Below are 72,089 nucleotides of genomic sequence, written 5' to 3'. Positions count from 1 at the left end.
TTTCATTATATGTATAAGGGCATTAAAAATGGGGGACATACAGTATGTGTAAGGTGCATTATGTGAATAAGGGCATAAATAATGTGGGGCATATGTGTGTAAAAGGCCTTATGTGTATATGGGCATTAATCATGTGGGGCATATGTGTAAGGTGCATTCTGTGTATAAGGGCATAAGTAATGTGTAGGAAGCAGTTTGTGTATGGGGGAATTATTTGAATCAGTGGATTAATAAAATGTGCCATATGTGTAAGGTGCTTTACTGTGGCAATATGTGTATACGGTGTATTACTGTTGCATACTACGTATAAGGGTACGACGCCTGTACACAGCATCAGGGCCAGACTAACAATGGGGCGGATGGAGCTGCAGCTCCAGGCCTCCACATAAAATAGGCCCACCATTGTGGCAGCATGATGATCACCAGGCAGAATAGCGCCGCCTCCTCCTGCCTCTTGTACTTCCCGGTAAGACTCTGAGACAGTCAGAGGCTCTGCCTCCCAGACGAGGAGGGGCAGTCTCACTGAGAGAATGGTGGTTGTAGTAGGGGGTCTCTGGGGGTGTGTGTCACTGGCCCTGACTCCTTAAAAAGGATTCTTGCAGTGTATTTTTGCCCACGGAGAGACACAGGAATGAGGAGCTGCCAATACTGTCACTGTAACTTACGAAGGACATTCAATGATATTGTGTCTGTGTAATTACACCGTGTAGGCATCTGTATATGTGTTAGAGTATAGGTGTCTGTGTAATGGTAACGTGTATCTGTAACTGAATATATGTGTCTGTGACTACATGACGATGTAGAGTATGGGGAGTCGGTTCTGGCAGGCACTGTGACACTGTATAACAGGGCAGGCACTCTCTGTAATAAGGAGAAGGTATTCCTCCACAGGGGAGGAAGGTGGTAAAGGTGGCGCTGTGACCTGGGTTGAGTCACTAGCAGCTGCTGGTTTAAATCGGGTTAGTTAGGCCCGAACTAGGCAAAGAGAAAAAAAGGGGTATAGCAGCGCTTTAAATGGAATATTTAAAATACCATAAAAATTATAATTAGTAAAGGATTGGACTGATTGTACAATTAAAAGCAATGATTCATTTTATTCATAAAGTGACCAAATTGTGCTGGTACGATAAAAAGTTTGGGGGGGGGGGTGAAATGGGATCACAATGCGAGGCTGTCCATTCCTATTATGCCTGGGACCATATAAAGTGCAGATGCAAAGACAATTGGGTAGGGATTACCGTCCACCTGTAGACATGCTGGGGTGTAAGTTGCTCTCCCTGGGACTCAAGGCCCAAGTTGGTATTAGGGCCGAGTCACCATCCAGAGTAGGGGAGACACCGGAGTTGGCACTCCCAAAGATGGTGCTGGGGTCCTTAGAGGTGTTATATGTCCACGGTTAGGTCAATCCAATTTGGTCCAAGGCTGGTCTGGAACAGTCCAAAGATGGGGGTAAAAAGACACCTGACACGTTTCGCCGACTCAGCGGCTTTATCAGTGGTTTTATACAAAAAATCGTATTCGTATTCTTAATACGAATCACTATGACTGCATATGACTGTTTCAGCCGTATGCAAAGTCATGTTCCGGAGGGGAATTTACAAAGCAGTCAAATACGACTGCTTTGTAATCCCCGATGTTGTATTGATTCGTTTTAACGGCCGTATATATGGCCACTAATACGAATTCGTGCAGGCAGTCTGCACGGATCAGTCAAATCCGTGCAGGCTGCAATGTGTAAAAAAAAATAGAAAAATAAATAAAAAAATCGGCGTGGGGTCCCCCCCACAGCCGTAACCAGGCTGAAAGAGCCAGGGCTGGTAATAAAAAAATCAGGAAACCCGGCAAATAGGGGTTCCCCGATTTTTTACAACCAGGTCCGGGGCTGGTTCCCAAAATACGGGGGACAAAATGAGTAGGGGTCCCTCGTATTTTAAGAACCAGCCCCAGGCCAAACCAACCAGCAGGGTAATGCCACAGCCGGGGGGAGACTTTTTGTACAAGTCCCCCCGGCCAAAGCATTAACCCTACCGACCAGTCAGCCTGGCCAGGGGTCCTGGGGGAGTGGGGACCCCCCAATAACGCGTGCCCCCCCCCTCCAGGACTTACCTGACCAGGCTGAAGCCTGGTGCTGTCCCCGGTAAACCTGGAGCGGTGGTCACGGGGCTGATTCTGTGTAAAAAAATAAAATAAACTATTGTTTAATACTGTGGAACTATGAGTACCAGCAAGCCTCCCCCGCAAGCTGGGGCTTGGAGAACCACAAGTCCCAGCATGCGGGGCATTAAAGGGCCCACTGGCACTTGTAGTTCCACAGTAATAAAAATAGTCAAATAAACACACACACAGACACAATAAAAATAAAACTTTAATACATCCAAAGCCCACACATACTGATACTTACCTATCTTGAGCCCATCGGTAGGTCCCTGGGTCCGGTGGTCCAGGGCTCCATGGTCCAGTGCCTTGGTTCCTGGGTCCGGGGCTGCAGAGTCCGGAGCCTTGGTTCCGGGGCTCCAGGGCTGAAGAGTCTGGGGTCCTGGATCTGAAGAAATCCATGGGGGACCTTTGGAAGGAAATCCTACTCACCAAGCTCCTCCTGCGAAGATCTGTCCTCTTCGTTCCGAAGTAGTCCAGGTCTTCTGCCAAATGCCGGCGATTCCAGCAGCTCCCCGCATCGGACTGAGGAGAGACGCAGAGATGTTTCATCTTCTGCACCTCTCCTCAGAATGGTTCTATTGGCCGCCTAGCAGCCAATCAGGAGCCAAGAAAGGAGCCGATGAAACATCTCTGCGTCTCTCCTCAGTCCGATGAGGCACGGGCCAAGGGGCAGCACCTGTTATGGGCGGCAGCTAGCTATCCCTCCCTTGCACCCTTTTAAAAAAAAAAAATTCCAATACAATGCGTGCTGCGGGCAATGCAGTCCCGCGCTCCCTCCTTCAGCATCGCAGATGCAGTCCCTCTCACCAGCCCATGCTCCTCTCACATGGGCTGGTGAGTGAAAGACCTCCAGCAGATGGGGGCAGTATATTGAGTCCCCTGCAACCCCCTCCAGCACTGCCCCAGTCCCACGCAGACCCTGCTGCAGGGCATTGCCCAGCGGCACCTCCTCAGTCTCGCTCTCCCCCCTCCAGCACCGCAGCTGAAGTCATGGTCCTGCCGCCACCGTCCCATGCTCCCCCCGCCGGCGCTGGTGAGAGGGACCTACCAGATCCAGTGAGCCACGGTCCCATTGTACTCCAGCGTCGTCACTTCAGTCCTGCGATCCTCCAGCACCTTATGCGCCGTTCCATCCTCCCCCGCCAGCACTGATGAGAGGGAGAAAAGCTGAGCTGCCAGAGCCAGTGAAGGAGCCGGCGACCATGTGCGACCCCGGCCGACCCTGTGCTGCCATGGCTTTCAGGTACACTGTAGTACCACCTATACAGAAGGGGAAGAGAGGGGCGGCACAGTGAAGCTGGTACTGAAGGGGAGGGGGGGGGGGGGTGTGGTGGACATATGTAATGTGTGTTCCAAACACTTGCGCGCTCTCTTTCTGTCTCCCCAGCCCTCTTCTCTATTTTTCTTTCATCTCTTCTGTGCTTTCTCCACCTGCCCGACCTCTCTCTTCCTCTTTCTCTTGTCTCTCTTTCCCTCTATCTACCCCCATCTTTTCCCCAGCCCCCCTCACGCCTAATAAGGGGGGGGGGAGAGGCCAAAAAAGTTGTGCCTAGGGGCGGCTTGACCCCTAAATCCGCCCCTGGCTGACAGGCAATAAGTTGTCAATTATGGGCAATATACAAATGGTGGACATGGTCAAAATGTCATGAACACATGACACGTTTCACATGATCTTTAAAATATTTTTTTTCCATCCACGTGGACTCGGATTCGGATCGTTAAAGTACCGAGCACAGTGAGACGAGGCACCTGGCCTGAAACATGCCAGTACACTACCTGACCACGAGTCTGCGTGCTCAGGTGTCAACATTAACACCAAGACACCCTGAAAAATTCATGTCGACCTTTTTATGTGTCAATGTTTTCTGTGTTGACCCATTGCTTGTATCAACATTTTTGCTGTGTTGACTTTAGGTATAACTTTCTTCCATTTTGCTGTTGGCTCTGCATGGACCCTCAGGTATTAGTGCACATTGCTCTGTGTGTGTATAATGTCTCACATAACTGAGGAGAAGCCGGCTGCAAACGCTAATTGTGGGACACACCTCAGACCCAGTGATTCTTCTCTGCCATTAACTGAGAATATACCACATTGTTCTCTTGTTCTTCCAGGTGTTTTCTTTAAAGTTGAATGAAATAATGTAAATAACACCCACCCCCCTCAGAAAAAGAAAAAAGAAAGATAGCAGGGGAAATACCGTATTTGTGCATGTCTGCCGAGCCATGCACATTTCGGGATGCTTACACCTCTGCAAATGTGGCGTGTATATGATCCTGCTCTGTGGCCCCATACAAAGATGCAATTTTGGCTCAATGTTACATGATTCCAACGGATTGGGATGGGAAATCATGTGAAATTGTACCAAATCGCATTTGTTTGACATCCACTCTCTGACCCGATGTGTGGCCCCGCGTGCATTGGGTCAGAGTTGGCGATTGGACTTGCTGCATATCACATAAATCATATGCATCTTGCAGAAACCAACATAAACCTCTATTCCACGTTACGTACTGTAAGCTAGACTGCATGCAGGGTGCTCTGTATGGCATATCAACCTCCAGGCAATGGGCACGTACCAATATTAGTGTCCAGGCAATAAGCACTGTATTGTATATTGGCCTCCAGACAGTGGGCTCTGTATTCCATATTATACTTCAGGCAGTGGGCTCTGTGTTGCATATTATCATCCAGGCAGCGGGCACTGTATTGTACAGTAGATTATCATCCAGGCAGTGGGCACTGAATTGCATATTATCATCCAGGCAGCGGGCACTGTATTGTACAGTATATTATCCTACAGGCAGCGGGCACTGTATTGTACAGTATATTATCCTACAGGCAGTGGGCACTGTATTGCATATTATCCTCCAGGCAGCGGGCACTGTATTGTTCAGTATATTATCCTCCAGGCAGTGGGCACTGTATTGCATATTATCCTCCAGGCAGTGGGCACTGTATTGCATATTATCCTCCAGGCAGTGGGCACTGTATTGTACAGTATATTATCCTCCAGGCAGTGGGCACTGAATTGCATATTATCCTCCAGGCAGCGGGCACTGTATTGTGCAGTAGATTATCATCCAGGCAGTGGGCACTGAATTGCATATTATCCTCCAGGCAGCGGGCACTGTATTGTTCAGTATATTATCCTACAGGCAGCGGGCACTGTATTGTTCAGTATATTATCCTACAGGCAGCGGGCACTTTATTGTACAGTATATTATCCTCCAGGCAGTGGGCACTGTATTGCATATTATCCTCCAGGCAGTGGGCACTGTATTGCATATTATCCTACAGGCAATGAGCACTGTATTTAATATTTTCCTCCAGTCAGTGGGCTCTCTATTACATATTATCCTGCAGGCAATGTACTGTAATATTAAGATTAAGGGAATGTGCAATGTATTGTATATAAGATTAAGGCTCCAGGCAATGGACTTTACTGCAATACAACTGTATTGCATATACGGTAATCAACCTGCTCTGAGGACAGTGTCAGGTTGGGTGTTTGACAGGGACGGTATACCTCTCAAACCATAATGCATGTTAGGCTTCAGACAATGGGCTCTTATGTACACTACTCTTGTATACTACACTACCAGGCATATAGTAATGATTTCTGTATTGTATACTAGAATAGCACACAGGAAGTAATGGGTTCTGTATTGTATACAAGAATACCAGACGGGATTGATATGAAATCCCGGAGGTCGGAATCCCGGCGGTCAAAATCCCGACGCCTGAATCCCGACCGACGAAATCCCGACAAAGGACATAGCGTATTGGTCTCTGTATTGTATACAAGAATACCAGACACAAAGTAATGGTCTCTGTATTGTATACCAGATGTATACTAGGACATCTAAAATAAAGTAAATTCCCCACAAGGTGTGGGCCCTGATGACAAAATTAGCCCAGCATCACCCCAACACTTCCCACCTGCTTCTCCTCTGTGGGCATGACTACTTTCCTAGAATATATAGATAGATTTAATAAAGCAGTGGCTTATTTGTCTGTGTATTCTGTTTATATACATGTATATAGCAACACATATACTATATGTTAAGAGTTGTGCTTCTCAGACTCAGTTCTCAGGATCCCCCAGGCTGAGTACACACCTATAGATATATCTGAAGACCAGTCATGTATCTGCAGTAGGATTGGGCAGTGTGTTCTGCGTACATGTTGCCTGATCAGTCTTGGCTGATGTCACAACTGGGTGGGCATTTACAAGGGTCCTTCCAGTTGCGCTGTCAACCTCCAATTTCTGCAGTCGGTGGACGGGTGGTTCAATTGAACAGTCAATATACTGGTCAGGGTTTACCCTGTCTCCTAGCTGATGCACAGGTGTATTCATTATTAGCAGTCTGAGCTGTCAGGGGTCTTGAACTAGTTTGAAGAACACTGTGCTAGAGTATAGCTATCCATCAAACCACAGTCGTAGCCAGAAACTAGTGGGCCCTATAGAAACATTTTGAAGGGGCCCCTGTCCCAGTGCTTGTATAGAGACACCACTCTGCATCAGTGGTTATTTATATACCCCATAATAGTACCCTAGTTCATTTTCTGAACTATGTTAGTGCCCTAGTTAATGTTATGCCCCATAGTAGTGCCCTACTGTAGTTACTTTTCTGAACTATAATAGTGCCCTAGTTAATGTTATAGAAACATAGAATTTGACAGCAGATAAAAACCACTTGGCCCATCTAGTCTGCCCCTTATGCCCCATAGTAGTGCACTAGATCCTTTTCTGAACTATAGTAGTGCCCTAGTTCAGTGGTTCCCAACCTGGAGTACTAGTACCCCTGGGGGTACTCTGCAGACCAGTTGGGGGTACTTGGAAATAATATTGGTAATGGCGGAAGAAGAAAAAGTCTCCCAATGGTAAAAGAAGTCTGCCAATGACATGGAAACAAGCCACGTTGTGTCATTTCCAGTTCCATCTGCAGCATCATCAGCGTCTCCTCGTGCTTTTGCCCAACCAGCAATTCACTGAGAGCTACCTGTGAACATCCGCCCCGCACTGACATGGGTGGAAGAAAATCGTTAGCAGGAACTCTGGAGACAATACACAGCCAGCGGCCAGACAAAGAGGGACCCGATTCCTGACCATATACTAGTCCACGGCTACTCCTTAATATTAGGACACGCATACTGCTCACTTCCACTCATAAGTACTGTGGACATTTCAAATTGAGAGGAGGGGTACTTATAAATGAAAAGCCTAAACAAGGGGTACGGGAGAGAAAAAAAGGTTGGGAACCACTGCCCTAGTTAATAGTGCCCTATTTCCTTTTCTGCACTATAGCAGTGCCCTATTTAATGTTATGCCCCATTGTAATGGCCTAGTTCACATGAAGTCACATTGTACGGCTGCCAGTACACATTATTCCACACCTTTTCCAATTCATATCATGCCATACAGTGTCCTTAGTTCATATTATGCCATACGGTGTCCCCAGTTCATATTATGCCAAACAGTGTCCCCAATTCATATCATGCCATACAGTGTCCCCAATTCATATTATGCCATACAGTGTCCCCAGTTCATATTATGCCATACAGTGTCCCCAGTTCATATTATGATATACTGCTTACACTTCATATTGTGCCATATTACAGTTCGTCAGTTTATATTGTGTAACACTATAATGCCCTTCAGTCATGGGCCGATTGGCCCACCGGGAAACCGGGCTATTTCCCGGTGGGCCGGCCCATTTCAGCCATGTAGCGGCCGCTCGTCCCCCCGGCTGGGCCGCGGACCACCCGACCGCTATCCCCACGGCACTTTTGCCCACAACTAAGATGGCCGCGGCCAGCCTCATCCCGTGCAGCAGTAGTAATACTGGCCGCGGGAGCGCTGGTGCGCATGCGCGGCCGCACGCAGCAGCTCCCGCGGCCCCTCTGAGCATCTGTGATGCTGTGTTGAATTGATCCCTCCCCAGCATGCAGCGCAAGTTTTTTTCAAAACAGGATGGGCGGCTGAATTAATGAGTAGTGTGCACTGTGCAGCGCCGCCCACCCTTCTACTATCCACCCTATAGCAGAAGCTGCCTGGCAGCCACAGCCATACACTGGAAGAGCCAGCCAGGCATGGGCAGAGCCAGGAGCAGTTCTACAGCAAGCCAGCCAGGTATGTAATGTGGGCTGGGGATGGGCATTATATGTTAATGTGCTAGGGAGGGGTGTGTGTACTGTGTAACATGTTAATATGTGTGTGTTTGTGTGTGGGGGGGTGACATGTTCATATGTGTAGGGAGGGGGGGTGTCATGTATATGTGTGCTGCTATTGGCTGGCAACCCATCACGGTGTGTGGCATATGTATAATGGGCATCACGGTGTGCGGCATATGTATAATGGGAATCACGGTGTGCGGCATATGTATAATGGGCATCACGGTGTGCGGCATATGTATAATGGGCATCATGTGTGGGGCATATGCATAATGGAGCATCACATTGTGGGGCATATGTATAATGGGCATATTTATAATGGGCATATGTATAATGGAGCATCACGGTGTGCGGCATATGTATAATGGGCATCACGGTGTGCGGCATATGTATAATGGGCATCAGGGTGTGCGGCATATGTATAATGGGCATCAGGGTGTGCAGCATATGTATAATGGGCATCAGGGTGTGCGGCATATGTATAATGGGCATCACGGTGTGCGGCATATGTATAATGGAGCATCACGGTGTGGGGCATATGTATAATGGAGCATCACGGTGTGCGGCATATGTATAATGGGCATCACGGTGTGCGGCATATGTATAATGGGCATCACGGTGTGCGGCATATGTATAATGGGCATCACTGTGTGGCATATGTATAATGGGCATCATGTTGTGTGCGGCATATGTATAATGGAGCATCATGGTGTGCGGCATGTGTATAATGGGTATCACGGTGTGTGGCATAAGTATAATGGGCACCACGGTGTGCGGCATATGTATAATGGGCATCACGGTGTGCGGCATATGTATAATGGGCATCACGATGTGCGGCATATGTATAATGGGCATCACTGTGCGGCATATGTATAATGGGCATCACGTTGTGTGCGCATATGTATAATGGAGCATCATGGTGTGCGGCATGTGTATAATGGGTATCACGGTGTGTGGCATAAGTATAATGGGCATCAGGGTGTGCGGCATATGTATAATGGGCATCACGGTGTGCGGCATATGTATAATGGGCATCAGGGTGTGCGGCATATGTATAATGGGCATCACGGTGTGCGGCATATGTATAATGGGCATCAGGGTGTGCGGCATATGTATAATGGGCATCACGGTGTGCGGCATATGTATAATGGAGCATCACGGTGTGGGGCATATGTATAATGGAGCATCACGGTGTGCGGCATATGTATAATGGGCATCACGGTGTGCGGCATATGTATAATGGGCATCACGGTGTGCGGCATATGTATAATGGGCATCACTGTGTGGCATATGTATAATGGGCATCACGTTGTGTGCGGCATATGTATAATGGAGCATCATGGTGTGCGGCATGTGTATAATGGGTATCACGGTGTGTGGCATAAGTATAATGGGCACCACGGTGTGCGGCATATGTATAATGGGCATCACGGTGTGCGGCATATGTATAATGGGCATCACGATGTGCGGCATATGTATAATGGGCATCACTGTGTGGCATATGTATAATGGGCATCACGTTGTGTGCGGCATATAAAGGGATTTTTGTAAGAACTTACCGTTCGAATCCCTTTCTCTGATATGGTCCTGGTGACACAGCTCAACACTGGGATGTAGGAGGGTCCGAAGGAGCCAGGCACCTATCCTAAAGCTTTAGAGGGTAGGCTCCTCCCCTACTGCATCCCTGGACTCTTCAGTTCAACTTTCAAAGCCACTGGAATACATTAACTCAGTACAAACACCTGCACATTATCTGCACATTTTATAACAGAAACTGTTAACTTTTAACCATTTTAACATGAACATCATGAAATTCTGGCATACTTACTGAGCGTAAGGGAGGGATCGCTGTGTCACCAGGACCATATCAGAGAAAGGGATTCGAACGGTAAGTTCTTACAAAAATCCCTTTTTCTCTTTCAATGGTCCTGGTGACACAGCTCAACACTGGGACGTTCCAGAGCCGGTCCTTTGGGAGGGTACGCTCAGGTCTGCAGCTCTCAGCACTGCTCGCCCGAATGATGCGTCCTCCGACGCGAACTCATGGAATCTATAGAATTTGGCAAATGTGTGAACAGATGACCAAGTGGCAGCTCTGCAAACCTGCTCTGCTGTGGCCCCATGTCGAACCGCCCAAGAGGTGGCAACTGACCTGGTGGTATGCGCATTTATTTTGGCCGGTACTGGTCTACCCACTTTGGTGTAAGCAAAGGCTATCATAGACCGCAACCACCTAGCAATAGTCTGCTTAGATGCAGGCCAACCAATTTTGTGTACGTCATACAATACCAACAATGTGTCAGTCTTCCTGACACTCTTCACTCTGTCCACATATATGCGTAAGGCACGCACAACATCCAAAGTTCTCAATTTGTCCCTTTTCTTAGAACCCTCTGGGGGTTGAAACACAGGTAGAACAATCTCCTGATTTAAATGGAAGGTAGATACCACCTTCGGTAAAAACTGAGGCACTGTTCTTAAAACAGCCCTGTCATCATGAAAAATTAAGAAGGGAGATTTACATGATAAAGCTCCCAACTCTGAAACTCTTTTAGCAGATGCTACTGCTAACAAAAATACTAGCTTCCACGTAAGAAACTTAAAGTCAGCCGACCTTAAAGGTTCAAAAGGTGCCCTTTTGAAGGCATTCCAAAACCAGTGATAGATCCCAAGGAGCTACTGGTTGCTTGTATGGAGGCTTCAACCTGGATACTCCTTGTAAAAAAGTTTGAATTTCCGGCAAAATGGCTATCTTTTTCTGGAAATAGATGGACAAGGCCGAGATCTGCACCTTCAGTGACTGAAGGCTTAGGCCCGATGAAAAACCATCTTGTAAGAATTCCATCATTCTTGATAGCTTAAAATGAGATGTATGAGCCTTTCTTCTCTCACACCATCGAATGTAAGTCTTCCAGACTCTATAATAATTTGCCGAAGATACAGCTTTTCTAGCCTTTATCATCGTCTGTACTACTGCGTCAGAAAACCCTTTTCTTTTTAAAATGATGGTTTCAATAGCCAGGCCGTCAAAATCAATCGATCTGAATCCAGGTGATTGAATGGGCCTTGTCTTAGAAGGTCTGGTCTCAGAGGTAGACGCCATGAGTCCACAGACAACCTCTGAAGCCTCGAGTACCAGGATCTCCTTGGCCAATCTGGGGCCACTAAGATCACTGGAACCTTCTGCCCTTGTATTTTCTTTAGAAGTCTCGGTAACATTGGTACAGGTGGGAATGCATAAAGGAGATCTCCCTGCCAGTGAATAGTCATGGCATCCACTGCCTCCGCTAGTGGATCCCTTGTTCTGGCATAGAACCTGGGCACTTGACGGTTGATCCTGGATGCCATCAGGTCCACATCCGGAGTTCCCCACCTCGAAGTGATTTGGTGAAACACCTGAGGGTGTAAGCTCCATTCCCCTTCCTTGAGCTCCTCCCTGCTCAGGAAGTCGGCTTCTATATTCTCTATCCCCGGGATGAATATAGCCGATACAGCTGGAACATTCTGTTCCGCCCATAGGAAGATTCTGGACACCTCCCACATGGCCAATCTGCTGCGTGTACCTCCCTGGTGATTCAGATACGCCACAGCTGTGGCATTGTCGGTCTGAATCCTCAAAGGGAGGTTCTGTAACCTGTCTCCCGCCAAGGAAATCACTTTCCAGACAGCTCTCAGCTCCAAGATGTTGATTGGTAACGCTGATTCCTCTGCCGTCCACAGGCCCTGAAGCCTGAGATCCAGGACTACTGCCCCCCAGCCCCTGAGACTGGCGTCGGTAGTTACTATCAACCAGTCCCAGGTCTGTAATGACCGACCCCACTGAAGTGAATCTATTTCTGTCCACCACTTCAAGGATTCTCGGGTGTCCGAAGACAGCACTATCATCTCGGATTTCATGGTCAAAGTGTTTCCTGACCAGGCTGACAAGATGTTCCATTGGAACCTCCGAGAGTGGAACCTGGCAAATTGAAGCGTCTCGAATGACGCCACCATCTTCCCCAGAAGCTTGAGGCACCTCCATACTGAAATGCTCTGAGCCCTGAGAATCTCCTGGACTAGGGTGACCAGATCCCTGGCCTTTACCTCCGTGAGGAATACCCGATGAAGATGGGTGTCTAGTATGACTCCCAGGAATTGGAGCCTTTGCGACGGTACCAACTGAGATTTTTGCAAATTTAAAATCCAGCCGTGAGCCTGCAAAAAACTGATGGCCTCTGCCAAATGACTCTGCAGCAAGACTGCTGACTCTGCTTTGAACAGGAGATCGTCCAAATAGGGTATGACTGTGATTCCCCTGAGCCTCAGCACCGCCGCCATTACTGACATTATCTTTGTGAATACCCTTGGCGCGGTTGCTAGCCCAAAGGGTAACGCCCGGAATTGTAAATGCAGGTCTCCTATGGCAAACCTCAATAAGGTCTGATGCTCCGGGTGTATAGGAACGTGCAAATATGCGTCCTGGACATCCATGGACGCCAAAAATTCTCCCTGGTCCAGACTCAGGAGTACTGACCGTAGGGACTCCATTTTGAAATGGTCTACCCATAAATGAACATTTAGGGATTTCAAATTTAGTATTGGTCTGAAAGACCCGTCTGGTTTGGGCACCAGGAACAGCGTGGAGTAAAAGCCTTTCTTCCACTCTGCCCTGGGGACTGGTGTAACCACCCCTTTCTCCAAAAGGGAGTGAGCTGCTCTCACAAGAGCTGTACGAAGCCGTGCCTCCTTTGGTAAGGATGTGGGGATGAACCTCTTCGGAGGCGGCCCTCTGTAAGGGATTTTGTAACCCTGTGTTATAATATCTAACACCCAGGCATCCTGGCCTAAAGCAGTCCAAGCGTCCCTGAAGAGTGTGAGACGCCCCCCCACTTTTGTCACTGTCGGGCGAAGCCCCTGACAGTCATGCAGAGGGTTTATCCTCTCCCTTTGTGGCTGGCTTCTTGTGAAAAGAGCCAAATTTTGACTTCTGTGTCTTGCCTCTAGAGGACTGAAACCTTCCCCTGAAAGACTGTCCTCGAAAGGACGCACCACCTCTAGGGGAGGGCCGAAAGGACGGCTTAAAAGCAGAAAATCTTGACATCTGCTTTGCTGAGGAGGCCGGCAGGAATGTACTTTTGCCGCCCGTGGCCTGTTTTATAATCTCCTCTAGCTCGGTACCAAAGAGTACCTTTCCTTTGAAGGCTAATGTTTCCAGAGCCTTCTTGGACTCATTGTCTGCTTCCCAGGCTTTAAGCCAAAGCACTCTCCTGGCATTAATGGAGACTGTGGACACTCTGGTAGCCATTTTAATAGCTTCCTCCTCTGCTTCCACTGCATATTCTGCTGCTGCCTTAATCTTTTCTGCAAGCAGTAATGCACCAGGGTCAGCCTGCAGCACGGTGCATAATTCACCAGCCCACTCTATCATGGCCTTAGAGACCCAGGCTGAAGCAATAAGGGGCCGTAAGGTAAACCCCACCCCTTCAAAGATAGCTTTGAGGTTTCCCTCCAGCTTTTTATCCACAGAATCTTTGAAAGCTGCACCGCCCTGTACTGGTAATACAGTAGCCTTGGACAAACGTGCCACTGAAGCATCCACCACTGGGACCTTTTCCCAGAGCTCCGCATGAGACTCTGGCATGGGGTACAGACTAAGGAATCGCTTAGGCATCTGAAGCCTCTTATCAGGAGTTTTCCAAGCTCCTTCTAATAATTCCTGTAACCCCTCATCTGAAGGAAAAGTAACAGCCTCCTTCCGCTGTCGCTTAAAAACACCCTTAACAGGAGTCTTATCCTCCACAGTCAGCTTTAAAGCCTGCTTCACAGCTACAATGAGATCCTCTATACCAGCAGCAGAGCTCTCTTCCAAATCATCACCCTGATCCCAGGGGATGTCATTATACTCTCCTTCCTCTTCATCTACCACAGTAGTTAAAGCATAAGACCTTCTAGGGGTCCCTGCCACATCATCCATTTTGTCCAGCATTTCACTGAACCTGTTAATCCCTTTTGCAGTATCCTGCATCACCTGAATCAGTGCAGGATCTGCCTGGGTAAGAGGCAAGGAGCCAGACGACTGCTGAGATGATGGCATAGGTCTCTGTGATTCTACCAGCCCATCACTCTGCCTGTCCAAAAGCTGCACCAAAGCGTTTACTGACCTGCCTAGGGCCCTGGCCCACGCAGGTTCCATATGCTCTGCCCTATGGGGATCGCTGCCCATGGGTCTCACATCAGCGCAAGTAATACATAAGCCCCCCTTGGCCATCTGCTCAGGGACAAACTTTTGTGTGCAAACATTGCACGCGCTCAGTGCATTAAGGGCTCCCTCCCCCAAAACCACAGCCTGATGCTCAGACATGATGCAAGTGATAATTGTATATCTAACAGTATACACAGTGCAAACAATTGTACAAGCGCTTATACAAAGTCAATGCACCCAGTCACTTAGCTGTCTGTAGGTTTCTCTGCGGGGAAGCGATGCCCAGGAAATCCAAGTCACTCTGCCAGGATCAATTCGCCAGCTCAGCTCCGCTGCAAGCGTTCTGAAAGGCGCCAAAGTCAGAGTGAAGGAAGAGACCAAAGTCCCTGCTGCTGCGGGGTCCGTGACCTTTTGGCGCCAACCACCCCCAGCTAGCCGCTCCTTAGGTAGGATTTCCTTGTTCCAGTGTCTCCCCCTCAAATGGGGACCACTTGGAACATGCCTGTCACAGCGCTGCTGTCCTCTCAGTCAGGAGCTCAGCGTGTAAGCTCCGCATAAAATGGCCGCCGCCATCACGGAGCGCCTGTCCCCCATGATCCCCACCTAACTGTGGAGCCGGTTTCAGGCAGCTCCGGAGCCCAGGCAGCCTCTTAATAGAGGCTATGAGCGCAGCACAGGGAGACCAGACAGCGTCTACCCTGTGCACAGATAGCTGACAGGACGCGCTTCTGTCAGCTCCTGCTGCGCTAGCAGTGTGAGGATTCACTATGAAAATCCTCACACTGTGCCTACCTAGCTAGGGTAATAGTTAATAAAATAATAAAAATCCCCTAACTACTCTAATTCTTCGGCTGCTCCTGCAGCCCTTTAGAATAGCACCCACTCCAGTGGGCACCTAACACGAACTGAAGAGTCCAGGGATGCAGTAGGGGAGGAGCCTACCCTCTAAAGCTTTAGGATAGGTGCCTGGCTCCTTCGGACCCTCCTACATCCCAGTGTTGAGCTGTGTCACCAGGACCATTGAAAGAGAAATATAATGGAGCATCATGGTGTGCGGCATGTGTATAATGGGTATCACGGTGTGTGGCATAAGTATATTGGGCATCAGGGTGTGCGGCATATGTATAATGGGCATCACGGTGTGCGGCATATGTATAATGGGCATCACGGTGTGTGGCATATGTATAATGGAGCATCACGGTGTGCGGCATATGTATAATGGGCATCACGGTGTGCGGCATATGTATAATGGGCATCACGGTGTGCGGCATATGTATAATGGGCATCACTGTGTGGCATATGTATAATGGGCATCACGTTGTGTGCGGCATATGTATAATGGAGCATCATGGTGTGCGGCATGTGTATAATGGGCATCACAGTGTGGGGCATATGTATAATGGGCATCACGGTGTGCGGCATATGTATAATGGGCATCACGGTGTGCGGCATATGTATAATGGGCATCACGGTGTGCGGCATATGTATAATGGGCATCACGGTGTGCGGCATATGTATAATGGGCATCACGGTGTGCGGCATATGTATAATGGGCATCACGGTGAGCGGCATATGTATAATGGGCATCATGGGGTGGGGCATCACGGTGAGCGGCATATGTATAATGGGCATCATGGGGTGGGGCATATGTATAATGGGCATCACGGTGTGCGGCATATGTATAATGGGCATCACGGTGTGCGGCATATGTATAATGGGCATCACGGTGTGCGGCAAATGTATAATGGGCATCACGGTGTGCGGCATCTGCATCCTACCTGCATCCTCCACCACTTTGTGACTTCCCTCCCTGCATCCTCTGCATTCCCCCTCCTACCCCCTCCTACCCTGCATCCTCTGCCACCATGCCGCCCTCACACTCTGCGTCCTGTGCCACCCTGCGTACGTCCTCCCTCCCTACGTCCTAGGCCACCTTGCATTCCCCCTCCCAGCATTCTATGCCATCCTCCGTCCCCCCTCCCTCCCTGCATCCTCTTCCACCCTGCCACTCTACTCTCACCCTTCATCACCACCCCCTCTCACCCTGCACCAACCTCACCCTGTGTCTTCTCATTCCGTTGCATAATGTGAACTTTAGCGCATACTGTTATGATGCATAATGTAATGTAGGGTGCTGCATAATGTTTTTTTTTTAACTCATTCTGTGTGGCATTTTGTGAATTTTGGATCATTCCATGTGTCATAATGTGAATATTGGCTTATACTGTGTGGCATAAGGTGTGCAGGTTTTTCAATAGAAAAAAGGGCCCTCTTGTTATGGTGCATAATATGTTCAAGGGAGGTGGCCCATACTCAGTGTCCCATGGCACGGGGGGGGGGGACAGTTGGGAGACCCCCTGTCACCCCCGCCACACAGGCTGCAGAATAGACGCTGTACGCATGCGCCTATTCTGCATGGGGCATGGTGAAATAGGCCACGCCCCACACCGATAGGCCACGCCCCAAAAAATTGGCCGCGCCTACGGCGCGCAACATCACTCGCCGCCAGCCCCCCCCCCCCCCCCCCGTTTAGGGCTGCTGCGAGATATTTCCCGTGCTGGTTTTATTTCCCAATCCGCCCCTGCCTTCAGTCCATTGTATACCACATTACACTGAGCAGGCCCAGAGGTACTGTACATTGTATACCACACTACACTGAGCAGGCCCAGAGGTACTGTACATTGTATACCACACTACACTGAGCAGGCCCAGGGGTACTGTACATTGTATACCACACTACACTGAGCAGGCCCAGAGGTACTGTACATTGTATACCACACTACACTGAGCAGGTCCAGAGGTACTGTACATTGTATACCACACTACACTGAGCAGGCCCAGAGGTACTGTACATTGTAGGTAAATCCCAGCACATGTAACACGTGGGCCCGGGTGTGTATTATTAGATAGGCAGCGGGGAATTTAGTAAGTTCTACTAATTTACATAGGATGTTGCTATGGGCAACCACTCAGAATATATTTATTTAGCATATTCTAGAAGATAATAGATGGTATGTGATTCGTTGCCCATAGCAACATCCCATGTGAAATAGAGCTCCCATCTTAGTAAATTTCCCCCCACATGGTCTATCCAAAAGGTTGACACTCAATACGCCAACAGTGTAAAAAGGTTGACATGGGAAAGGTGGACAGGGTCAACAGTTTGACTTGGACACATGAAAAGGTAGACATGAGGTTTCCCTATTTTTGGGCTGTCAATGTCGGCAATTGTCGACACGGACACCCAATTATTTTAAGGCGTACCCTTGTAGGACTCGCTTTGCTTTCCATGTTTCGGGGACTATTATTTTTTCCTTTTATGCCAACACGGGTGGTGAAGTAAGTGAACAAGTTGGTTTGAAAACAATACACAAAAAACTCATGTCATGTGTCTACCCCTTTTCATGCCGACATATTGCATGTCAACCTTTTAAGGTAGACCTATTGGTATGATAATGGTGAATGATAATGACTTATAACAGCTTTGACATTGTAGGTCTTCATATTTCATCTGGTCAATGACTGTGATTTCTCTTGCAGAACCTCATCTGAGGTGAGACTCCTCGACACCCCCCGTTATCCTCCGGTAAGGTCCTACATGTCCTCTTATGAAGTCAGTCACTTTGTGCAGAGGTGCCAGAAGGAAAGGGAGGACGCCCTCCGCAGGGAGGAGTCATCCAGGGACAAACTGAAATGTCTTGAAGTCTCATCACGCAGCCAGATCCAGGAACTGAAAGCCAAGCTGAAAGAGCTGACCAATGAGAACAAAGCTCTGCATAGAACAGTGAAGAAACTCCGGGTGGACTTGGGTCTGGAGGGGAACCCCAAATTCAGAGGCAAGATGACCAAGGATATCATCAAGGAGCTGCACGAGAAGGAAGACCAGTGTTCCCAAATAAGGGACGAAAACCAAATGCTCTCCGTGCAGCTCCGAGAAATGGTCCCGGTCATTGTGAAGACTCAGAAGCAGAAAGCTGAACTGCAGGCTCAGCTTGGGGGCATGGAAAGCAAGGTTTGGGATCTGTCAAACAAGAACAGCCAGCTCTCCCAGCTTCTGCAGGAGACCCGGCAAGAGAGAGATGATTTAGAGAAGGCATACCTCATGTATAAAAAATCCATAGAGGACAATAAAAAAGTTACAAGCCGCTCGGTACAGACCATTACCTCCATCCCTGTCATTTTACAAAGCACCTATAAGAAAGTTTCCAGAGAATCTTCCAGCTCACAGGCATCACAAGTCACGTCGGATAAGGGAAAAGTCTCTCTGGAAACCAGTAACTCTCCTCCAATCACTGCAGACAACAAATAAAAAACATACAACCGAACCACACGCAACCAATCCTGACGAATGGTCGTCCAAAATTGTACTTTATTTTTGGAGAACTTTTCCCAATCTGCTGCATATGATTCAGTTATTTATAATAAAATATAAATCACATGCAAGTTTCCCGTTATGAGTTTAACAAAACATGCGAGTAATCATCACCTGCTCTCACTGGTACTCCAAATGATGGACCGTGTATACGTCAATATAGTCAATAGGCTAACACAATATAGATAACAGAGATTACAGGGGACAAGGTCACATGACAACGGTCAACACATGAATGGTTGATATACTGTATGTTTTTTGCTTTTTTTTCCCCATGTTGTCCCAAATTTAGGTTTTGCTTTCCACAATTACTACAATTGGAAATCATAACCTGGGGGAGCAGAGGGTAACGAGCGAAGCAAACCCACCAGGGTATATGTTTCTAATGATGGTGGTCACATATTACCAATCATACAAGATTTGACCCCAAAAAATGGAAACAAATTACAGTATGTACCTTTCAACCTTAACCACTGTCGGCCCTTTTATCAGTCAACTATTTTGTATTTGTCAACCTAATGCAGTGGTTCTCAAAGTTGCCCCCCCAGGACCACACACAGATCCCATTTTCCAGACCACCTAACAGGTGCACATTACTCACTAACAGATTGGAAAAGATCCACAGGTGAAGATAATTATTTCACTTGTAATTTTGAGACCTGCAAAGCATTCTCCTGTGAAGTACAGATGGGTCTTGTCCCATCTTGGCAGGGGATGGCGCTGGCGTCGCCAGCCGCCATCCCCCGCCATGGCAATGGTGAGAAGGGGACGCGCGCGCACGAGAGGCGCGCGCGTCCCCTTCCGACGGCGCTTCCATCCGTTCCCCCGGGTCCCCGCCGGCTTGCCGGCGGTAACCCGGGGTCCCCGCCGCCTGCCCGCACCCCCCCCTAACCCTGTCCGTCTCCCTGAGGCGGAGACGGACAGGGTTTCCGTCATGCTAGCGACGGAGACTGAGACTCGCGTGCGCGTGAGACGCACGTGCGTCTCAGTCTCCTCGCTGGCGTGGCTGCTGGCGGGTCGCCAGCGCGGACGTTCTGGCGACCCGCCAGCAAGGATGGGACCTGCCCCATCTGTACTGTACTTACGGTTATCACCTATCCCGGATTTCCGGGATTCTCCTGGATTTGGTGGCAACCCTCCAGTAGGCTTTTCCAGTCACCCAGATTCCGGGATTCTGACGGAATTCAGGTGACTGGAAATTCCTGGACAGCCTCCCGCTGCACTATCGGTAATGGCGGAAGCCTGTCTTGGAGACGGAGCTTCATCGCCTCACATCCGTCTCCAGCATCAGCGGCGGCTCCTGGTCGGCTCTGCAGCGTTTCCTGCATACTCCACAACAGGATCTGCTGGCCCATGAAGAGGGACAGATGGAAGAAGACAGGAAAGCTCCTTCTCTGCAGGGTGAGGTGGGCAGTGGCGAACAGCAGGCAGTGGGCAGTCTTGGCTATGTGGGAAGTGCTGCTAGCAGGAGATCAGCCTATCCAGGGTCAGGCAGCTTTGTTCTGGTGCAAAACAGGATTAGCCAACACTCCTCCTCATGTGCGCTGTGCATGGGGCACCGCATCTCGGTTCCCTGCTCTGTTCCCTGTGTCACTGTCACCTCATGCTGTCCCAGTGTTCTCATCACTACAGTAGCTAGCAGCGTTAGATTACTGGAGACACAGTGGGAGCAGCCTGTGGTGTCCTATTATTATACAGTTGGAGCAGCCTGTGGTGTCCTATTATTATACAGTTGGAGCAGCCTGTAGTGTCCTGTTTTTATTATACAGGGGAAGCAGCCTGTGGTGTCCTGTTATTATTATACAGGGGAAGCAGCCTGTGGTGTCCTGTTATTATTATACAGGGGGAGCATCCTGCAGTGTTGTTATTATAATTATTATTATCATAGAGGTGTAGCCGCCCGTGGTGTCCCCCCTCCCCCCCCCATTACCACCACACCTCTGATGGAGCAAATGTTTGATGGGGTTTTGTTTTATCTAAACAAGGGTTGATATCAAAGCCCTGTTCTCTTTCTGAATTATTCACCCCCCAATATTTATTTTTTATGGGGTCTATTTTTCTATTAGATGCTTAGATCAACAGAATCTAAATCGGATGGACATTGAACGGTTTTCAGTGGCATTTGATGCCGATTCCATCCCGATGCGTTGCCCCGTGGCATCGATATCGAACCGCAAGGAATATTGCACCGTGTGAACACCCCTTATGGCATAAGGCGCACAGTAATAAAATGCTATTTTGGCTTCAGGATGGCGAATTAAAAGGCCGTCATTCCATAGGAGGCAGCCGTCATTCCGCGTCAGGTGACATGTTTACGAGAGTAGGGGTGTAGGCGGGCATATTTGGAATAGGATGAGCGCGTGCACTATGGTGATCACCGTAACATCGGGGTCTTAATATCGCATAATGGAGCTGCTTTAATGCTATTTTGACATGACAGAGACTGACTGACACCTGACCCAATCAGTGTGCCAGAAACCAACCAATCAGGAGGACCCACACCAGGCCTTGTCCCGCCCTCCTTCCTTAACTACTGCAAGCATTCAACTACATGCATTAACTCCCTAGAAGAAGGCCCCCGGGCCGAAACGCGTTGGAGGCACAGCACATTTCTGACACTCTACCACACATAAGTCTCCTCCACATCCCGGAGTAGAGCACACGGAGCTCCGTCTGGCCAGGTACGCTCCCGGCGGACGAGATCTCGCGAGATCGCCCGACCCGGAAGTCATACCAGCCGGCGTTGAAGCACCGTGGAACCGGAGCTGCAGGAGCAGCCCGGCACCAACAGCGCCCACCAGTAGAAGCAAGCCGCCGACGAGGATCGAGACGCAGACAGTGCGGGTGCACCACCCGAGGTAAGGGACGCCGTCCTCCGGTGCCACCTTGCACAGACGCTCACCACCCACCAACGTACTGCAGTTTTCTCCCGTGACACTTGACTCTGGTGAACTCTCACCAATCTCAGCCGCCTTCTCCAGGAACTGTATTGGTTTTTCATTCCCCCCCCCCCCCCACTGTCCAGAACGCTTTGACCGCCCTGACCTACTGACCTAACCCCTATTAGGTAGACCAGCTACTGTCCCCATCAGCATAACATCGTTAGCGACATAGCTGGAGAACCTTAAGGGTTTTTTCTCAGCAGGAGACCGGGACAGTCCAGCCCTGACAGTGCAGAACCCAACTCAAGTGATACAGCATATTGGCACAGACTGCCAAGCACTCACCTTTTCGCCACTATACCTGTGTTTTTGCACAATAAAAATCACTTTTGAGATTAAGCACAGATCTCGTTTCATTCTTCATTTAGGGGTGGAGCGCCGAAATTTCTGTATTTATTCTTAACCTCTGCAGGCTGATCACCTGCATATTTCCAGCAGCTAACCCCGCACATTCGCACCTAGTGCGCAGTTTCACAAACCCATTCTATCTTTTAATGCTATTTTGGCTACAGGATGGCAAATTAAAAGGCCGTCATTCCATAGGAGGCAGCCGTCATTCCGCGTCATTCTGCATGTAAAATATGTGTAATGGTCTTAGCAAGAAGTATACCAAAAATATAGTTGATATCAGTGTTCCCTCTAAGCTGTGCGTGTGTGCGCGCGCACACAACTCGACAAACGTGCGCACAGACATTACAACAGAGCGCACAAAGCAGCAGTGGTCCGTTTTTGTAGCTGCGAACTCAATTAATATGTGTTTCACCCATTAAATGCATTGTGTGCTGTGTTTTGAATGTTCAAATGTTTAATATCATTTTGAAGTAAAGTTAACACAAATGCTGAACGTCATTTTCCAGTTATATATGTGACGCACAAAAATTAAAATTTCCTTCCAAAGTTGCACAGCCAAAATCTTTTGCCGCACATAGCCTTCGTAAAATTAAAGGGAACATTGGTTGATATGTGCAATAATTTCAGAAATATTTATATAAAATTCATTTTCTCCCATTATAGTCAATTGGCATTCCTTATCTGCAGACAACACTGTCATTCCACTGTCATTCCTTTTAGTACATCCCGGAGGCGGGTAAGTTCAGGAAGAACCCGATTGGTCGATGGGAGCCAGTCCAAAATGCCAAAAACATCTCATCAAAGTGTGTAATTGTGTATATATTATATATATATATATATATAATTGTGAAATACCTGCATTACTCTTGCACTTTAGATAGATCACTAATAAAACAAATGACACATGTACCTATTAATATATGGGGAAATATCAGGAAGGAGGGCCATTACACCGCCACTGCATCACAAGTCCCTCTGGATTCGCTTCACAGCATGCCCGGGATGCTGCGCTCCGCAGTTGCGGTGTAATGGCTGTGGCTGCTCCCAGAGGATCTCTGTCTTGTTGTGTCCCGTGTCATCGGCTCCTGCAGCAGGAGGTGCTGGGTCGTCCTTGGCTCCGCCTGTCGTGCTGTTCTGGGTCGGCCTCTGCTTCCACCCCCGGCTCCTATCAGGCTGGGGATCTTCCTCTGTCCTCTCCTCCGCTGGGCTGTCACCTGTCCTCTGCGCGGCTCTTGTCCTTGATGTTGCCTAGTGTTCAAAACACACTTTCGGACAGGCAACTCTAGGGGCAGCTCCGCACCAATGAGGGGGCTTCTACAGGTCTCCAGCTAGGGGTCCTTTGCGTGTCCTCCTCCAGTCCTGGTTCCTCGAGAGCGGGTGTCCTCCGCAGTGCCTGCAGTCCTTGTTCTCCACTTGCTGCATCCTCTATCTTCTTCGGAGCAACCCCGGGGGAATCCTCCGGCTGGGTGTGCTCCCAGGCAGGGGCGGATTGGCCATTGAAGTCACCGGGAAGTTTCCCGGGAGGCCGGCCGCCCCTGAGGCCGAAAAGTGCATGTGACACTGACTGAATCCAGGTCACAGGAGAGTAAATGAATCCCTCAGTGCCCCATCGCTAATGTGATGGCAGCAGGAAACAAGGGGCCGGCCACTGCGAAGTTATGGGTAGCAGTGACCGGCCCGGAAGCAGTTCCAACAAGTAGCTGCCCTGCCCTGTTCCTGTTTCTCAGCGCACATTTTGTACCTGGAGACTGAGGAGCCCGGAGGCCAGCCGGAGTCACCAGCAGCAGCTCATCAGCTGGTGGTGAGCTGCAGCTGCGAAGACACTGACATTGGGGCTGCTGTAGGAGGATTGGGCTGCAGCACAGCATCAAAGGAGCCCTCCGTGACCAGTGGAATCAGCAAGTGGAGGAGCAGAGAACCCCCTGCAGGATGCTCTTCCTGCTCTGCTTCCTGGCTGCTGTTCTCTGTGGCTGCTGCTGCCTGTCACACTACATGACAGGCAGCGGTGCCAGCAACATAAGGCTGAGGTTGAATTCCTTCTCAGCCAGCTCCCAACCCCCCTTTAACTATATGGTCACCAGTGTCAGCAGTGATTGAACAGATGGGCGGAGCCACACAGGATGAGGGGGCGGAGCTACAGTGGAGCACAGCAGGGCTGATGAAAGGAGAGGATGAGCTCCCAGACAGATTTTAAGGTTAAAAAAAAGTGTGTGAGAGGGAGTAATCCTGTCAGCAAATGGTGTGGGCATTGTCCAGATGGAGCCATTGTCATTGTACCCATCCCCGGCACCAATCGCAGCTGTGTGCTGGGTATTCTGGCATGTGTGCGTCTCTTATGCTTGCCACCCCCCCCCCCCCGCCCCAAATTCCCGGCACTGGACGTGCGAGCATCCAAGATGCTTGCATGTCCACGTATGCAAAGGCTGAGACTGGGTCTGTGACACCCCGGAAACTGGGTACCCCTTTTGTGCCCAGCATTCACATTGGCGGTCAGTGTCACCTCCTTTATGTGGGCACCACAGGGGGTTGCTAGGCAACCGCCCTTCAGTAACAACACGGAGTGCAGAGGACATAGGAATGGGGCACTTGGACCCAGCACTTGCCCAAGGTGCTGGAATCCAGCCAGAAGAAAGAAGCCCTGGGATTGGTGCAAAAGAAATGGCGCGAATGCAGAAAAGAGAGAAGTGTGTGTGAGTGGCGTGAGCCAGAGGACTGGACGGGCGCCATCGTGACAAGGAGAGAAGGAGAAGTGCGCTGGAAGACACGGGGAGTACCTGTCAGATCGGCGGCAGCGGCACCCGCTCCAAGCTGCGGCGGTGACTGACAGCTGGAGAAGACCCGGCGCGAGAGAGCAGCCGCAGCATCGAGCCGCGTCACCAAGGAGCGCCCCGGGAGCAGCCGGAGAGAGAGAGTGGCGCATGATCCCCAGAGCCGCCGCTCAGTGACCTGAGGCCCGGCGGTGATTGACAGACTGCCCGACGCCGACCCCGCCGCAGTGACCAGTGGAACAGGGCTGCCGGAGAGAGAGTGACGCGGCCGCAGCAGCGCCGCAGTCCCCCCCCCCCCGACAGGCCCTCCAAGGCCCAGCAGAGCCCAGCAGTAACGGCCCTGACCACCACAGCAGCCAGCGGCGAGGCATAAAAGGTGAGTGCGGCACGACTGAGTGTGGCAACGCTGCAGCTGCAGCGCCCACACTAGCGTGCCCCTTCCCCCGCAGAGGAGGGATCCAGCAGCCAGCAGGGCAGACATCGGGGAAATCCCATCGTTACGGTCAGGAGCCTGCATCTTGTTCCAGCTGCCAGGTACCACCTTTGACCGCCATTAGGACAGACCCCCATGCACTACCAGTCACTACCGTACAGTGCTCCATTCCCCCACAGTACGCAGGGGCCCCAGCTCAGTCCCCCTAGGCAGGGAGGAATTGTTCCCCTTTCTCCGTATCAGTGAAACTTCTTGTACATATTAAGGACATCACTGAATCAGCACCTTATTTAAGGAGGACGCTGCCATCTAGTGGCCCGTTATATTACCGGAGTTAATTTCTCTTTTGTTCAGAGTGACAGTATTAATCCTCTACCGCGGAATATCATTCAGGAACCTATCCTCAACAAGGGCGTATTTTGGACTGTGTTTTTGCGCATTGTTTTAAAGTCCTAGTAAGTGTCTATGCCTGTTTGTACCTTGCCTGAATTGTGTTTCGTGCATGTTGTACGGGTATGTTTTAAGGGCCCGGGTCCACATAGGCTTGCTAGTGCTGTAGAGGGAGAGCACCACGTCCCCCCGCACTTAATTGACAGTGGCGGAATCTGTGCACCCACTCTCCAGGACATGGAACTGCCGTGTTGTATTCTAAAGTAAACTTACTATGGTAGAGTTAAGCTGTGTTTAAGAGAAGTATAGTTATCTAACCGTGTCGTTATATGTGGTAAAGCTGTTGATTGTCTACCTCGGAGTATTGGCACGTGTTGTTAATAAACACCCTTGAAGTGTACCCTCAGCCTGGTTATTGCCTCAGCCGCATCGAGAAGAAAAGAAGACGTCTATCCAGTTCCGACACCAAGGTAATACAGAGAATTACTGGCTGACCCTTCCGGTGTACCACAGGTCCATCTGTAAAAGCAGCATAGTACTGTCAGCAACTGGCATGGGTGTTATGTGGGGTACACACCAGGACGACCCGCTCACGATGCACATCGTGAGCGGGTCGTCAGTGGCTCGTCCGACCCGCTCACAATGACGCGGGGGGGCACGACCCGCTCACGATGTGCACCGTGAGCGGGTCCGATCCGATGCCGACCCGCACCCAGCTGTATGGTCGTCATTGAGATCCTACCTGCAGCAGGTAGGATCTCAATAACGACCGACCGACCCGCGGGACCGCGCATCGGATCGGTATCGGTCCACACCAGGACAGAAAAGGGCCCAATCAGCACACAATCTACATCCAATTGGTCGGAATTGGATCTAGATTGATGGGATCGGGCCCTAGTCGTCCTGGTGTGTACCCAGCATTAGGTATAAGCAGCGCTACTATTGTCTGCATCTGGTGTGAGCGTTATGTATAAACAGGGGCATAGGGAGGGCGGAGCCGGTGGAGCACAATCTATGGGCACCGACGGAGTACAGGGCGGCGGCGCACACCGCAAATAATAACTGACTGTGTGCTGCTGCTGCTCGGCGCCTGCCCATCCACCAGGCTGCAGCTGCCCGGAAACCAAAATCTTCCCCGGCCGTCACGGGTACTCCGCTCCGTGCTCTGTCCTCCTGACGCCTTCCCAGGGCTGGCTTAATAATGTCGGCCCTGAACCTGCAAAATAGGCCTAAGCATCCTCAGATGCCTTTACTGCTTATACAGGATTTTTTCTATTGCTTGCTGCTAGTACAGCAGACTGTCGTGTCCTAGGCCCCACCACCTCTGGCACCAACAACACTCCCACCCGTCCCCAGCGCTGATGATGGAAATACCGGCATCCATGCTCCCTGTGGCTCAACTCCTCCTCTGCCGTCGCGGCAAATGATGTCACACAGCTGCAGGGTTGCCTATCCTCCCTGAATGTCCGGGAGGGTCTCGAAAATCGGGTCACCCTCCCGGCCCCCCGGAAAGGTGGGCAACCCTCCCAGATTCTGGGGGCTTGCGCCCCCCCTGATTGCGGCTTCTCCCAAGCGACCCTGGGCCCACATTGCAGTAATTATTTCCCCAGCCTGCATACTCTACCTAGCTGACAGCAGGGGAAAACACAGTGGGGGCGGAGACTAATGTATGAAGTGCCCGCCCCCTCCAGAGAACTGTGCTGAAGCCTAGGCAGATTGTTAAGGTAGTGTCCCTTCCTTCCTCCATCTCCCCCTTTCTCCCCCTCTCCTTTCCTCTCTCCCCTGCCACCATCTCTCCCTCCCTCTCTCTCTCTTTGGGGTCCATTTATTATTGGATCGCATTTGCAATGGGATCTGAGCGGCATTTACCGCCCAGGATTGCAGTGCAATATGCAATCCTTTGGTTGAATGTATTAACCTGCAGACACAGGGACTCAGAAAGGAACCCGTCCCTGCGCTTTTCATCGCTGGGTGCCGGCCCGGGTCTGCACATGCACGGTTAGCACTGACCCCCGACCAACCCCGCTTCCTGCGGGGCAGTGCGGTCTGTAGCCCATGGGCTACCACCATCTCAAGAGTGGCGGGAGCCCCTGGACCCACTGTGATGCAGCCCAATGTTGATACATTGGGAAGCTTTGCATCCACCATAGTAACTTACGGGGCAGGAGGGACCGCAGCAGGGATCGGAGATTCCTGTTGCGGTCCCACCTACATATATTCTTGTGATACTTATTATGTGCTGCTAAGGGAATTAGCCGCATATATTATATGATAAATGGGTCCTTGTCTCTTCAACAGCACAGGTGATACCTGCCACTGCTGGCACAGAGAGAGGAGAGACCAAGCGCTACCTGCAGTACAGCACAGGAGACCCACCACTGAACAGGACATCCAGCGCCAAACAGAAAATCAGTCCAGCTCCAAACATTGGCCCTTATTCTGATCTGTGCGGAAATTCCCGCATTCTTACGGAGCGGTCCGCACGCCACGGTGTTTTGCCGCGTGCGGCCATCGTCCGTAGAAACGCCCACGTGTCCTCCGCATTCGGACGGACTCACTCTTTAAGAACAGGGCGTGTTTACGGACGACATACAAACCATGCGTGTGCGGGAGAAACACTCCGATTCGGCACGGTATTACAGAGTATGCCAGAGTATGCTCGGGAATACCGCATCCGACCGGGAGCCAAGCGGTGCTACCGCACGTAAGCGGAGTATTTACGCCAAACAACCCACTATTATGTATCTTCTGCAAGACATCACATGACCCACTTATTCAATTACCTATCCTCATAAAAAACTGCTTATTTGGAAATGGAATCAATTAGATTCCAATATATCCTTACAAGCATGCCTAACACATGCATTGCACACATTAACCCTTACAGCAATGTAAGTGCAATGCTTTGTATTACACCCTGTGTAAAAGATTATAAACAATCTACACATATACTATTTAAAGTGCAAATAAAACCAACAACTGTGAACTTGCCTAAAGAATTTTATTAACGACCCAATTAACATAAATATAAAAAAAATAAATACGAAATTAAAGAAGCAGGTCCTTCAAGTACAGCATATGTGGGGGATTACTAAGGTTTCCTTGAAGCAGCAATGGTTTCAATTAAAGCACTGACAAGCGTCCTATTAGTGAGTAATGAGTAAAGGAGTAGATTGTATTGGGTTCAGGTGTTAATGGTTGTAGTCATTAGGCGTACGTTCGCCTACCGCATGAACGAGTGGTGTCCGCAAAGCAATAGTACACTTGTGGACACCGCACATTTCAGCCCTTTTTGCTCGCGTGCATTCGGAGTGGTTTCCGAATGTACGCCCCCCAACATAAGTGTACTCCCCCGTGTCCGCCCATGTTTCCGCCCCGTTTTGCCCACTTTGAAACTACGCCCATGTGTCATTCCGCATGACGCCCATAATACGCCCCTATTTCCCGACTGATTGCGGGGACCAGTTTTGGACGGCCTTTGTCCGAACTGGTACCGAGTCAAGGCGTGGCACATGCGCGTAGCGTTCTCCACGCATGCGCAGACGCCGTAAAGACGCTATCCGTAAGAACGCGGTAAAGTCCGCATCAATCAGAATAAGGGCCATTGCCGGCACCCATTAACAGGAGACCCGGCGCTACTGCCAGTGTACAAGAGACAAGTCACTGCTGGTGGTGAATGGGAGACCCAGCGCTAATGGCTGGTGAATGGAAGACCTGTCACTGCTGATGCTGTTGAGAACGAGACCTGCCACTGCCAGAGGTACACAGTGCCACTTGTACGGGGGGAATTAGAAGGGACAAAATTATGCCCGTCACAACCCTTTCAGACCAATGCTCTTCATCCTCCACCTCCTTTTCTGCTTGCCCCACTGCCTCACCACCCCCCCCCCCACCCCTCTATCTCTGTCCCTATCTTAGTTCCTCTCTCACCTCTATCCCTTCTTTTTTCATTCCCCCACCCCATCGCTCCCTGTACCCTTTTCTCTCTCCTTTTTTCTCTCTATCTCTCCTGTAATCTGTCCCCTCTCTCCCCTGCTGTTTCTCTACTTTTTGTCTCCCCCTGCCCCTCTCTATCTCCTGTTCTTTTCCTCTTCCCCCTTCTCTTTCTCTCAACCCTCTCTCATTCCCCTCCATCGCACCTCTCTTTATGGGCCGCATTTATTAAGCAATATTTGCGGTTAAATCCCCGAAAACACACATTTTCGGGAGTTCACCGCAAATATTTAGTATCCCCCAAATGTATTAAAGGGGGACCTTTAGTAGTGTTCACTCTAGAAATTTTTCAGGGCAGGGTGCTGACCACAGGAAGGGCACATTTTTCAACCGCGAGGGCACATTTTAATTTAAAAGGTCAAAATTGTGACACCTGAGCTACAAACAATCAGCATGTTTATGCTACAGTATATAATCCACCTTGTGACACCTGAGTGTCACACCATCAGCACAGTTATGCTATATAACCACCTTGTGACACCTGAGCGTCACACCATCAGCACATTTATGCTATATAACCCAACTTGTGACATCGGGGCGTCACACCATCAGCACATTTATGCTATATAACCCAACTTGTGACATCGGGGCGTCACACCATCAGCACATTTATGCTATATAACCCATCCTGTGACACCTGAGCGTCACACCATCAGCACATTTATGCTATATAACCCATCCTGTGACACCTGAGAGCGTCACACCATCAGCACATTTATGCTATATAACCATCTTGTGACACCTGAGAGCGTCACACCACCAGCACATTTATGCTATATAATCCACCTTGTGACACCGGAGCGTCACACCATCGGCACATTTATGCTATATAACCCATCCTGTGACACCTGAGAGCGTCAAACCATCAGCACATTTATGCTATATAACCATCTTGTGACACCTGAGCGTCACACCATCAGCACATTTATGATATATAACCCATCCTGTGACACCTGAGCGTCACACCATCAGCACATTTATGCTATATAACCCATCCTGTGACACCTGAGAGCGTCACACCATCAGCACAGTTATGCTATATAACCACCTTGTGACACCTGAGTGTCACACCATCGGCACATTTATGCTATATAACCATCTTGTGACACCTGACCCACACCATCAGCACATTTATGCTATATAACCCATCCTGTGACACCTGAGCGTCACACCATCAGCACATTTATGCTATATAACCCATCCTGTGACACCTGAGTGTCAAACCATCGGCACATTTATGCTATATAACCATCTTGTGACACCTGAGCGTCACACCATCAGCACATTTATGCTATATAACCCATCTTGTGACACCTGAGAGCGTCACACCATCAGCACATTTATGCTATATAACCCATACTGTGACACCTGAGAGCGTCACACCATTAGCACATTTATGCTATATAACCCATCTTGTGACACCTGAGCGTCACACCATCAGCACATTTATGCTATATAATCCATCTTGTGACATCGGAGCTTCACAACATCAGCACATTTATGCTATATAACCCATCCTGTGACACCTCAGAGCGTCACACCATCGGCACATTTATGCTATATAACCCATCCTGTGACACCTGAGAGCGTAACACCATCAGCACATTTATGCTATATAATCCATCTTGTGACACCTGAGAGCGTCACACCATCGGCACATTTATGCTGACATCGGAGCGTCACACCATCGGCTCATTTATGCTATATAACCCACCTTGTGACACCGGAGCGTCACACCATCGGCACATTTATGTTATATAATCCATCCTGTGACACCTGAGAGCGTCACACCATCGGCACATTTATGCTATATAACCCATCTTGTGACACCGGAGCGACACACCATCAGCACATTTATGCTATATAACCCATCTTGTGACACCTGAGCGTCACACCATCGGCACATTTATGCTATATAACCATCCTGTGACACCTGAGAGCGTAACACCATCAGCACATTTATGCTATATAATCCATCCTGTGACACCTGAGCGTCACACCATCAGCACATTTATGCTATATAATCCATCCTGTGACACCTGAGCGTCACACCATCAGCACATTTATGCTATATAACCCATCTTGTGACACCTGAGCGTCACACCATCGGCACATTTATGCTATATAACCATCCTGTGACACCTGAGAGCGTCACACCATCAGCACATTTATGCTATATAATCCATCCTGTGACACCTGAGCGTCACACCATCAGCACATTTATGCTATATAACCCATCCTGTGACACCTGAGAGCGTCACACCATCAGCACATTTATGCTATATAACCATCCTGTGACACCTGAGAGCGTCACACCATCAGCACATTTATGCTATATAACCATCCTGTGACACCTGAGCGTCACACCATCAGCACATTTATGCTATATAATCCACCTTGTGACACCTGAGCGTCACACCATCAGCACATTTATGCTATATAACCCATCCTGTGACATCTGAGAGCGTCACACCATCAGCACATTTATGCTATATAATCCATCCTGTGACACCTGAGAGCGTCACACCATCAGCACATTTATGCTATATAACCATCCTGTGACACCTGAGCGTCACACCATCAGCACATTTATGCTATATAACCATCCTGTGACACCTGAGAGCGTCACACCATCAGCACATTTATGCTATATAACCATCTTGTGACACCTGAGCGTCACACCATCAGCACATTTATGCTATATAATCCATCCTGTGACACCTGAGCGTCACACCATCAGCACATTTATGCTATATAATCCACCTTGTGACACCTGAGCGTCACACCATCAGCACATTTATGCTATATAACCCATCCTGTGACATCTGAGAGCGTCACACCATCAGCACATTTATGCTATATAACCATCCTGTGACCCCTGAGAGCGTCACACCATCAGCACATTTATGCTATATAACCATCTTGTGACACCTGAGCGTCACACCGACAGCACATTTATGCTATATAATCCATCCTGTGACACCTGAGCATCACACCATCAGCACATTTATGCTATATAACCCATACTGTGACACCTGAGAGCGTCACACCATCAGCACATTTATGCTATATAACCCATCTTGTGACACCTGAGCGTCACACCATCAGCACATTTATGCTATATAATCCATCTTGTGACTTCGGAGCGTCACACCATCAGCACATTTATGCTATATAACCCATCCTGTGACACCTCAGAGCGTCACACCATCGGCACATTTATGCTATATAACCATCTTGTGACACCTGAGAGCGTCACACCATCAGCACATTTATGCTATATAACCCATCTTGTGACACCTGAGAGCGTAACACCATCAGCACATTTATGCTATATAACCCATCCTGTGACACCTGAGCGTCACACCATCAGCACATTTATGCTATATAGCCCATCTTGTGACACCTGAGTGTCACACCATCAGCACATTTATGCTATATAATCCATCTTGTGACATCGGAGCGTCACACCATCAGCACATTTATGCTATATAACCCATCCTCTGACACCTGAGAGCGTCACACCATCGGCACATTTATGCTATATAACCCATCTTGTGACATCGGAGCGTCACACCATCGGCACATTTATGCTATATAATCCATCTTGTGACATCGGAGCGTCACACCATCGGCACATTTATGCTATATAACCCACCTTGTGACACCGGAGCGTCACACCATCGGCACATTTATGCTATATAATCCATCTTGTGACACCGGAGCGTCACACCATCAGCACATTTATGCTATATAATCCATCTTGTGACACCGGAGCGTCACACCATCAGCACATTTATGCTATATAATCCATCTTGTGACACCGGAGCGTCACACCATCAGCACATTTATGCTATATAACCATCTTGTGACACCTGAGAGCGTCACACCATCAGCACATTTATGCTATATAACCATCCTGTGACACCTGAGAGCGTCACACCATCAGCACATTTATGCTATATAATCCATCCTGTGACACCTGAGCGTCACACCATCAGCACATTTATGCTATATAACCATCCTGTGACACCGGAGAGCGTCACACCATCAGCACATTTATACTATATAACCATCTTGTGACACCTGAGAGCGTCACACCATCAGCACATTTATGCTATATAACCATCTTGTGACACCTGAGCGTCACACCATCAGCACATTTATGCTATATAATCCATCTTGTGACACCTGAGGGTCACACCATCAGCACATTTGTGCTATATAACCATCTTGTGACACCTGAGTGTCACACCATCAGCACATTTATGCTATATAATTCATCTTGTGACACCTGAGGGTCACACCATCAGCACATTTATGCTATATAACCCATCCTGTGACACCTGTGCCACACCATCAGCACATTTATGCTATATAACCCATCCTGTGACACCTGTGCCACACCATCAGCACATTTATGCTATATAATCCACCTTGTGACACCTGAGCGTCACACCATCGGCACATTTATGTTATATAACCATCCTGTGACACCTGAGCGTCACACCACCAGCACATTTATGCTATATAATCCATCTTGTGACACCTGAGGGTCACACCATCAGCACATTTATGCTATATAATCCATCCTGTGACACCTGAGCGTCACACCATCAGCACAGTTATGCTATATAACCCATCCTGTGACACCTGAGCGTCACACCATCGGCACATTTATGCTATATAACCATCCTGTGACACCTGAGCGTCACACCATCAGCACATTTATGCTATATAACCCATCCTGTGACACCTGAGCGTCACACCATCAGCACAGTTATGCTATATAACCCATCCTGTGACACCTGAGCGTCACACCATCGGCACATTTATGCTATATAACCATCCTGTGACACCTGAGCGTCACACCATCAGCACATTTATGTTATATAATCCACCTTGTGACACGTGATCGTCACACCATCAGCACATTTATGCTATATAATCCATCTTGTGACACCTGAGCCACACCATCAGCACATTTATGCTATATAACCATCTTGTGACACCTGAGCGTCACACCATCGGCACATTTATGCTTTATAACCATCTTGTGACACCGGAGCGTCACACCATCGGCACATTTATGCTATATAATCCATCCTGTGACACCTGAGCCACACCATCAGCACATTTATGCTATATAACCATCTTGTGACACCTGAGCGTCACACCATCAGCACATTTATGCTATATAACCATCTTGTGACACCGGAGCGTCACACCATCAGCACAGTTATGCTATATAACCATCTTGTGACACCTGAGCGTCACACCATCAGCACATTTATACTATATAACCATCTTGTGACATCGGAGCGTCACACCATCAGCACATTTATGCTATATAACCATCTTGTGACATCGGAGCGTCACACCATCAGCACATTTATGATATATAACCCATCCTGTGACACCTGAGCGTCACACCATCAGCACATTTATGCTATATAATCAGGGCCGGTGTAAGGCTTCTCAGCACCCTAGGCAAAACTCCAGCCTACTGCCTCCCCCCCCCAACTGCCACCAATAACCATTTTCCAACCCATTAATGCATACTTGATTAACATTCTGGAATAGCAGGGAGCCTCCCAAAATTGAGTGGTCCTCCCAGCCCCCCAGGTAGGTGGGCAAGACTGCTTTCTCTGGAGGCCCCCAGCACCCTCCTCTTTACCACCCACAACAGAGTACAGGAAGAGAGGGAAGCAAAATAGGGAAGTATGCCAAGAGAAAGTATGGGGGTGAGGTCGTAGAGGTTCCACAGCAACCACCTGCATTAAGTACAACAAAGATCCTCACAGACATCCTTTATTTTTTGATGGGCAGACTTGGTGGCGCCCCCCTAGATCCTGGCGCCCTAGGCAGCTGCCTAAAGCTGCCTAGTGGTAGAGCCGGCCCTGTATATAATCCATCCGGTGACACCTGAGCGTCACACCATCAGCACATTTATGCTATATAACCCACCTTGTGACACCTGACCATCACACCATCAGCACATTTATGCTATATAACCATCTTGTGACACCTGAGCGTCACACCATCAGCACATTTATGCTATATAACCCACCTTGTGACACCTGAGTGTCACACCATCGGCACATTTATGCTATGCTATATAACCCATCCTGTGACACCTGAGAGCGTAACACCATCAGCACATTTATGCTATATAATTCATCCTGTGACACCTGAGAGCGTCACACCATCGGCACATTTATGCTATATAACCCATCTTGTGACATCGGAGCGTCACACCATCGGCACATTTATGCTATATAACCCATCTTGTGACACCGGAGCGACACACCATCGGCACATTTATGCTATATAACCATCTTGTGACACCTGAGCGTCACACCATCGGCACATTTATGCTATATAACCATCCTGTGACACCTGAGAGCGTCACACCATCAGCACATTTATGCTATATAACCCATCCTGTGACACCTGAGAGTCAAACCATCAGCACATTTATGCTATATAACCCATCTTGTGACACCTGAGCGTCACACCATCAGCACATTTATGCTATATAACCCATCCTGTGACACCTGAGAGCGTCACACCATCAGCACATTTATGCTATATAACCATCCTGTGACCCCTGAGAGCGTCACACCATCAGCACATTTATGCTATATAACCATCTTGTGACACCTGAGCGTCACACCAACAGCACATTTATGCTATATAATCCATCCTGTGACACCTGAGCGTCACACCATCAGCACATTTATGCTATATAACCCATACTGTGACACCTGAGAGCGTCACACCATCAGCACATTTATGCTATATAACCCATCTTGTGACACCTGAGCGTCACACCATCAGCACATTTATGCTATATAATCATCTTGTGACTTCGGAGCGCCACACCATCAGCACATTTATGCTATATAACCCATCCTGTGACACCTCAGAGCGTCACACCATCGGCACATTTATGCTATATAACCATCTTGTGACACCTGAGAGTGTCACACCATCAGCACATTTATGCTATATAACCCATCTTGTGACACCTGAGAGCGTAACACCATCAGCACATTTATGCTATATAACCATCCTGTGACCCCTGAGAGCGTCACACCATCAGCACATTTATGCTATATAACCATCTTGTGACACCTGAGTGTCACACCCTCAGCACATTTATGCTATATAATCCATCTTGTGACACCTGAGCGTCACACCATCAGCACATTTATGCTATATAACCCATCTTGTGACACCTGAGCGTCACACCATCAGCACATTTATGCTATATAACCCATCCTGTGACACCTGAGAGCATCACACCATCAGCACATTTATGCTATATAACCATCCTGTGACCCCTGAGAGCGTCACACCATCAGCACATTTATGCTATATAACCATCTTGTGACACCTGAGCGTCACACCAACAGCACATTTATGCTATATAATCCATCCTGTGACACCTGAGCGTCACACCATCAGCACATTTATGCTATATAACCCATACTGTGACACCTGAGAGCGTCACACCATCAGCACATTTATGCTATATAACCCATCTTGTGACACCTGAGCGTCACACCATCAGCACATTTATGCTATATAATCATCTTGTGACTTCGGAGCGCCACACCATCAGCACATTTATGCTATATAACCCATCCTGTGACACCTCAGAGCGTCACACCATCGGCACATTTATGCTATATAACCATCTTGTGACACCTGAGAGTGTCACACCATCAGCACATTTATGCTATATAACCCATCTTGTGACACCTGAGAGCGTAACACCATCAGCACATTTATGCTATATAACCATCCTGTGACCCCTGAGAGCGTCACACCATCAGCACATTTATGCTATATAACCATCTTGTGACACCTGAGTGTCACACCCTCAGCACATTTATGCTATATAATCCATCTTGTGACACCTGAGCGTCACACCATCAGCACATTTATGCTATATAACCCATCTTGTGACACCTGAGCGTCACACCATCAGCACATTTATGCTATATAACCCATCCTGTGACACCTGAGAGCGTCACACCATCAGCACATTTATGCTATATAACCATCCTGTGACCCCTGAGAGCGTCACACCATCAGCACATTTATGCTATATAACCATCTTGTGACACCTGAGCGTCACACCAACAGCACATTTATGCTATATAATCCATCCTGTGACACCTGAGCGTCACACCATCAGCACATTTATGCTATATAACCCATACTGTGACACCTGAGAGCGTCACACCATCAGCACATTTATGCTATATAACCCATCTTGTGACACCTGAGCGTCACACCATCAGCACATTTATGCTATATAACCCATCTTGTGACACCTGAGTGTCACACCATCAGCACATTTATGCTATATAATCCATCTTGTGACACCTGAGCGTCACACCATCAGCACATTTATGCTATATAACCCATCTTGTGACACCTGAGCGTCACACCATCAGCACATTTATGCTATATAACCCATCCTGTGACACCTGAGAGCGTCACACCATCAGCACATTTATGCTATATAACCATCCTGTGACCCCTGAGAGCGTCACACCATCAGCACATTTATGCTATATAACCATCTTGTGACACCTGAGCGTCACACCAACAGCACATTTATGCTATATAATCCATCCTGTGACACCTGAGCGTCACACCATCAGCACATTTATGCTATATAACCCATACTGTGACACCTGAGAGCGTCACACCATCAGCACATTTATGCTATATAACCCATCTTGTGACACCTGAGCGTCACACCATCAGCACATTTATGCTATATAATCATCTTGTGACTTCGGAGCGTCACACCATCAGCACAATTATGCTATATAACCCATCCTGTGATACCTCAGAGCGTCACACCATCGGCACATTTATGCTATATAACTATCTTGTGACACCTGAGAGTGTCACACCATCAGCACATTTATGCTATATAACCCATCTTGTGACACCTGAGAGCGTAACACCATCAGCACATTTATGCTATATAACCCATCTTGTGACACCTGAGTGTCACACCATCAGCACATTTATGCTATATAATCCATCTTGTGACATCGGAGCGTCACACCATCAGCACATTTATGCTATATAACCCATCCTGTGACACCTGAGAGCGTCACACCATCGGCACATTTATGCTATATAACCCATCTTGTGACATCGGAGCGTCACACCATCGGCACATTTATGCTATATAATCCATCTTGTGACATCGGAGCGTCACACCATCGGCACATTTATGCTATATAATCCATCTTGTGACACCGGAGCGTCACACCATCAGCACATTTATGCTATATAATCCATCCTGTGACACCTGAGCGTCACACCATCAGCACATTTATGCTATATAATCCATCTTGTGACTTCGGAGCGTCACACCATCAGCACATTTATGCTATATAACCATCCTGTGACACCTGAGAGCGTCACACCATCAGCACATTTATGCTATATAACCATCTCGTGACACCTGAGCGTCACACCATCAGCACATTTATGCTATATAATCCATCTTGTGACACCTGAGTGCGTCACACCATCAGCACATTTATGCTATATAACCCATCTTGTGACACCTGAGAGCGTCACACCATCAGCACATTTATGCTATATAATCCATCCTGTGACACCTGAGCGTCACACCATCAGCACATTTATGTTATATAATCCATCCTGTGACACCTGAGCTTCACACCATCAGCACATTTATGCTATATAACCATCTTGTGACACCTGAGCGTCACACCATCAGCACATTTATGCTATATAACCCATCTTGTGACACCTGAGAGCGTCACACCACCAGCACATTTATGCTATATAATCCATCCTGTGACACCTGAGCGTCACACCATCACTCTGCAAAGTCATTTATGTAATGTATGGATCAGTGGACACCGAGTAGGTTGACAGTTGTTAGATTGACATGCAGGAAGGTCGACATGGGTCAAGGTGAATATGACAGCACAACATATTAAAGTAGATCGACAGTAAAAGATCAACATGGGGTTTTTCACATTTTTTTAATACGAATGTCAGCAGTGTCGAAAATAGACATGGAGGAGGGTGGGGGTAGTACCGCGTCCATGCCCTAGTGGATGGTAGGGCATGAAATACCACTTGTCAGCACATGTGTCGGCTCAAAAAACTGTGAAAAACACCATGTCGACCCAGTGCATGTCGACCCAGGGCCTGCATATCATTTATAAAAATGACATTTTTTAAATCATAGCAAATAATTTAATTGAACACTCAATAAATCTCTCCAAAACAATGACAGGCATTGTGATAGCGCAGGACCCCCCCACCCCACCAATAACAGGCATTGTGATAGCGCAGGACCCCCCCACCCCACCAATAACAGGCATTGTGATAGCGCAGAACCCCCCCACCCCACCAATAACAGGCATTGGGATAGCGCAGGACCCCCCCACCCCACCAATAACAGGCATTGGGGGTTATTCTAGTCCATTCTTTCTGACAAAATCCTTCTTAGATGGACAAAACCATGTGCACTGCGGGCGGGGCAGATGTAACTTGTGCAGAGAGAATTAGATTTGGGTGGGGTTTTTCTTCAAAGTGAGATCTATATTGAAGTGTAAAATCATGCAGTCAGTATTTTCCCTGCACAGAAACAAAATAACTCTCCCAAATCTAATTCTCTCTGCACATGTTACATCTGCCCCCCTGCAGTGCACATGGTTTTGTCCATCTAAGAAGGATTTTGTCAGAAAGAATGAACTAGAATAAACCCCATTGTGATATTGGTGGGGTGGGGTGGTCCTGCGCTATCACAATGCCTGTTATTGGTGGGGTGGGGGGGTCCTGCGCTATCACAATGTGCAGGACCCCCCACCAATAACAGGCATTGTGATAGCGCCGACCCCCTACCCCCCCCCCCCCAAAAAAAAACAGTAATATGCCCCCAAAAATTACATACAGGGTGATTAAATCAGGGCATGCTGCTTGTAATCGCCCTAACACGCCGCACACCTCTTGCTACGTGAGCGGCATGTCAGCTCGGCAGGAGGCATGCTGATTGTAAGAGCTGACTGCCGCTCACGTAGCAAGAGGTGAGCGGCGTGTCAGCGCGACAGGGGGGAGACGGTACCGCAGCTCAAGCTGCGTGTATCATTATGCAGGGCGCAGGGCAGAGCGGCCAGGGAGAGACAGTACACGCAGCTCAAGCTGCGTGTATAATTATGCTAGGCGCAGGGCGGGCGGAGCGGCCGGGGAGAGACATTAAGATATTATTATGCAGGGCGCAGGGCGCAGGGCGGGACAATAAGGGCAGGGCGGAATTGAGCATGTTTTAAAGGGGCCCTGCAAAAGAAGCCTAACGGGAACACTAGATATGACTAGAGCTGGGCATTCCGTGGCGCCTTATTGCCAGCCCTTTACGAGAGGGTCATACCTAGTGTTCCCCCTGCCCATTTTTAAAGGGCAAAATGCGCCCTGCCCCTCTAGCAGCGCCCCGCTAAAACATCCTGGTGCCTGCCCGACTCCTTGTACGGGAAAGCCCAGCGCCGCCTTAGACGGCGATGCCCGGCGCTTCTCCGCATCAAGGCACCTTCCCCCTGTGATGACAGCATCTTCGGCGCGGCCGGGCCCGCCCACTTTAGTGATGCCAGCGGCCCGGCCCGCCCACTTTAGTGACGCCAGGGGCCCGGCCCGCCCACTTTAGTGACGCCAGCGGCCCGGCCCGCCTACTTTAGTGACGCCAGCGGCCCGCCCACTTTAGTGACGTCGGCGGCCCGGGACCGCCCACAAGTGTGCCGTCGCCTGCCCCGACCCGCCGCCCTGCCCGGCACAATTTCTAGAGTGAACACTAATACCACATTAATAAATATACATATGACCTTTAAATCTAATTGTTACGGTGTCCGTGTCTTTATTGTGTCAGCGTGAGTTATTTTTAGTTAAGCTAGCTTAAAGAGTGTGTTAGAGTTTCAAGCCAAATAAATGTATAGACGCCTTAGAATGGGGCTGAAAACGGGAGCGATTTATAGCAGGGGCACACTCCCATCACTGGCAATATGGTCACCAGCGACCATATTTCCAGCGATTATAGCCCATATCGCTACCGTGTGTACACGGCTTTAGTACATCCCCTTAGTACTTGCCCATTACCTCGTTAGCTGCTATATTGCATGCAGAGAACCATGTCACCAGCCTCACCACTGCGTCGCCCAGACTGAAGGGCCATAGGTTAACCCTAGGAGTTGATGTTCCTCAATAGTGACTTGAGATGGCTCCACGGGTGTCTGTCTTCTTTCTTGGATGGCAGCTTCTCCTGTGATGATTGGTGGTTACATAAACTAAATAATCACAGCTGTGTATGCATTTGCATGCCAACCTGATTTATACTCTATGTGCAAATGTCCCGTTGCCATCCAGTGTCCTCCATGTAGCCACACGAGGGGATGAAGTTCAGTTGTGCACAGCCCATATTGGCCACAGATCCATAGAGATGTACAAATGGAGCGGGCCTCGCTCTTGCAGGGGATAGAGGAAGATTCGCCAGCCGCCGTAAGGGGCCGCACACGCACGAGATGCGCGTGCGTCACCTTACAACGGGACTCCCCCCAGGTCCCCGACGCCTCGCCGAGGGTTGCCCCAGGTTCCCGCCGCCTCGTCGCCCCCCCCCCCCCCCCCCTAACCCTGTCCGTTTCCCTGAAGCAGAGACGGACAGGCTTCCCGTCCCCACGCCGACAGGAAACTGAGACAGATGGGGCGCCTCTTCGCCAGATTCTGGCGCAGCGCCAGCAAAGAAGAGACCAGCTCCATCTGTATATGTCTGACTTGGACAACATGCGCAGGGTGGTACATATGAGATGCCGCTGCTTCAGGCCTTTCGTGGTTATAGAAAACAAGCCCTTACTGGATTGCATTTCATTGGGGAATGGCTTTGTGGTGCTTTAACCCTTTGAGTGCCAATGAATTTGTCAAAATAGGTGTGAAAATTGCCAAGCAAACATCATCATAACGACCGGCAATGTTACCTTATATAGGAAATATCATCTGTTTTTACACTTTTGTTATTGGAATTGATATAACAAACCTGGCAATTTTAGCAGATATTTTGAACATCTCTCACAGAGATGTTGGTCTCAAAGGGTTAAAAAAATAACAATAACAACACACATATGCCATTACGCTGACTTGGTAAAATGATGGTAATCTCCATTGTTATAGTGTTGGATGTCAGTACGGTCACTTTGCACGGAGGGGTTTTACACAGACACGATTTATAAACATGTTGGTGTAACTACCTGACATTACTGAAGGAAGAGATGTAAGTAGAGGTGGCCAACACATCCCCTGGCCCAAGCTCTCCAAGCATGTGTCTGCACCAGGTGACGGGTAGTCATACCCATCCAGGGGCACTGACGGGGAGCATGGGCCCCGCTATGGTTACCGGAGTAATGCCCTTGTTAAAAAAAAAATTTGCACAGGCAGTGGGCATTACAGGTGGGTCGCAGGGAGGGATCACGCCTGCATCAGGGCTGCAGCATCTGCCTCTCTCCGCACACAGCACTGAGCAGCATGTCCTGAGCAGAAGAGAGAGGCTGTGCTGTGGCAGCCTTTCATTTCTCCCAACTGCCCGGCTCCCTGCAACAGGGGAGGGGGAACCTCCAGCAGACCTGGGCCCGGGTAATAAGTACTGGCTCCCCCCTCTGAATGCCACTGCACCCACCTACAGCTGGTCACACCAGAGGCGGATTTAAACCTCACGGTGCCCAAGGCAAGATACCGGTTTGAGGCCCTCCTCAAACAATCCATAGCACTATAATCTTGCTGCTGATTGCAGGCGCCATAGATAAAGTACCTTGGCGCATGCAGGGTTTACCTATAAATGCTCAGCTGCATGAACATCGGCATTGAGTACAAATCTGAATCAGGCTCTAGGCTCTTATGGAAGTAGCTGACTACCTGGGTCACATGTACAGTAACCTGGTTTCCCACATACAGTGGATGACACCATATGTTTTATATCCTATTAAAGGGACTTTGGGAGTGTGCGCTGGTCCATGTGATGCCATGACATCAGGCAGTAGTCATGCAATGCTCCTCTGGGAATGTTTTAGATGACCAGGATATCTTTATGGGGCCCCTTGGGACGTGCTGGGCCATAGGCAGGTGCAGGGGTTACTTGTGGTAAATCTGCCTCTGGGCCACACCCATTTGCATGGTATATTTACAAAGGATGCAGGCCCTTACCTGACCGTCCAGGCAGAAAGAGAATACACCCTTTGCTAAATTGTGAGAGAATTGTGTATGAATCGCTAATTGCTATTTTATCGCAAGTCCATATGCAATTCCCCAACCCTCAAGAGGTTTTTGCTGTCTGTACAAATGTGAGTAACTGTGACCCTTAGAAACCTAGAATTTGACGGCAGATAAGAACCACTTGGCCCATCTAGTCTGCCCCTTTTTTAGACGTTGGAGCTGAGAAAGTCGGCTCCTGATTGGCCGCTAGGCGGCCAATAGAATCATTCGGAGGAGAGGCGCGGAAGATGAATGTTCTCTGCGTCTCTCCTCAGTCCGAGCGGGGTGATGTGCGACTTGGACTACGGCAGAGAGAAGAAGACGGAACTTCGCCAGAGGACACGGTGAGTAGGATTTCCTTCCACAGGTCCCCAAATGGATTTCTTCGGATCCTGGACCCTGGACTCTCCCAGCCCTGGAGACCCGGAACCAAGGCCCATGACCACGGACTCTGCAGCCACGGACCCAGGAACCAAGGCACCAGACCCTGGACCATGGAGCCCCGGACCCAGGGACATACCAACGTTCTCAAGATAGGTAAGTATCAGTATGTGTGGGCTTTGGCTGTATTAAAGTTTTATTTTTCATATGTCAGTGTGTATTTATTTGACTATTTTTCATACTGTACGGCAATCAGCTCGATGCCCACCGCCCAGGGGCATCGAGGACAGCACCAGGCTTCAGCCTGGTCAAGTAAGTCCTGGAGGGGGGGGACCCCTTTATTGGGGGGGTCCCCACTCCCCCAGGGCCCCTGGCAGGCTGACTGGTCAATAGGGATGAATGTTTTGGCCGCGGGACCTTATATAATAAGTGTCCCCTGGCTGTGGCATTGCCCTGCTGGCTGATTTGGTCTGGGGCTGGTTCTTAAAATACAGGGGACCCCTACTCATTTTGTCCCCCGTATTTTGGGAACCAGCCCTGGACCTGGAGCCTGGGGCTGGTTTTAAAAAATCGGAGAACCCCTATTTGTCGGGTTTCCTGATTTTTTTATTACCTGCCCCGGCTCTTTCCGCCTGGTGCTGGTTACGGCTGTGAGGGGACACCACGCCGTTTTTTTTTTTTTTATATATTTTTTTTAATTCTTATTTTTTTAACACTGAAGGCTGCAAATGTGACAGGAAAATATTGTGTATTTGCCCGGCAATTCGCGGCCGTTTTATGCTAATTAGCGGTCGTATTTTCAATACAGCCGCTTATTAAATCAGGAACCACCATTCTTTTGAATGGTGATTTCTGTCGTATTCTATCGATGGTGTATTTATTCGTATTTGTAAATACAAATACGAATGTCCCATCAATACGAAAATTCGTATTTTTGGCATAGTAAATGCCAAAAATATGAATAAGCCCCCAAAAAATCGTATTTTCGTATGAAAATACAATTTTTTCCACAATTTTTTCTTAATAAATTTCCCCCGTTACCTCAAACCATATTTGATCCTTATTTTTTTGTAAGGATATCAATATGCCTATCCAAAGCAGGTTTACATTGTACTACTGTATTTGCCGCTACCACCTCTGATGGGAGGCTATTCCACGTATCTACTACTCTTTCTGTGAAGTAATTCTTCCTCAAATCCCCCCACCCCCCCCCTTCCATTAATCTAGGAGTGTGACAGTGGTCATTGCTGACATCACAGACCCTCCTCTTAAATACCTGGGCACGGCTGCATTTCTCAGAAACACCTGGAATATGGCAGGTTTCCACCCCCCCCCCCCCCAAGCGCCGGTTTCCTGTCAGTCACATGGCCAGATGCACTAAGCTTCAAAAGTGATAAAGTGGAGAGTGATGAACAACCAGCCAATCAGCTCCTACCTGACATGTCACAGACTGTGTTTGAAAAAGGTCAGGCAGGTGCTGATAGGTTGGTATTTTAACACTCTCCATTTTATCACTTTTGAAGCTCAGTGCATCTGGCCCAGAGTCTGGACAGTTTGTGTTTATGATCCATTTGCATTTTCTGACGCTAATCACCCTTGCACATGCATTATGTGACATAGGATTAACATCTTCTATCTGATCCCCACGTCAGCCACAAAATAATAATATAACCATAAAATACCATTAATAAAATTATATAACAGAAAGACTCAGACACAGTGATTGCCATTCATTGGTTATTTATTTATTTATTTATTAGAACTAAATCAATTAGGAAATGTATGGTGCCCATTACCTTCCACCATCTGAGGGGTGTCCCATGTATATACCATATAATCACACAATCATAAGTAACCATAATATAAATAAAGACTCAGAGACATGTATTTGGCAGAATAAAAGGTGGAATTTATTTGAAACACATTAAAAATATTTAAATATGTTTAAACTAAGATTGGTGGCAAAGGGGTCTATTGGGGAAGCAGTGAGAAGAGTGGAGGGAGGAGCCAGTAGAGATGTTACCAATAGCAACCAATCACAATTCTCCCCTCTTTCCACTGCTTCGTGGATAGCTCCCAAAGCATTAAAATTTAGTAAAATGGATGATCTGCCAAAAAAAAAAAAAATGTTTAATTGAATGCCAATTAGCCGAATAATGACAAGCTTTAGGGCCAATCAGAAGCAACATAAAGACACATGAGGGAATAGGGGGTTGGGGGAGAGCAAGGATAACACAAGTAGAACTCGGCAAGAGGTGAAACCAAAATCCTGCTGAGGGACTGAAGAATTTGAAATTGAAAGCCAAATTTTAATGTGCCAAATTAAGTCCGTCAGTTCAGGTAAAAAAGGTAAAATCCCTCAAGACTTCTGCTGACAACAGCAGCAAGTAGCTAATCCCCGAGTAGGGTCGACAGGGGGAGACAAGACAACAAGGACATGACCAGTTAGAATAGTACTTACGTCCTTGGATTGCACCCCTGGATGTTTGGGGGCAATGATGTTCTTGATTTCCTCTAAAGATGACGCTGGGGAAATCTGCTCAGGTCAAAGCATCGGGCGCGGCACAGGGGGCAGATGCTGTTGACGTCCAGCCACTGTGTCAGGCATGAGACGTGGAAAACATGCCTGCAGGATGTGACCGCCACTTCCTCACAAACCCGAAACTGGGAGATGCAGATGGTGCAGGACTCTACAGCGCCGCCTCCTGTAAAGGTGCATCTCCTGTAGGATGGAAGGCGGGCAAGGATGACTGCTGGTCTCCGTGCTACCAAGGATGGTGCTGCCGCTGCTGGTGCTCCTGAGGACGGTGCCGCTGCTGGTTGGGCTGCTGCAGATGGTACGCCTGAAGATGGTCTGCGGCGTCCAGATCGTAGCCAGGAGGTGTTCGGATATGGCCCAGTTCCAAATAACTGGGCCAGTTCCCTCCGGCTCATTGTCGATGGTAAATTGCACCAAAGGTGCACAGAAAAAAAAGAAAAAAAGAAAAGAAAACACAGATGTTAATGTGCGCTGATCTCTCTGATCACTGATAATACCTGGAGGAAACGCGCTGTAAAAGCTGGATCTCTCTAGGGGGGGGTATTTTTTTCTTGTGCTCACCTCTGCTCCTGCTCAAGAAATGCCAGTGAGAGGCCAGCACACTGAGGTTTTACACCTGGCATGTGGCATGCGGGCGGCAGTTGGAAATGGCAGTTGGTCTCTCTGTCCCATGCCTCACATCATCTTCCCACTGATATTACACAGTAACACATTTGGGAAATCAGTGAAAAGTGACAGATTAGTGCTCAGGGGTCACCACACCAAGGGCAGGGTGGTTTTTGGGCATGGGGAACCAGTTTTTTTAATCTGTCATTGCCTCTGCCATCTCTCCACTGTTGTGACAGCTACCATTCCTGAGGAGCAAACATATCTATCTATATTTCTACACATATCTACTGTATCTATCTATCTATCTATCTATCTATCTATATATATATATATATATATATATATTTATTAGGGATGGCCATCGTTGCCTGTGGGCCAATCAAAATATAGGGGGCGGGGCTTAGCGGGTGTCGGAGCTATGCATCGTGTCCAGGCGCTTTGACAAAAAACAGCAAAACATTGTTTTGCTGTTCCATTGATGGAGGGAAACCATCTGGTTCTCCCCCATCGATGGCAAAAGTATTCGACATCGGCCATGAACCATCGATGATTTCGAATCATCGATGGGCGATGGCCATCCCTAATATATATATATATATAAAACAAACAGTAGATCCAGCACTCGTCTGGGTCATATAGTGGAATGCTCCGGTGCCTACTTTGGATGTCAGACTCCCAAATAAAGTTCGAATTGAAGAGGCACTCGTCAGACTTCGTAAGATGCAATCAAAAGATTTTTATTCTTACATGTTTCGGGACAGATACTCCCGTCGTCGTTCCCTGACGACGGGAGTATCTGTCCCGAAACATGTAGGAATAAAAATCTTTTGATTGCATCTTACGAAGTCTGACGAGTGCCTCTTCAATTCGAACTTTATATATATATATATACAAAAGAAGTAAGGAGAAAGAGAGCACCAATGAGCAATAAATTCAATATTTTTACTTGAAAAAATAAAAGCTCACATACATAAAGGTTAGGGGTTAACAGCTTGCCAGCACAGGGTATCAGCATCCACACGCTGTCAGTTCGGCGGAAGGACCGGGACCAGTCCTGCAATACAGGTCGCTAGGCCAGCCCTCTGACGAAGTCGATGACGAAATGCGTTGGGGCGTGGCCTAGCGACGTCAATTGAACGAAGGAGTACGCTTGTGAATCGGCTCCAGAAACCGCTAGGTGCTGGGCACCATTTTCTCATGCTGATTTGTCTGCGGTACCCTATACCGCCACCCTTGGTACGTGATCTTATCCCCACTCTGTGTGCTTTTATTGTTCACCAATAAAATTGTCAACTTTTACCCGCACTATGGAGTGCCTGTTCTTATTCTACCAATAGATATATATATATATATATATATATATATATATATATATATATATATATATACACACACAAATACATACATACATCTTTGCGGCCACAGCTTATGCTACGGAACTTACATATCGTAGCGCCCGCACCACCCTGGGTCCACGCCACCCTCCCGTGTCCACGCCACCATCCATTACCTTTAGTAAAGTTGTGGCGAGCGAAGAGAGCCTGCAAGGGGACGATGATGTTATTCTGAAAGCGGCTAATGTAACTGGCGTAAGCTGTGGCCGCAAAGATGAGGAATTACCAACAATTCTGTCCTTAAGAATCTTCTGTCTCTGGAGAATGTGGTGAATGACAATGTTTGACGACAATAGTGGTGGTGGGGGGGGTTCTGATTTCTGTTCAATATATGGCGGTCAATGAGGTTTATGTCTGTGTGCTATGTATGATAGACAATGATGTCTGTGTATAATATATAGGTGTAATAGGTATTCTGATGTGAAATATATTAGCAATGCAAACTTAGCTTTTATTTTATTTTGTTACTGACACATTTGTATAGGTGCCATCATTGTAATGTTAATGGTGTTTTACTTATACCATACTCTACAGTGAATGCACAAATGCACTGAGATCTCTATGAGCAACAAATGCTGCGAGACAAATGTATCAATCATTTGCTCGTTTCTTTTGTCATATACAGTAGCCGACATCCTCACCCTGCCAGATGTACTAAGCTTGATAACGTGAAGAGATAATGTAACGGCCAATCAGTTTCTAAATGCCATGTTACAGACTGTGTTTGAAAAATGAAAGCTAGGAGCTGGTTGGTTGGAGGTTTATACCTCTCTACTTTATCACTTTTTAAAGCTTAGTACATTTTTTAATGAAGGAGGTGTTCATGAATGATTATGCAAACGCAGGGGGGGGGGGGGGGACTTTGGCCCTCCATCTGTTGCTGAACTACACATCCCAGCATGCACTGCTACATGTTTTGCTATTGGCCATGTTAAAACTGCAGCAAAAGCATTCTGGGATGTGTAGTTCAACAACAGCTGGAGGGCCGAAGGTTCCCCATCCCTGCCTTAAATTGTGACAACAATAGTTGGTATATAATATGATCAATATAGCTGCCACCACATCATGCAGTGTTCCAGCTTCTTCTACCACATTTACTGTATGTGTGAATCTGAGCCCTCAAACATCGCACTGGACCAGAGAGCAGCTGCCAGGAGGAAGAGACAGGAGCCTTACCATGAAGTGTGAGATTGTGAAAGTGCAGCACTGGTTCTATTATGTTTGTGTATTTATTTATTATTATATGTTTAACCTTTTCTGACTACTTATTGTATTTAAATGTTTGAAAGAGCCTATATTATAGACCATCTGTACTGTTAAATATCAATACAGTATCCAGTGTATGAAAAGACGGTACTTGTTTCCTAGCACGGCGCCCATTGTGACCCATCGCATACCTTAAGTTAAGGTCAGAGGCGTAGGGAGGGCGGAGCCACCGGAGCTCATGCTCCGGGCGCAGATTGGTGGAATGGCGCCACCAGCCCGCCCCCCCTCCGCAAATTATCCATTCCCTGCACAAGGTAAGTATAATAACGGGCAGCGCGCGCCGGCGTCTGCCCTGCCCTACCCGGCATCTGCCCTACCCGGCGCCGGCGTCTGCCTCCGTCCTGCCATTCCCGCCCGGTCCCTGCCGCCAAGCGTCACTGATGGTGTGGCCGGGCGGCGGGCGGACAATCTCCTCTCTTCTCTAAATTGCTGCTGCTGCTCGGTCCGGCTTCCGGGCAGCGCAGCATAGTTAGCAAAACTAAAGTCTCCTCCCAGAGTCACCTGACTCACTCCCTCCTCCGTGGCTACAGCAGCGTTATTATCAGCCATCCCAAGCGCTGGCTGTAGCCTGGAGGAGGACAAGGTGTTCTGCTGCCGCCCTGTAATTCAAGGTGAATTGTTATTTTATTTATTTATACAGCTAATTAATGTTAATATTAAACATAGTAATAAACTTGGGGGTGTGTGAATCAGCATCTTATATAGATTCCGTTACAGCGTCTTATATAGCGCAGCAGATTCCGTTACAGTGTCTTATATAGCGCAGCAGATTCCGTTACAGTGTCTTATATAGCGCAGCATATTCCGTTACAGCGTCTTATATAGCGCAGCAGATTCCGTTACAGTGTCTTATATAGCGCAGCATATTCCGTTACAGCGTCTTATATAGCGCAGCAGATTCCGTTACAGTGTCTTATATAGCGCAGCATATTCCGTTACAGCGTCTTATATAGCGCAGCAGATTCCCTTACAGTGTCTTATATAGCACAGCAGATTCTGTTACAGTGTCTTATATAGCGCAGCAGATTCTGTTACAGCGTCTTATATAGAGCAGCAGATTCCGTTACAGTGTCTTATATAGCGCAGCAGATTCCGTTACAGTGTCTTATATAGCGCAGCAGATTCCGTTACAGTGTCTTATATAGCGCAGCAGATTCAGTTACAGTGTCTTATATAGCGCAGCAGATTCCGTTACAGCGTCTTATTTAGCGCAGCAGGTTCCGTTACAGCGTCTTATATAGCGCAGCAGGTTCCGTTACAGTGTCTACAGCGTCTTATATAGCGCAGCAGGTTCCGTTACAGTGTCTACAGCGTCTTATATAGCGCAGCAGATTCCGTTACAGTGTCTTATATAGCGCAGCAGATTCCGTTACAGTGTCTTATATAGCGCAGCAGATTCCATTACAGTGTCTTATATAGCGCAGCAGATTCCGTTACAGTGTCTTATATAGCGCAGCAGATTCCGTTTCAGTGTCTTATATAGCGCAGCAGATTCCGTAACAGTGTCTTATATAGCGCAGCAGATTCCGTTACAGTGTCTTATATAGCGCAGCAGATTCCGTTACAGCGTCTTATATAGCGCAGCAGATTCTGTTACAGCACCTTATATAGGGCAGCAGATTCCGTTACAGTGTCTTATTTAGCGCAGCATGTTCCGTTACAGCGTCTTATATAGCGCAGCAGGTTCCGTTACAGTGTCTACAGCGTCTTATATAGCGCAGCAGATTCCGTTACAGTGTCTTATATAGCGCAGCAGATTCCGTTACAGTGTCTTATATAGCGCAGCAGATTCCGTTACAGTGTCTTATATAGCGCAGCAGATTCCGTTACAGTGTCTTATATAGCGCAGCAGATTCCGTTACAGTGTCTTATATAGCGCAGCAGATTCCGTTACAGTGTCTTATATAGCGCAGCAGATTCCGTTACAGTGTCTTATATAGCGCAGCAGATTCCGTTACAGTGTCTTATATAGCGCAGCAGATTCCGTTACAATGTCTTATATAGTGTCTTATTTTTTAAGTTTTTCTTTTCAAATGCCAACACATGTTAGCCACGCCCCCAATTCATTACAAGGGGGGGGGGGGGGGGGGGGCGCGAAATATGCCCTTGCTCCGGGCACCATGGCACCTAGCTACACCGCTGGTTAAGGTATGCGATGGGACCCGACCAACGCTATTTTGGGCTATTTTTAGCATTTTCCCGACAATTACAAAATCGGGTCCATCGCATGCCATTATAATGGCATGCGATGCGACCGACACAATTTAACATTGACTGCATTGTAATCAGGGCTATTTTTGTGCATGCTCCAGCAGGAACAGAGGGGTGAATTTATGAAGCTTGGAGAAGTGTTATCTATCCCCATAAAGAACGTTATGAGCAAGGTGATAATGGTTCAGCCAATCAGCTACAATATGTAAATTGACAGGTAAGAGCTGATTGGCTGAACCATTATCACCTTGCTCATAACGTTCTTTATGGGGATAGATAACACTTCTCCAAGCTTCATAAATTCACCCCTGAGGCCCTTATTCTAGTTCATTCTTTCAGACAAAATATTTCTTAGATGGACAAAACCATGTGCACTGCAGGTGAGGCAGGTGTTACTTGTGCAGAGATAATTAGATTTGGGTGGGGTTTTACACCTGCCTCACCTGCAGTGCACATGGTTTTGTCCATCTAAGAAATATTTTGTCAGAAAGAATGAACTAGAATAAGGGCCTCAGTTCCTGCTGGAGCCTGCACAAAAATAGCCCTGATTGTAATCAATGTTAAAATCCTATGTAAAATCGGGTCCATTGTATGCCATTATAATGGCATACAATGCAACCAATGCGATGGACCTGATTTTACATAGGGAACAATGTTAAATGGCCCACCATACCCGATATTTGATTGTATACCCACCCTGATGGGTAATTTGTATGTGAAATGGCCCCCCATTGTTAACGCCACCCCACGATGAACACCAACCCGAAGCGTGGCGAGCGGCGGCGATACGCGTCCTTTGACCTTTTCATACCCCCACTATCCATGTCGGCGTGAAGGCGATTTTATATAGCGTGGCAAGCGCAGCGAGCCCCATGAGGGGACGCGTAATACCTGTGAAGTAATGGGCGTCTCCTCCCGGGGCTCGCTGTGCTCGCCACGCTACAGGCTCGGTGGCTCGCTGCCCTCGCCACACTATATACAGTCAACTCCACGCCAACGTGGATAGTGGGGGTATGAAAAGGTCGGAGGACGCGTACTGCTGCGCTTGCCATTCTTCGGGTTGGCGTTGATCGTGGGGTGGCATTAACAATGGGGGGGCATTTGACCCATCAGGGTAGGTATACAATGAAAATTGGGGTCTAGGGGGGCATTTTACATTGGGCCCAATGTAAAAATCGGGTAGATCTCATTGCATGTGATTTGGTTGCATGCGACGCGATTTTTGCGGACCCGATGGATACAATTAAAATCGTTGGCGCAGTGCTAGGAAACAAGTACCGAAAAGACCAATTTTCAGGGCTGTTACTGCTCCCCCAGACTCCTGTACTTACTCCGATGCCTTGCAGAGTGGGAGATTTTGGACTACATTTGGAAACCCCCTCTAAAAATCCTGCGTTTGCCACTGCTGCCAGTGGTGGAATTCCAATGCTGTGGGCAAATACCAGGTCAATAGCTATTGCATGCAGTCAGTGGTGCCGATAAAGGGAGTACTAATTACCAGTCTGATGGAGGGGCCCAAAGGGGCCCCATTACCTGCCAGCAGCAGCTCTGCTCAATCCAGCACATGCTTCCAGGTGCTGGGCTGCAGTGTGGCCAGGGTGGTGATTAAAGTGCTATTTTTCTCTAGATTTTAACTAAAGGGTGCATGGCCACGCCCCCTGAAACGTACCGGGGCCCAGCGAAGCTCTGTACTACCCTGCGTGCAATAGGCTCCTGACATTGGCACCTCTTTGTTACACATCTTCATCATCCAGCACATTGGTCCTTTCACTTTTGATGAGCACATTTTCACCTTCCAGTTTTCAGTGGGGCTGATGCATGTAACGAGCACCTGGAAATGGGGAGGCCTTGGTACTTTTCTCATGTTTTATAGTAACACTTGTCCATATAACAGGACTATGATTTGTCACATGCTGTGCCGTGCAGTCCCCCAGTTATTGCAGGCGTTCTCCATCGTCACATTAATGCATATATACAGATGGAGCCCTCCCCAGCCAGCCTTCTCTGGAGAGCCATGGTGAGCCAAGGCCTATTGTTCTCAGCAGCAATACAATACATACAACAATACAGTACGGGATTAGCAGAGTAATGGGTACTTGTTTATTATCTGGGCGCCCAAATTTTTCATTGCATGCCACTACTTAAGGCATGCGATGCGATTTTTCATTGTAAAGACCAGATTTTTAATTGTATAGTCACCCATGGGTGATCTCATACCCCCACTATCCACTATACAACTACGCATGGAGATGCCGCTATTGGCCGCCTTGCGGCCTAGCGGCCAATCAGGAGCCGCTAGGCCGCAAGGCGGCCAATAGGGGCATTCGGGAGGCGGAGCCGCACGATGTACACAAACACCGGTTTGTTTTTTTGCCAAGACCCTTACCTGGACTACGTCGCCCCGGGACAGGTGAGTATGGTTTCCACAGCTTCCACATGGATTTCGTCGGACTCCGGACGCCATCGCCGACAGCGACGTCGACATGAAGAACGCCGACACAGGACCAGAAGACGACACAGGACCAGGGCTACCTACGGGAAGAAGATAGGTAAATATTAGTATGTGTGGGCTTTGTATGTATTAAAGTTTTATTTTAAGTGTGTGTCAGTGTGTTTTATTGTACTATTTTTAATACTGTGGCACTACAAGACCCAGCGGGCCCTTTAATGCCCCGCAGGCTGGGACTTGTGGTTCTCCAAGTCCCAGCTTGCGGGGGAGGCTTGCTGGGACTCATAGTGCCCCAGTATTAGACAATAGTTTAATCTTTTTTTTACACCAAGATCAGCTCGATGCCCACCGCCCAGGGGCATCGAGGACAGTACCAGGCTTCAGCCTGGTCAGGTAAGTCCTGGAGGGGGGGGGACCCCTTTATTGGGGGGGTCCCCACTCCCCCAGGCCAGGCTGACTGGTCAGGGGGTTAATGCTTTGGCCGGGGGGACTTGTATAAAAATTCTCCCCCCGGCTGTGGCATTACCCTGCTGGCTGGTTTGGCCTGGGGCTGGTTCTTGAAATACGGGGGACCCCTACTCATTTTGTCCCCCGTATTTTGGGAACCAGCCCCGGACCTGGAGCCTGGGGCTGGTTGTTAAAAATCGGGGAACCCCTATTTGTCGGGTTCCCTGATTTTTAATTACCGGCCCGGCTCCTTCAGCCTGGTGCTGGTTTCGGCTGTGGGGGGGACCCCACGCCGTTTTTTTTTTAAATTTATTTATTTTTCTATTTTTTTTTTTACACACTGCAGCATGCACGGATCTGACTGATCCGTGCAGACTGCTACAAATAATTCGTATTAGCGGCCGTATATACGGCCGCTAATACGAATTGTTACACCATCGGAGGGTTACAAAGCAGTCGTATCTGACTGCTTTGTAATTTCCCCTCCGGAACACGACTTTGCATACGACTTAAACAGTCGCATGCAGCCGTAGGGGAAATACCAATACGAAAAACTAGGTTTTTCATATTGGTAAATTTCCCCCCTTAAGTCCAGAATGAAATGACTGACACTGAGTATCCTCTCCTGAAATATTGACGTCCTGGTCTATAGGATCTGGCTTCACGAAATAGCTGTCTGGAAGATTGCGGTACAGGGAATATATTTCTTCGGTCCTGGGGCAGTCATACCGACTTACCCCCCTGAAATCATCTGGATCATCTCATCCAATTTGGGGCCGAACAGAAAGGTAACCCTCAAACGGTACAGCTGACCGCCTGTTCTTGGAATGTGCGTACGCATTCCATGGTTTAAGCCACAGGGCTCACCCGCTGCCATGGCCCTAGCCAAAAATACTACTGTATCCAAGGAGGCCTCCTGCATGATTTCTAGACTTAGAAGGATGTACTGTTGAGATATCCTATCTTCGTTGTCTGTATGCATCTTAGTACCCCATAATCTAAGGGCTCTGGATACAGATGCAATAGCCACCCCAGACTTCAAAGATACTGCCGAAGACAGATGCAACTTTCGCCATGAACTCTTTAGCTTTCTGTCCATTGCGTCTTTAAACGCCGACCCATCTTCCAATGGGATAGTGGTCCTAGAAGTCAGCTCCGCCACGGCAGCATCAACTTTTGGAATTCCACACCAAGCCAGAAACTGCTCATCCATAAATGGGAACATTTTCTCAATTCTACTCAGGCTACTGACTCTCGTCAAAGCTGGCCCACTCCTTGGATATCATTTCTTTCACCCCTTTATGTAACGGGAAAGCTCTGACTTCAGCATGCTCTCCACCACGTCTAGGTTGAAGGATCTATCTTCTAATTAAATTTCAATACATATGTGGCCCTGTACGTGTCTGCACTTTACCACTTACTGTATCTACAGTATGATAGCATTGCAAAACACAATGTCTGATTTGGCCTCCATGTGCGCCCTGCAATGACTGAATGGGTTAATGCATTCCTCTCAGTAGAGGAATGAGGTACTTAAAGTAAATTGACCAGAGGACTGGGTTATTATTGTGTTCAACTGAAAGTAGTTTTGGTGCGCTGCGTACTAATTGCCCCACCGAACGCGGTGCACATGAACTACTGCCCTCCGAGACATGAAAGCTACTTGTTTGATCCGAAGATTTTAGGACTGTTAGGAGGCGGCCGCTCGGTGAGCAGTCCGAGGGAACGCCTAGCACTTTTCGTCAACACCCATGTTTACGCCCCAATTTACGCCCAGTTTTGCCCGCTTTCATACCGCACCCATAGCTACGCCCACATTACGCTCATATTGTCCGAGAGTGTTCAGTGGACATTTTTTTGTGTGTTGCGATCCGTCTGAATGCGGAGTGCCACCGTTGCACATGCGCACTCAGCAGGAATACGCAATCCGAACGAATGTGTACCTGTCCGAGTCAATCAGAATAAGTCCCATAGTGCTTCTAACACACAGTGCTGAGCAGTTGTACTTCTCCTGTGTGTGCACGTGTGTGAGTGTTTTATATATTGGCTTTGTTGTAGAACAACAAGTACCAGTGGGCCCTTTACTGCCCCACATGCTGGGACTTTTGGTTCTCCAAGTCCCCGCATACGGTGCAGGCTTGCTGGGACTTGTAGTTCCACAACAAAGTACAATAGTTTATTCTATTTTTCACACTACAATCAGCCCAGTGCCCACCTCCCAGGGACACAGGGGACAGCCCCGGCCATCAGCCTGGGCAGGGTTAATTCTGGAGGGGGGGCTCTCCCCCAGGGTCCCTGCCTGAGCGGACCAGTCCGGGGGTATAATGCTTCAGCGGTGGGACCTTATATAATAAGTATCCCCAGGCTGTGCCTTAAGCCTGCTGGCTGGTTGGGCCCATGGCTGGTTCTCAAAATATGGATGACCCCTATTTATTTTGGGAACCAGGACCGGCCCTTGAGCCTCTGACTGATCCGTGCTGGCTTCTGCAAAATACAGTACACACTTTTGCGCGTTGGGTCACTATTTTGGGCACATTCAATGATAAACCTCCATCTGCAGGAGAAACGCAACGTACATCCTCACCCTTCACCACCATCCCACCCAACTGACTGCAGCAAACAAGCAATGGGCCTGCATCTTCAGCTGATTGATTCATTTAATAAATGATTAATGCATACAGGCAGGCGGTTTTGGGACACTCATTTGATGCACTGCACCTATGTATTTGCACATGCATTCGCTACATGATGGACCCATTGTGCAGAACAATTTGGAAAGATGGTCTACAGCAGGAGTGGCCGGACTTTTGTAACCCGGGATCTACTTTTTGTACAATTACTTTCTGGGGATTTACCAGCATCTCCCCCTGTGTAAAATATACCCCTCCAAATGCAATACGTCCCTTACACATTAAGCCACACAATGTGCCCGAAACTAACATCCTGCCACAAGGACTGCGGTGAAATTCACATTCTGACACAGGGAAATTCCCAAAATTCACAATCTGACACAGGGAATGAGCCAAATTTCCCATTGTGACACAGGGAATGAGCCCGAAATTCACATTTTGACACAGGGAATGAGCCCGAAATTCACATTCTGACACAGGGAATGATCCCGAAATTCACATTGTGACACAGGGAATGAGCTCAAAATTCACAATCTGACACAGGGAATGTGCCCGAAATTCACATTGTGACACAGGGAATGAACCCAAAATTCACATTGTGACACAGGGAATGAGCCCAAAATTCACATTGTGACACAGGGAATGAGCCCGAAATTCACATTCTGACACAGGGAATCAGCTCAAAATTCACATTGTGACACAGGGAATGTGCCCGAAATTCACATTGTGACACAGGGAATGTGCCCGAAATTCACATTGTGACACAGGGAATGTGCCCAAAATTCACATTGTGACACAGGGAATGTGCCCAAAATTCACATTGTGACACAGGGAATGAGCCAGAAATTCACATTGTGACACAGGGAATGAGCCCGAAATTCACATTGTGACACAGGGAATGTGCCCAAAATTCACATTGTGACACAGGTAATGAGCCCGAAATTCACATTCTGACACAGGGAATGAGCCCGAAATTCACATTCTGACACAGGGAATGTGCCCGAAATTCACAATCTGACACAGGGAATGTGCCCGAAATTCACAATCTGACACAGGGAATGTGCCCGAAATTCACATTGTGACACAGGGAATGAGCCCGAAATTCACATTGTGACACAGGGAATGTGCCCAAAATTCACATTGTGACACAGGGAATGAGCCAGAAATTCACATTCTGACACAGGGAATGAGCCCGAAATTCACATTGTGACACAGGTAATGAGCCCGAAATTCACATTGTGACACAGGGAATGAGCCCGAAATTCACATTCTGACACAGGGAATGTGCCCAAAATTCACATTCTGACATAGGTAATGAGTCAGAAATTACACAGCACACAAGGGGGCACCCCTGGACTGATATGGGACACATGGGGACACACTCCAGCTGCTCTGCCCACTCCACACTGCAGCTATTTTGCCCGCTCAGCCGCCGCTCACAGTTCCTGCCTTCGCTTCCCGAGCGTTCTCAGTCCTGCACTGCGCCAGTAATTGTCATTGAATCATTGATTGATTGATTGATGAATGCAGGAAGGCAGGCCGTTTTAGGATGCTTAGACTCATTTGATGCAATACACCTATGCATTTGCTACATAAAAATGTGGAAAGATGGCATACAGTGTATCATTTGGTGGCTACTTCTTGTGTCCCTTATTTTTCCTTCCAGGATACAAGCCTGTTTGCATGTTTGGGGCGTTTGAGCCCAGGGCTGGTTCTCAAAATAAAGGGGAAACCTACTCCTTTTGTGCCGCATATTTTGGGAACCAGGCCAGGCCAAGAGCCTGGTGATGATTTCAGGAATTCAGAGGGACCCCAACTTCATTTTCCCCATGAATTTCTGGCACCAGGACTGGCTCTGAGCTGGTAATTGCCGGGCAGGGGGACCGCACACCATTTTTAAAATGATTTATTTATTTTATCTATTTTTTTTATACTGAAGCCTGCATGGATCAGTCGGATCCATGCAGGCTTCAGTATAAAAAAAATAGATAAAGTAGTCAAATATGCCTGGAAAATGAGGAGTATACGGCTGGATAGTAAATTAGGAATTACCATTGGACTGAATAGTGATTTTTAATCGTGCAGTGTTCTCCCCAGAAACTTTTTCCAGCCGGGTGGCATCAAGAAGTAGCCAGGTGGGGGTCTTCGCAATAAAAATAGTGGTTGCGCTGCAGTGTCAGAGGGGCGTGTTAAGCACCGCCTACTGGCACTCATTGCAGTTAAAAAAAGTCTTATCCCACACCACCAAACACCCACCAAAAATAAGGGCCTACTACACGTCACACACCCATTACATGCCGTAATGCCCATTACACGTTATGCCACACACTGTAATGCCCATTATACATTATGCCACGCCATAATACCTATTACATATTATACCACATGCCATAATGTCTAATGTGTAGCACAGTGTAATGTAACAGAATATAATGTAATAACAGTGCAAGGTAAAATGCAGTATAGCACAGTATAACACACTGTAATGTGACAATTGTAGTAGTGTATACTATGAGGCATAACAACACTGATTGCACGGTGTATGATGTGTGTCTCAGTCACTACACACATGTATCACATTTGGAAAGTTTAGTAGGCGCGCTGCCTCAACTAGCATCCCCAGACCTCACTGCGATTCCCACCGTGTAATACCTGACAAACATCCTGGCAAAACACCTGAAATCCCCCGCAAACTTGCAGATTCTTCTCACATGCAGACTGCTGAAGGCAGCGGTCAAACATGAACACAGTGAGAAGGTTGCCGATGCCGTCTCCATTCTGTGTGCACATGCCCACATATCCTGTTGCCACCATGTCAGTAAGCAGCGGCGCCCGGGCACTGGCTGGGGACCGGCTGAGGAGATTGCACGGAGGAGACACATTATCCAGTCAGCAGAAGTGGGATCTCTCCTCAGACATACATTTCCCCAATGGGAGAGATCACATTCTAGCTATGATTATATAAACTAGCAAATAAACAATAGCTAGAATCTGGTTGCTATGGGCAACACCACCTATGCTCCCTATCTGCTGTTTGGTTTCTAAAACAATGGTGAGCCTTTGCCTGATGCAAACGGCATACATGCCCTTTCTCTAATTAGCAGTCAGGTCTAAATCATTCACCCACTCTGGCCTCGCACACGCAATCACTATAGCGCCCCACCCCCAGCCAGCACCACCTTGTGCCCCAGCCGACATCTGCAATCATCATGAGCACCCCCCATGCCCACATCCACTTAGCGCTGCAGATGCTTCTGTGTGCTGTCTCCCAGCATGGCTGCTGTATGTGTAGGTCAGCTGGTACCTGCCCAAAAAAATCTCCAAAACAGGAAGCACTGTGTACCTCTGATCTCTCACTGCATTACAAGTTCCCATATATACCTTCCATTCACAGTCCCCCTGTACATGTATACCCCCCCCCCCTACAGGTTCCTATATATACCTACCAGTAAAGGTTCCCATATATACCTCCCATCCCCTACTGTACAGGTTCCCATATGTACCTCCCATCCCCCCTGTACAGATTCCCATATGTACCCCCTCCTTCAGTACAGGTCCCCATATATACCTCCCATCCCCCCTGTACAGGTTCCCATATGTACCCCCCCCACACACTTCAGTAAAGGGATCCATATGTACCCCCCAGTACAGGTTCCCATACTGCATGTACTTCCCCCCTACAGGTTCCCATATTTATACCTCCCAGTAAAGGATCCCATGTGTACCCCCCTCCCTCAGTACAGGTCCCCATATATACCTCCCATCCCCCCTGTACAGGTTCCCATATGTAACCCCCCCCCACCTTCAATACAGGTTCCCATATATACCTCCCATCCTCCGCTTTACAGGTTCCCATATGCACCACTCCTCTCCCCCCAGTACAGGTTCCCATATAAACCTCCCATCCCCCACAGTACAGGTTCGCATATGTACCTCTCCACTTCCCCCAGTACAGGGATCCATATGTCCCCCCCCCCCCCCCCCCAGTACAGGTTCCCATATGCAAACCCCCCCCCCCCCCACAGTACAGGTTCCCATATGTACCTCTCCTCTCCCCCCAGTACAGGGATCCATATGTCCCCCCCCCCCCCCCAGTACAGGTTTCCATATGTACCTCCTTGTAGTACATACAGAACCCCCATGAAATGAGCATTCTAGGGGTGGGCCGCTTACCTTGATGTCAATGTCCTTGCTCCCATTGCCAGCATGCAGTGAGGATTAGGAGATCTCAATGCTCAGGCCGGGGTCTATCTGCTTGTGCATCTGGTAACACGTCTCCATCCAAACTACTGCAATCTCCATGTGACCAATGGTTAGCCCGTTGTCTGCCCCCAATGCCAGCGTACCGGGGGGAAGCACACCAGATAGTCCTGCGGGCACAGAGTGGTGATAGGATCATATGTGGTTATCACAGGACTGCATAAATCATCATTACACAAATAAAATATTCATAAGGCATTAGCGCAACAATACAACCAGACAAACTGCTATTTGGTACCTGAAACGGTGCTGGGACTCCCTTCTGGTAGGTAGATGCCTACAAAAATGTAGGGGCCTACTCCTCCTATATGGCAGGTTACACCCCCAATGCCAGCTTCCTGTCAGTCATACTGCAGGGGGATCTGTTTTTGACCCATACGCAATTTCTGTCGTTTATACACCCTTGTACATGCGTGATGCGCAGTCATACACATGCGCAGTAGTTCGATCATTGCTGGATTTAAGCATTCCTACATTACCGGTCAGGTCCCTTCCAGCACACGCAATCACTGTAGCGCACCCCTGACCTCACCCAACACCAGGGCCGGACTGGGACCAGAAATCGGCCCTGGCATTTTGAGCACACAGGCCCACCTGCAGTAGGCGGGACCCTTGCGCGGCAAAAAGGGGGCGTGGTCTCATGGAAAGGAGGCGTTACACATTATGGAACACATTGTAATGCCCATTACACATTATGGAACACATTGTAACGCCCATTACACATTATGGAACACATTGTAACGCCCATTACACATTATGGAACACAACATAATGCCCATTACAGAATATAAAACAATCTGGACCCCACAGGCTGCTCCCAATGTATAATAACACGACACAACAGAATGCTCCTCCTGCACAATAACAGAACACCATAGGCTGCTCCCCCTGCACAACAAAGGGCATAAGTAAAAACTCCTGAGAACATTACATTTACATTTTATGTTTTCACAACACAAATAGGCTGGCTCTGGTGGTAATGCTCCTCTGTCCTCACAGCACTGGTACGCTCCTCTCACAGCTGCTCCAATGCGTTCGTGCCTTCTCCCGCCTCAGCCCAAGTAACAGTAACATTGGAGCTGTGGCCAGTACCCCTCTCCCATTGCTGGGAACCTTCACTTTTCCAGCCTAGAACATCCGTGAGCAGCGGGATGAGCAAGCCACACCTCAAGGACCCCGGATGCAGCGGGGACGAGGGGGAGGTGAGAGGAGTAACTGCAGTAGAAGATACATTCTTTAGGACAGTAGTGCATCCAGGTGCTGCCACAGCGGGCTTGAGGTTGGATCTGTTTTAGCAGCTCTCAGTCTGTGTAGGCAACTAACAGGGGAGTTAGTGCAAACCAAACCCTTTTTGAGCAGAAACACTGGCGTGCAGTGGAAGGTCTATGGGCAGAGTAGGCAGCGGTAGTGGTATGGGCAGAGTGAGCAGCAGAAGGCCTAAAGGGCAGAGTGGCCAGCGGGCTTCTGGGTAGTGTGGACAGCGGAGTGAGCATCACATTGCTATGGGGCAGAGGAATGCTATGGGGCAGAGCGGGCATTATAATGCTATGGGGCAGAGTGGGCATCACATTGATATGGGGCAGAGGAATGCTATGGGGCAGAGTGGGCAGTCGAATACTATCGGGCAGTCGAATGCTATGCGGCAGAGAGCAGCATAATGCTATGAGGTGGAGTAATGCAAGGGGGGGGGATGTTTTGCTATGGGCAGAGTGGGCAGCAGAATTAGTGTTCCCGCTAGGCTGTTCAAGGGCAAAATGCGCCCTGCCCCTCTGGCAGCGCCACGCTAAAACAGCCTGCCTCCTCTTATCGTGATATCGGGGAAGCCCGGTGCCGCAGTATATAGCGGTGCCCGGAGCTTACCCGGCAGCGGAGAGCCTTTGGTGCGGCCAGGCCTGCTCCCTTCAATGACAATGCTGGCCGGGCCCGCCCCTTTTCCTGACAAAGGCAGCCAGGCCCGCCCCTTTTCGTCACGACCCGGGCATGCCTCTTTTGTAAATTAGGCGGCACGGGACCACCCAGAACAGTGACGACGGCGGGCCCGATCCGCCCCCTTGACGATGCCCCCCTTGCAGCGGCGCCCTGTCTGCCCCGGTTCCTAGAAGGAACACTAAGAATGCTATGGGGTGGAGGAATGCTATGGGGCAGAGTGGGCGGAGGAATGCTATGGGGCAGAATGGGCAGCGGAATGCTATTGGGCGGAGGAATGCTATGGGGCAGAGTGGGCAGTTGTATAGTATGGGGCAGACTGGGCAGCTGAATGCTATGGGGCAGAGCAGGTAGCGGAAGATCTACAGGGCAGAGCGGGCAGCGGAATGCCATGGGGCAGAGTCGGCAGCAGAATGCCATGGGGCAGAGTCGGCAGCGGAATGCTATGTGGCAGAGTGGACAGCGGTATGTTATGGGGTGGAGGAATACTATGGGGGTAAGGAATGCAATGGGCAGAGTGGGCAGCTGAATGCTATGGGGCAGAGCGGGTAGCGGAAGGTCTACAGGGCAGAGTGGGCAGCGGAATGCCATGGGGCAGTCGCCAGCAGAATGCCATGGGGCAGAGTCGGCAGCGGAATGCTATGCGGCAGAGTGGACAGCATAATGCTAGGGGGCGGAGAAATGCTATGGGGGGAAGGAATACTATGGGAAGAGTGGGCAGCAGAATGCTATGGGGCGGAGGAATGCTATGGGGCAGAGTGGGTAGTGGAAGATCTACAGGGCAGAGTGGACAGCGGAATGCCATGGGCAGAGTGGGCAGCGTAAGGACTATGGGGCAATATCAGGAAGGAGGGGCACAAGCACACGGGATAAGGGGGTACTCACTGCCACCTGTAGCGCTTCTGCATCACAACTCCTTCTGGACTTGCTCCACAGCAGGTGAGGCTTTGTCTTGTGTCCTCAGCTCCTGCAGCAGGAGGTGCTGGGTCGTCCTCGGCTCTGCCTGTCGTGCTGTTCTGGGTCGGCCTATGCAAGTTCCACCACCGGCTCCTACCAGGCTAGGGATCTTCCTGGGTCCTCTCCTACGCTCTGCTGTCTCCTGTCCTCCGCGCGGCTCTTGTCCTTGATGTTGCCTCAATGTGTCTTAATGTGTCTTGATGTGTCCTTGATGTTGACAATGCTATGGGGCAGAGTGGGCAGTCGAATAGTATGGGGCAGACTGGGCAGCTGAATACTATGGTGCAGAGTGGGCAGTCGAATGCTATGGGGTGGATGAATGCTATGGGGCAGACTGGGCAGCTGAATGCTATGGGACAGAGTGGGCAGTCGAATGCTATGGGGTGGATGAATGCTATGGGGCAGAGTGGGCAGTGGAATACTATTTGACAGAGTGGGCAGTGGAATTCTATGGTGTGGAGGAATGCTATGGGGCAGAATGGGCAGCGGAATGTTATGGGGCAGAGGAATGCTATTGGGCAGAGCGGGTAGCGGAATTCTATGGGGAGGAGGAATGCTATGGGGCAGAGTGGGCAGCAGAATGCTATGGGGCGGAGGAATGCTATTGGGCAGAGCGGGTAGCGGAATATCTACAGGGCAGAGTAGGCAGCGGAATGCCATGGGGCAGAGTGGGCAGCGGAATGCTATGGGGCAGAAGAATGCCATGGGGCAGAGTGAGCAGCAGAATGCTAGGGGGCAGAGAGGGCAGTGGAATGCTAGGGGCAGAGAGGGCAGTGGAATGCTAGGGGGCAGAGTGGGCAGCTTAATGCTAGGGGCGGAGGAAGGGGAAGGAATACTATGGGCAGAGTGGGCAGTGGGAGAGGTCTGCCAATGGAGGTTGTACCAACTACAGACTGGTGAGTGCTGCTTATTCTTTCTGAGAGAGAGAGAGAGAGAGAGAGAGAGAGAGAGAGAGAGAGAGAGAGAGAGAGAGAGAGAGATGGATGAACGAAGAAAGCGGCATTCAGAGACTGTATTGTTTGTAGAAAAAGTAGGACAAATTTTAATCCGTAGGAGATCTACTTTTTGGGGGTCGCAGCCCCCATCTTCAGGATCAAATAACAAATACAAAACTACATATATATAATAGAGTACATTTAACACTTAAGGTGTGTACACACGGGAGCAATATTGTGTGAAATCGCTGGGAATATGGTCGCTGAGCGACCATATTGCCAGTGATTTGGAGCGCAGGTGGCGATAAATCGCCAGCTGCGCGCTCCCGTGTGCACTGCCTAATGGTCGCTGGAGCATGCTCCTGCGACCAGCGGCTTTCCCCGCGATCGCTGTGCCGGAAGGTCAGCGCCAGGGAGATCAGCATTGGTCTCCCCAGTCCCGTGCGGCTGCTCCCTCCCTCCTCCCATCAAAGTGACAGCAGCAGCGTCTGCTGCTGCTGCACTCCCCCTCCGCCCCGTAGCAGTGTCTCCTTGTCATCGCTGATGAAAAGGAGACACTGAGCAATATGATTGCTGGGGATATATTGCTAGCAATATATCTCCAGCAATCATATTTCCCCGTGTGTACACAGCATTACCCTCCACCTGTGATGAGCTCGGGATACGGTCGTATTATCGACCACAGTTAGGTCGACAGTCATTAGGTCAACACTGTTGGGTCGACAGGCAGCAAGGTCAACATGGATGAAGGTCGACAGGTGTCTAGGTCGACATGGGTTAGGTCGATATGGGTTTTTACACTGTGTTTTGTGTCGACAGGTGGTATTTCATGCCCTACCATCCACTAGGGCATGGTGGGAGAGTAAAATAGTGTGCCGAGCGCAGCGAGGCACCGTGCCCGAAGCAAGCGATGTGAGGGGCTGCAGTTGACTTCCAACCGTGTCCATGTCGACTGGGTCGACATTCGGGGGAAAAAAACAGTGAAAAAACCCCATGTCGAACTGTCGACCTAACCCATGTATACCTAACGCATTTGTCGACCAAAACCCATGTCGACCTTGTCCCATGTCGACCTAGACACCTGTTGACCTTCACACATGTCGACCTTGCTACCTGTCGACCCAACGGTGTTGACCTAATGACTGTCGACCTAAGTGTGGGCAGTGGAATGCTAGGGGGCAGAGTGGGCAGCATAATGCTAGGGGCGGAGGAAGGGAAGGAATACTATGGGCAGAGTGGGCAGTGGAATTCTATGGGGCAGCCTCGTGGGGCGGAGGAATGCCATGGGCAGAGATGGCAGCGTAAGGACTATGTGGCAATATCAGGAAGGAGGGGCACAAGCACCCGGGATAAGGTGGTACTCCCCGCCACCTGTAGCGCTTCTCTGTCCCACCCACAACTCCTTTTGGACTCGCACCACAGCACACCCGGGATGCTGCGTATCGCACCAAACCACTGTAACATGATGTTTGCAAGTGCGGTGTAATGACTGTGGCTGCTCCTCTGCTAGGTAGGTATAGATCCCCTTCAATTACAGTTACTGCATTGTGTTACAGAACTTTTTAATTATCCCAGATAGTTCCTCTTCTGTAAATCAGTTCAGTTACTGCTCTGCTAGTTGTGTCTTCGGCTCCTGACCTGCAGCAGGAGGTGCTGGGTCGTCCTCGGCTCCGCCTGTCGTGCTGTTCTGGTTCGGCCTCTGCTTTCACCCCCGGCTCCTATCAGGCTGGGGATCTTCCTCTGTCCTCTCCTCCGCTGGGGTGTCTCCTGTCCTCTGCGCAGCTCCTGTCCTTAATGTTGCCTCGTGTTCAAAGCTCACTTTCGGGCAGGCAGCTCACAGGGCAGCTCCGCACCACTGAGGGGGCTTCTACAGGTCTCTCCAGCTGGGGGTCCTTAGCGTGTCCTCCACACTTCTGTTCCTCGATAGAGAGGGTGTCCTCCGCGGTGCCTGCGCGCCTTGATCTCCACTTGCTGCGTCCTCTATCTTCTTCGGAGCAACCCCGGGGGAATCCTCCGGCTGGGTGTGCTCCCAGGTAATTTACCCCTTCAGCACCTTCTTCCTCGAGGTTCTAGTCTTCACCCTCTCGGCTCCTCCACGGGCAGGCACTATGTAGGACACCTCGGCAGCACACATCATTCTGTTCTCTCTGGGTTTGGGGCTCCTCCTGTGGTTGGCAGCTAGTGGGGGCAGCGCGGTTCCCTTCCCTCTGGCAGGTGGCAGCAGTAGGGGACTTGGAGGAGCCTGGCTCTCCTGGCGCCATTCCTGGTCACACAGCTGCGCAGCCTCCGCTCCTTACAGGTCAGCAGCTCACAGCACTGCACAGGCCCTTGTCCTCTCCAGGGATCACCCTTCCCGATGCCGGCTCTCTCTGCTGTGGGTTATGCATCGCTGCAGGACCGCCTCTGCTCCCCCTGCCCTACCTCTCTATAGTCCCTGTCACTGGCTCACCCGCCATATCCTGTACTGGCTGTATCATATATTTTTATATTTCTTTTTACTCAAAGGCTATATATCCCCCTTCCCACACACTACTGCAGTGTGGTATAATGTGTGGGGACTGCAGTGATGCATAATGTGTGTGGATTGCCATATATCCACCACATGTTTCTTGGGTTCAATTTGAGCAGAGGATGTTAAGGACGAGAAGGGGCCTGAGAGTTACAAGTGTACCGGGCCCCAAGGTGTCTGTTCCTGGCCCTGCTGCTCCACTTGTACGAAAAAAAACATATATGAATGTAATGTTATCTGTACAGCCTTTGAGTCATGTGACAACATTGTGACATATAACAAAGTATTAGTAAGAGGAATCCAGCGCAGAGACATAGAAATACATCTATCTAAATACTGTATACAATGTATAAAACATGCAGAACTAATCGCCAGTTGGTGTATTTGTGGTCTCTGTTATATGTGATCTGGCAAATGCTGCAAAGTGAAGTGTGATCCATGTATATGTGTATATGTATATATATATCTCCTATATATTTGGCTACATCTGTCACTCAAAGTGGGTGTCTGTGTCTATAACGCTCTGTTCCTGGACTTTCCTCTTAATGTGTGATTGCCTTCATCTGTGCTGAACACCTTTCTGAGAAATTAACCTGTTTAAAACAGGTGATGGCAATCATACATTAAGGGGACGTCTAGAAACAGAGCATTGTGTCCCTCCTGGAGAGGGTCATGTTGGGAGGTATGTTTAAACGAGGGCTGAATAAGCCCAAGTGCAGTTAAGAGCCTGTGAATTGGGCTGTGTAAATAAAGTTCAGTGATAGTGATAGGGCATAGAAGGAGGGGTTAACCCAGGGCGGGAAGCCCCCACCAATGGGGGGCAAAGGGGGTTGCACCCCAGGTCAAGGGTATATAGGTTAGGGCAGCAAGGGTATGCGCCCTCTTTGATTCTTTGATCTGCAGGGATCAGCGTCACGGAGAATAAAGATAAGTAAAAGCTTGCAGCATCTTACCTCAAACATGTCTAACAGACCCAGAAGGAATGCCCCACCGCCGCGCTGGCTGGCGGACGCCGCGCGCCCGCTCAGCCATGTCCCTGGGCGTGGGGATGTGAGTGGCCGCCCGGTGGTGCTGGTAGCTGGAGGCGGTGGTTCGCGGCCTGTGTCACCCGCCGCTCAAGGTGGAAGCGGGTCGGGCGCAGGGACTCCCCCTCCTGCTCCCTCCGCGGGTGGTTTGCAGTCCCAGGGTCCTGGGAGCGTAATGGCGGCGGGCGGCGGGGATGCCGGTGCGTCCGGAATGGCGGCCGCGGTCTGCAGGGAGGGAGAGCCGGGAGGCGCGTCAGCTGTCCCCTCGCGCTCACCCGGCTCTCTTCTGCACGCCGGAGACGGCGGCAGCCTGGCTTCCCCCTCGCGTCAAGCAGCAGGGAGGGAGGGGAGTGTCAGCGGGGACGGAGACCGCGCGGCTCCCTGCGCGGTCTCGGTGCCTCAGTCAGGAGACAGGGGGACAGCAGCTCCCCCTGCTGGCTCCCCTGGATATAGCGGCAGCATAAGGGCAGAAGCTCCACCTGCTGGCCAGGCCGCAGAAGCGCAGGCACAGGAATATGAACAGCCAGGAAGGGAGGCCAGGGATGCAGGCTCACAGGGTGCCAACAGCCAAGCTGGCTTAGTGGAAGTGGGGGAGGGTCGCCCGGGCAGGGGGCCTAGCCCCATGATGGTCATCACAGGTGGCCCCATACCAGGGCATTTTAATGCACCGAGGCCCAGGTTTTGGCGTATGCAACCCCCATTGGCGGGAGGACATTACGGGCAGGGTGCAGCACACCCCCCGGCCACGGAGATGTTTTATGAGGAACAGGGTCGGGGAACAGGCTTTCAGCATCCCCAGGGAAGTGTGGCTCCAGGTTTAAGGGATTATGGGACCCATATTCAACACAATTATGAGTCAGGCCCACAATTTAACAGGGCCCAGGGAGGCCCAACACATTTTTCACCTCAGCAATTCATGGGGCAACAGGGGCAGGGGCAATGGCCCATGCAGTACCAGACATTTGGGAGTTACGGCGGGCCTCAGTTCCCCTACTGGGGTTCTGGGCCCGGCCACTCTGTCAATATAGGCATGCCAGCATACAACCCTTACATCCAGCAAGGGGGATATGGGTACCCGGGATATCAAATGCAGCCGTACGGGGGCTGGGCGCCGCCGCCAAGGGGCCATTTCGCGGGGAACACGGACAGTCACCTGAGGCAGGGGGAGGTTGCGGCAGAAATGCATAGGTCTAGCGCTCGCGGGCCGGCAGTGCAGGTAGACATAGCGCCAGCGGAAGTTTTAGATCTGGCTGCGCCTTCACCCAGTCGCACAGTCATTGACGCCCCTTCTATTTCAGCCTCTGAAGCACGTCCAACTTCACCGGTGCCGTCTTTGGGGTCAAGGTCTCGTGAGGGGTCAACACGTACAGTTACTCCGCGGTCGACTCTGGGGGAGAAAGCATCAACTGTCAAGGCACCCAGGAAAGCAGGAGAATCCTCGGCCGCAAAGGAAGCACCGGCGAGCGAATCAGTGGTTGAAGTTGACGAGAACACGTCGCAAGAGGGAGATGGTGAGGAAGAAGGGTCGTCTTCGGGTGAGTCAGGGTCTTCAGCATCGTCAGGGGGTAGTGATGAATCAGGCGCTACCAAACGCCCGCGCAAGCTAGCAAAGCTAGTCGCGAAACAAGTGGCAAAGGAGGTGCAGGGAAAAAAGCGCAAGAGGAAGCGTAGCACACCAGCAGCGCCAGCGGACACTGAGGCATCGCACTGCTCTAATACGGCGGTAGCTCGAGGGCTCAGGAAGGGAGTTAGGGAAAAAATCCGCAAAGGGAAATTTATCGATTTCTTCACCATAACAACAGAAATGAAGAAGGAATTCGATAAAGCAAAGAAGGCCACGCCCAACGGCGAGGCTGCCTTTAAGGGTTTCCATAACTGGTTAAGGGGTTTCCTGGCCTTCTCGTCATGTTACTTAACACTAAGACCCACCGAATACTTGAACGTGATTAGATACTTGCATCTCATAAATGAGACTTTTATAAGTTATAAGGGCCCGGCGTGGAGGGAATATGATGAGAAGTTCAGGTTATGTCACGAGGGCACCCCCATCATGCCCATGGGCTCTAAGCATGTCGAGATCTGGTGGGAGGTTATAGGAAAAAGCCAGCCCATGACAGAACCCGCCGGGAAGAAGTCCTTTCAGGGGGGAAAAGCATCGGGAAAATCAGGGGGGAAAGGGCGTTGTTTCGCTTACAACGACGGTAAATGCGACAGAGGGGCCAAGTGCCGTTTTAAGCACGAATGTAAGATCTGTGGAGCAGGCCACCCTGCCAAGTCATGCAAAGGGGGTGGTAAGTCGGGGGACACCGGAGAGGGAGCGGCTAGCTCTAAATAAGGCGGAATCCCCTATAATCATAAGACAGTTGGCCCTTTACTTAAAGGAATACCCCAATAAGCCCGATGCAGAGTTTTTGTTGGAGGGTTTTGTTCATGGTTTTTCATTACCCATCCCAAAAAGTTTTTACACATCCACAAATAAGAATTTAAAGTC

The sequence above is a fragment of the Crinia signifera genome, unplaced genomic scaffold (assembly GCF_055691185.1).
Source record: "Crinia signifera unplaced genomic scaffold, ASM5569118v1 HAP2_SCAFFOLD_63, whole genome shotgun sequence".
NCBI lineage: Eukaryota > Metazoa > Chordata > Amphibia > Anura > Myobatrachidae > Crinia > Crinia signifera.
The sequence above is the reverse complement of the archived record's forward strand: the minus strand, read 5'-3'. Positions refer to the sequence as shown.